The 72089-nt window shown below is 38.6% G+C and overlaps 1 protein-coding gene across 1 annotated transcript; it reads right to left on the bottom strand.

The window, feature by feature from the left end:
- Positions 1-33598: 33598 nt before the first annotated feature.
- On the bottom strand, positions 33599-38589 carry RGS2 (regulator of G protein signaling 2). Its single transcript, XM_053693082.1, has 5 exons — positions 38397-38589; positions 36877-36990; positions 36705-36766; positions 35917-36083; positions 33599-34768 (listed from the first exon to the last, which is right to left on the bottom strand). The coding sequence occupies exons 1-5, from the start codon at positions 38507-38509 to the stop codon at positions 34571-34573; spliced, it is 654 nt and encodes a 217-aa protein (XP_053549057.1). The 5' UTR covers positions 38510-38589; the 3' UTR covers positions 33599-34570.
- Positions 38590-72089: the final 33500 nt, after the last annotated feature.

Here is a 72089-nt window from a genome sequence, read left to right as displayed (position 1 = left end):
TGTTATAAGCATTGCCACTACCTTTGTGACTTTGTTTGCGTATAGAATAACTGGACAATTACTAACACGGTGGACACTACTGTAAACTAGTCTCTAGTGAGGCTGTATACTGGGTGTATGAGTAATAAAGGATCTGGGACAACTACTCCTTAGCTAGAACCTTTGACTGAAGTCTTTCTTAATACAGACACACGAATGCATTAACCAGTGATACCATATTATTGCTTACAAGGATTGTACTTACTGGTTTAACCCCTTAAAGACCCTTACGTTGCTGGTCTTTCTATGGGGGGGGGGTGATTTTTAATAGCACGGTCTCACCGCCAGCCGTGAGAATGCGCTATTTTAGCAAGCCTGTGGGAGGGTCTAATAGAGCCATCTTTCCGCTCCCTACACAATAGCAACCAGGCAAACTCTTAACGACCGGCGACGTACAGGGTACGTCGCAGTCATTAAGGGGTTAATTACAGTATACAAGAAGAACTCTTATGGCTTATTACTGGAAATTGTGTGCACCCAATACTTCATATGTCTTATGTGACTTTTGTAGCATTTGATATTCCCTATGGACGCCTAGGGTTTTGATTGATTTTTACTTTATTGTTCTCTTTTTTTGTATGTCTGGCTGCAACTGTTCTGAGTGAGTGGAGAGTGGATAAAATTGCATATATGATCATACCTTAGGTGTGCTGAGATTTTATGTTGATTCTTATACAATATATTACTGGTTTTCAGTGGCATATGCACATATCCTGTGAGGGCCCTTGCATCAATATTCAAAATCTTGCCTGCCCAGAGAGCTGCTGGTGGTTTGTATTGTGTTAGTGAATACTTCATGTGCATCACACAAGTCACTGCTGATTCTTTGAGAAGGTGTGGTGTCTGGATACTGGTGCACACCCCTCAAAGCATATTTGTGTATGCCGCAGAAAAAAAGTAATAACTTCCACCAGAAGCATTTTTGCTAATGGAAGTATATTGCAAAATTTCTATCCCTTTAAATATATGTTCTCTCACTTTTGTAGACAGTTTGGAAAAAAACATATATATTTGATGAATGATTTATGTATTGTACTATTAAAAGGAAATTCAATATTTTTTTTAAATATGCATTCAAAAATATTAACTGCATTGCAGAAGATATGGATGCAAAATCAATGTTTTAAATGCATTTTAAATTATTTTTGTTAGCTTAATTTGCAATGTTTTGCATTCCAGGGACACACCCCTTTAAATGCATCTTGAGTGTAGTTTATTTTTACCCTGTTTACAATGGTCAATTGGGAACAGATGCCCATATCAAGCAATCACAGTGAAGCATGTAATCAGATCATAGTTTTGAATTCCACACAATATTTTCTAGCTAATTTAGGGGAAAGGAGATTTTTTGATTTTTAAAGAAATGCAGTCAAAATATATAATTATATTGCATTTAAAACATTAATATGTACTATATTGTCTATAATATATTATTAAATATTTTATTTTTTTAGTTGGAAGAAAATAAAAGTCTCCTATGTACAACTCAAAGCGACACTAAACATTAAAGGGACAGTCAACACCAGAATTTTTGTTGTTTAAAAAGAAAGATAATCCCTTTATTACCCATTCCCCAGTTATGCATAACCAACACTGTTATATTAATACACTTTTTACCTCTGTGATTACCTTGTATCTATGCCTCTGCAGACTGCCCCCTTATTTCAGTTCTTTTGACAGACTTGCATTTTAGCCAATCAGTGCTCACTCCAAGGTAACTTCACGTGCATGTGCTCAATGTTATCTATATAAAACACATGAACTAATGCCCTCTAGTGGTCAAAATGCATTCAGATTAGAGGCAGTCTTCAAGGTCTAAGAAATTAGCATATGAACCTCCTAGGTTTAGCTTTCAACTAATACCAAGAGAACAAAGCAAAATTGGTGATAAAAGTAAATTTGAAAGTTGCTTAAAGGACCAGTAAACACAGTAGATTTGCATAATCAACAAATGCAAGATAACAAGACAATACAATAGCACTTACTCTGAATTTCAAATGAGTAGTAGATTTTTTTCTAACAAATTTCAAAGTTATGTCTATTTCCACTCCCCCTGTACCATGTGATAGCAATCAGCCAATCACAAATGCATATACATATAGTCTGTGAATTCTTGCACATGCTCAGTAGGAGACGTTGACTCAAAAAGTGTAAATATAAAAAGACTGTGCACATTTTTTTTTAATGGAAGTAAATTGGAAAGTTGTTTAAAATTGCATGCTGTATCTGAATCATGAAAATTTAATTTGACCTGAGTGTCCCTTTAAAATGATATTTCCTATTTAAATCATGATTTTTTTTTGGGACTTGACTGTCCCTTTAAATATATTGTATGCAACTCTCTCTAATTGTGGGTGCTGCCATTTTGGTACTTGAGTTATCTGAAGGAGAGTTGCTCCACATATGCAAATACGTCAGAACTGCAATGCAGTTAATGCTCAATTCCAACATGGCTGCTCCCGATTTGTTTTGTTTTTTTGCTAATTCCCAGATTTTCAATGGTGAATATAAAAGAGCATATTTTACACAATATAAAATTGCCTTAATTCTTATGAAAAAAAAAATAAGTTATATGGCCAAGTAAATAAGCATCATGGAGAATATCCCCATATCTGGAGCAGTTGCTTGCATGGATTGTGGGCAAGGGGAAGTGGTAAAAGGGGCTTTATTTTTGTATTTCCAATGAAAAAAAAAGGAAGAAAAATAAATATTGTACTATTCTCTCTGCAAACTCGCCATTTTTAAAGGAACATAAAGACCAACATTTCAATTTAGTTCTATTATTTAATTTGCTTCATTCTTCAGATATTCTGTATTATTATTATTATTATTATTATTATGATTGGTTATTTGTAGACCACCAACAGATTCCGCAGCGCTAATTCTTTGTTGAAGAAATAGCAATAAACATGGGTGAGCCAATCACACAAGACATCTATGTGCAGCCACCAATCAGCAGCTACTGAGCCTATTTAGATATGCTTTTCAACAAAGGATATTAAGAGAATGAAGCAAATTAGATAATAGAAGTAAATTGGAAAGTTGTTTAAAATTACATGCTTTTTAAATCATGAAATAAAAAATGTTGGTTTATCTTTAAAGGAACATATGTAAGAGCACTTTGCTATTGCACTGTTGTTTGCATATAATGCTGTATTTAATCCCTGCAAAGGGATTAAACACATACTTAAAGACTGCTCCAAAGCAGCACTGCACTACTGGGAGCTAACATCTGGTGAGCCAATGACAATAGACAAATTAGTGTAGCCTCCAATCATCAGCTATGTACCAGTTGTGCATTACTGTTCCTAAACAAGTGTACATATGTGTTTTAACAAATGATGCAAAGACAGCAAAGTACATTTGATAATTGAAATGAAATTAAAAGTGTCTTAACACTGCATGCTCTCCCTGAATTATGAAACTTTACTTTTGATTTCTCTGTCCCTTTAATATTTTGATTTATATCCTTTTAACAGTCTAAAGGAAACTAATACAAACTTTCTAGCACAAATTATTTTCCTTCTTCAGTTAAATGTTAAACAAATATTTGAGGCAATATTTCCTGCAAGACTATTACTGTTACATATATTTCTCTTAAAATGCCAGATTTTCTTTAAAACATTTAATAGATCATATTTTAAACATTATAAAAGTGTGTTTGTACATTAAAAAATAACGTCAACCTTACAAATCTTGTTTATTATGTTTTGCTAATATTTTCTAATCTTTACGTATAACATTATATTTATTAGTATATTTAAAGTAGGGTTGCACTAATACCATTTTTTTTAAGACCGAGGTACAAGTACTGATACTTTTTTCAAATACTCGTCGATACCAATTACTGATACTTTTTTTTTTAATGTCATGTGACACTTTCCCAACCACAATACAGACTAATGATTTAAGATAGTTTCTTTATAATTATGAAGAACTGTAACTCAAAAGACATTATGAAATAATTAAACAGTTTTATTTGCTTGTTGTCACAAAGTTGTAAAAACTCAAAGAAATTTCACAGCACATGTTTATAAATAAAAATATTAAAATAAAATATATTAATAACAACAATAAATAACAAATGCAAAATCACAAAAAAACAAAAGTGCAATACAGTAAAAAATATAACAGTGCACTGTTTAATCGTGGGGAACAACACTATGGGCTAGATTACATTTGACTGGTAAGCTTTACCAATGCTCTCATTACATGTCCAACTCAATTAAAGTCTATGGAGTTGGAAATGTGAACAGAGCTTACCAATTAATTAAATTAATAAATTAATTTGTCCTATAAACACTCTTACTGCAATTAAATAAGCTAAGGATGTTCCTCAGATTACAGTATGCTTTGAACATAATTGTGCAAAAGATGAGGACTAGCAGTATAAAAGGCAATCTAGCAATTAGAATAATTTTTCAAAAGTTAGTGGCAAGTTCTTTTTAAGGAACAGAAGCATCTCTGCATGTTCAGCTATAATCTGTTTCTGCTATCAGTAAAGACGTTTTGATGCTAAGATGAACAGTCTTTCACTTTCCACACTACTGCATGGGGCAGAAAGATATTTTTGGGCCATTTTAGCCAGAGCTAGAAATCTCAGTTTATTAACTGCCCAGTACTTCAGATCAGTCACATAGCCCTCTCTCTTCTCTCTGCCCCCGCTGATTGGCACTACCGGGAATGATTGGCAGAGAGCGCTTCCAGAAACCACCCTCGCGCTGAAGATTTGAAGGTATCAGTTTAAGTATCGGAGCATTTGCACAAGTACAAGTACTTGTGCAAATACTTGGTATCAGCACCAATACCGATACTAGTATCGGTATCGGTGCAACCCTAATTTAAAGTATTCTAATAAGTATTTACAGTTTAGAATATAATTGTATATGTTTTGATGAACTGAATAAAAGGAAACTGGTAAATAATTTGTGAACTGGTGGCCAATGACTTTGTGTAATACTTACTCAACTGGTCAAGTCCAAGTTCTCAGATTCCATATTACATGGATTTTTTGTGTATATAAAAGCTAATGTTTAAAAATGTTCCCTTTTAAAGGGATACTGAAAGTTAAAATTAAAATATGCAGGGGTGTATTTCAAGTTTAATTAGAAGCATTTTGCTATATACTATAATTAAAGGACCAGTAATTACAGACAATTTGCATAATCAACAAATGCATGATAAAAAGACAATGCAATAGCACAGTCAGAACTTCAAATAAGTAGTAGATTTTTTTTTCTGACAAATTTCAAAGTTAAGTCTATTTCTACTCCTCCTGTATCATGTGACAGCCATCAGCCGATAACAAATGTATATACATATATTCTTTTAAATTTTTTGCACATGCTCAGTAGGGGCTGGTGACTCTAAAAGTGTAAATATAAAAAGAATGTGCGCATGTTGTTAATGGAAGTAAATTGGAAAGTTGCTTAAAATTGCATGTTCTATTTAAATCATAAAAGTTTGATTTTGACTTGAGTGTCCCTTTAACAAAAACAATGCTTCTAATAAAAGTTATTGCTGTTTTTCAGTGGCATATGCACGTATGCTGTGAGGACAAGTGCACCAGTATTCAAACACTGCACTTTCTCATATTCAGCAGTGGCTTGTATGACACAAATTAAGTCTTTACAGTCACAATACACTGCCAGCTCTCCGAGCTTGAACACTGGTGTACAGGCACATTTTACTTCTAATATATTAAAGGAAATGGAACCTCCTGCTATTTATGTCATTCAGTTTAAAGAGTGGGCTTTTGTATTGTAATTTTTTTTATAAGCAGATAAAAATAGTCATCTGAACTTAGTCTGACAACCTTGTTTGGTATCTTTCAGGACAAAAATAAAATTCTTGTATTAGACCAATGTTGAATCTATCCATTTATATTGTCAGTATTTATTTTCAAATATGGCTTTCTTAAGCCATTTAAATAAAGGAAAAAAGATCCCAATACTAAGGGAACACAAAAAACAAAATACCAACAACCCTTTAAAGTAAACAAGGAAGGGAGAGGGAAGGAGCAACTGGAGAGAAATACATAGTCCCAAAAAGAATAGTCCAAGTTAAGAGAGAAACAGAGGTGTCTCATTGGGCAGAACAGTCACACAAAAAAGGTAAGGCATACTAGAAAAAAACACTCACATGTAAGGTGGGCACACAGTGTGCAACTAGCAAGCTGAGATTTCTGAGACGGTCACCTCCCGACAGACACTGACAGTCTTCCACACCTATAGGAGGGGCTTCGCTTTTAATAAATGGTTCTTAATATATCCACTCCCTGGTATTTTCTTAGTGTGTTGTCCCACTGGGAATACATCTATACATAAATACATAATAAGTTTGCCACTACAGCCTACATTTGATATCTTCTAGTGTGAAGCTTGTTTGTCTATCCTGGTGAGGATATGCACAGCTCAACTTAGTTCCATCTTCTCCCAAATAAGTTGGCCATTGGTGTAGAAGAGTGTTGGCGTCTCTTGGGAGGTGAGCCACCAAGCAACAAGTGCTATCCAGGGTCTGAACCAAAAATGGCCCCGCTACTAAGCTTACATTCCTGCTTTTTCAAATAAAGATACCAAGAGAACAAAGAAAAAAAATGATAATAGGAGTAAATTAGAAAGTTGCTTAAAATTGCATGGTCTATCCAAATCATAAAATAAAAAAATGGGATTAGTATCCCTTTAAGCTATTTCTTGGTGAAAAAAAGCCTAATATAAAATGTGTATAAAAGAATCAACAAGTATAATTCTTATGTTGAAAAAAAACAAACTATTATACTATAGGGGAGGTGGGAAGGAGGGTATATAACCTAAACCTTCTGGTGTATTCCTAAGTACAGCAGGAGGTAGTGTCTAATGCCTAGGTAATGTAATTTATAATAAAATGTAAGAGAAGAAGCATTATAATGGCACACTTACAGGTTATATCACTAGGAGAAATAAAGTGGTGAAGGGCGGTATGTATATAGTAAATTCGAACATTTATTCATAAAACATAACATTTATTGATTATAGAAATATAAAAACTGTGGACCATGCCACCATAAAAGAACAAGTGTTGGTGTAATGTGTGATTGTGTTATTAAAAAACAAGTAGTGAGCACTGCTAATCCTCCAAGGTAGGCAAAAATTGCCTAATGGACAATAATTCGATATTATTAGATCAGTGGTGGAAAAATGCAATTTCTGTATACAAATTATCAGTGTAAGTTGTTTGTTAATATGGTAGCTAGGATGATAGTTCCTAATACCAGTATTCCTCAATAAGAAGGTGTCAGAACAGTTCTGCACCAATGTAACATATTATATTAGTAGGGAAAATTAATTCACCTATTTACCATATAGTAGTATTTATTAACAGTCAATTGGCTATATTAATTTTAGACAGATATTGTGTTATGATTATTCCGCAGTATAGATTTAACCGTAACAACACTTTGTGAATAAGAGGCAAGACGGAACAGCAATATCCTCAACTTTACTCTAGCCTTCAATTCAGATATTAATATAATCCTGGTCCAAAAGACCAGTCACTGGTTAGACTGTTATCTTAATATGTATATAGTTATTTGTATAGTTATTCACCACAAGCGGCTAGCGTAATAATTACAATGTCCTACTACTTATCACTTATAGGCAAACTCGGAGCACACCCCCATAGGGGAAAGTACTAGCCTTAAAACAATTAATTTTACATATAAACGTGGTAGTAGGCTAAGTTCAATTTCTAAGTTAATACCGCCATTGAAAGCCAACGTTAAACCGCTACGAATCTAAAAATTTTCTATATTTTTAACAGCAAATTAGCAGCATGGAGGAGAAGCAGTGCGAACATATAATTCATCACATTTACTATATCTGACTATGAGTGAATTATTGTTAAAAGGATTCTAAACCCTTTTTTTTTTTCTTTCATGATTCAGATAGAGCATGCAATTTTAAGCAGCTTTCTAATTTACTCCTATTATAAATTTTTCTTCGTTCTCTTGCTATCTTTATTTAAAAAGCAGGAATATAAAGCCTAGGAGCTGGTTCAGAACCTGGGTTATGCTTGCTTATTGGTTTGCTAAATGTAGCCACTAATAAGCAAGCGCTATCCAGGGTGCTAAACCTAAGCTGGGCTGGTTCCTAAGGTTGACATTCCTGCTTTTTAAATAAATATAGCAAGAGAATGAGGAAAAATTGATAATAAGAGTAAATTAGAAAGTTGCTTAAAATTGCATGCTCTATCTGAACCATGAAAGAAAAAAAAAAATGGGTTTAGTATCCCTTTAACCCCTTAACGACTGATGACGTACTGGGTACGTCCTACAAAAAACGGTTGTTAACGACCAAGGACGTACCATGTACGTCGTCAGGGGTTTTAAGCGGTGGAAGCAATCCGGATCGCTTCCAGCCGCTTTCAAGGTATTGCAGCGATGCCTCGATATTGAGGCATCATTCAATACCCTTTACTAACCATCCGATGCAGAGAGAGCCACTCTGTGGCCCTCTCTTCATCGGTCAGCGATGGTGGCGATCGTTGGTGGGTGGGAGCCATTGCAGGGAGGCAAGTGGGCAGCCATCGCTGGAGGAAACACGTCAGAGGGGGGCGGGATAATGTGTGGGGCCGCCCGGGAGCGCGCACATGGGGCGGGAACAGGTGGGAATGCTGCACTATGGGACAAATTGTTAAGGGAAGTAGGAAGAGAGGAGGGGGTAAAATTGTATCTAAGGGATCTGGGAGGGGGTGGGATGTAGATTATTGAGGGGGGGGGGCAGCTACACTACAGAAAAATTAACATTACATTAACAAAAAAAGCTAATTATATAACAAAATGGGTACTGGCAGACAGATGGCGGACAATAAGGTAGAGGGGGGAGGGTTAGAGAGCTGTTTGGGGGGATCAGGGAGGTTGGGGGCTAAGGGGGGATCTTGCACAGCAGAATATATATTTTTTATAAAAATAAATAAAAAGCCTTTAATTTTAGTTCTGGCAGACTTTCTGCCAGTACTTAAGATTGCGGGGACAATTGTGGGGTGGGGGAGGGAAGAGAGCTGTTTTGGGAGGGATCAGGGGGTGGGATGTGTCAGGTGGGAGGCTGATCTCTACACTTAAGCTAAAATTAACCATACAAGCTCCCTACAAGCTACCTAATTAACCCCTTCACTGCTGGGCATAATACAAGTGTGGTGCGCAGCGGCATTTAGCGGCCTTCTAATTACCAAAAAGCAATTCCAAAGCCATATATGTCTGCTATTTCTGAACAAAGGGGATCCCAGAGAAGCATTTACAACCATTTGTGCCATAATTGCGCAAGCTGTTTGTAAATAATTTCAGTGAGAAAAAGTTTGTGAAAAAGTGAACAATTTTTTTTTACTTGATTGCATTTGGCGGTGAAATGGTGGCATGAAATATACCAAAATGGGCCTAGATCAATACTTTGGGTTGTCTACTAAAAAAAAACATAAACACGTGAAGGGTTATTCAGGGATTCCTGACAGATATCAGTATTCCAATGTAACTATCGCTAATTTTGAGGAATAAAATGGTTTTGAAATAGCAAAGTGCTACTTGTACTTATTGCCCTACAACTTGCAAAAAAAGCAAAGAACGTGTAATCATTGGGTATTTCTAAACTCAGGACAAAATTTAGAAACTATTTAGCATGGGTGATTTTTGGTGATTGTAGATGTGTAACAGATTTTGGGGGTCAAAGTTAGAAAAACTAAAATTATGCTTACCTGATAAATTTATTTCTCTTGTGGTGTATCCAGTCCACGGATCATCCATTACTTGTGGGATATTCTCCTTCCCAACAGGAAGCTGCAAGAGGATCACCCACAGCAGAGCTGTCTATATAGCTCCTCCCCTAACTGCCACCTACCAGTTATTCTACCGAAGACAAGCAAGAGAAAGGAGAAACTATAGGGTGCAGTGGTGACTGTAGTTTAAAAATAAAAAACACCTGCCTTAAAATGACAGGGCAGGCCGTGGACTGGATACACCACAAGAGAAATAAATTTATCAGGTAAGCATAAATTTTGTTTTCTCTTGTAAGGTGTATCCAGTGCACGGATCATCCATTACTTGTGGGATACCAATACCAAAGCTATAGGACACGGATGAAGGGAGGGACAAGGCAGGCGCTTAAACGGAAGGCACCACTGCCTGTAAGACCTTTCTCCCAAAAATAGCCTCCGAAGAAGCAAAAGTATCAAATTTAGAAAAAGTATGAAGCGAAGACCAAGTCGCCGCCTTACAAATCTGTTCAACAGAAGCCTCATTCTTAAAAGCCCATGTGGAAGCTATCGCTCTAGTAGAATGAGCTGTAATTCTTTCAGGAGGCTGCTGGCCAGCAGTCTCATAAGATAAGCGGATTATACTTCTTAGCCAAAAAGATAGAGAAGTTCCTGAAGCCTTTTGGCCTCTCCTCTGTCCAGAGTAGACAACAAACAATGCAGATGTTTGACGAAAATCTTTAGTAGCTTGTAAATAAAACTTTAAAGCGCGAACCACGTCAAGATTGTGTAATAGACGTTCCTTCTTTGAAGAAGGATTAGGACACAGTGACGGAACAACAATCTCCGGATTGATATTTTTATTAGATACCACCGTAGGCAGAAAACCAGGTTTGGTACGTAACACTACCTTATCTGCATGGAAAATGAGATACGGGGAATCACATTGTAAAGCAGATAACTCCGAAACTCTTTGAGCCGAGGAGATAGCTACTAAAAACAGAACCTTCCAAGATAAGAGCTTAATATCTATGGAATGCAAAGGTTCAAACGGAACCCCTTGAAGAACTTTAAGAACTAAATTTAAACTCCATGGCGGAGCAACAGGTTTAAAAACAGGCTTGATTCTAACCAGAGCCTGACAAAATGCCTGAACATCTGGAACCTCAGCCAGACGTTTGTGCAAAAGAATAAACAGAGCAGAAATCTGTCCCTTTAAGGAACTAGCTGATAAACCCTTCTCCAATCCTTCTTGGAGAAAAGATAATATCCTAGGAATCCTGACTTTACTCCATGAGCAACCCTTGGATTCACAAAAATGAAGATATTTACACCATATCTTATGATAGATTTTCCTGGTGACAGGCTTTCGCGCCTGTATTAAGGTATCAATGACCGACTCGGAGAAACCACGCTTTGATAAAATCAAGCGTTCAATCTCCAAGCAGTCAGACGCAGAAAAATTAGATTTGGATGGTTGAAAGGACCCTGAAGTAGAAGGTCCTGTCTCAGAGGCAGAGTCCATGGTGGAGAGGATGACATGTCCACCAGATCTGCATACCAAGTCCTGCGAGGCCACGCAGGTGCTATCAAAATCACTGAAGCTCTCTCCTGTTTGATCTTGGCAATCAGACGAGGGAGCAGAGGAAACAGTGGAAACACATAAGCCAGGTTGAAGGACCAAGGCACTGCTAGAGCATCTATCAGTGCTGCCTTGGTATCCCTGGACCTGGAACCGTAACAAGGAAGCTTGGCGTTCTGACGAGACGCCATGAGATCCAGTTCTGGTTTGCCCCAAAGTTGAATCAACTGTGCAAATACCTCCGGATGGAGCTCCCACTCCCCCGGATGAAAAGTCTGTCGACTTAGAAAATCCGCCTCCCAGTTCTCTACTCCTGGGATATGGATAGCTGATAGATGGCAAGAGTGAATTTCTGTCCATCGATTATCTTTGAAACCTCCAACATTGCTAGGGAACTCCTTGTTCCCCCTTGATGGTTAATGTAAGCTACAGTCGTGATGTTGTCCGACTGAAATCTGATGAACCTGACCGCAGCTAGCTGAGGCCAAGCCTGAAGAGCATTGAATATCGCTCTTAGTTCCAGAATGTTTATCGGAAGGAGTGCTTCCTCCTGAGTCCACGATCCCTGAGCCTTCAGGGAGTTCCAGACTGCACCCCAGCCCAGAAGGCTGACATCTGTTGTTACTATTGTCCAATCTGGCCTGCTGAAGGTCATACCTTTGGACAGATGGACCCGAGATAGCCACCAGAGAAGAGAATCCCTGGTCTCTTGATCCAGATTTAGTAGAGGGGACAAATCCGTGTAATCCCCATGCCAGAACAATGTCCGTATGGGACTTGGCAATTTGGAAATTTGACGCCTGTATCAGAATGTCGTCTAAGTAAGGGGCTACTGCTATGCCCCGCGGCCTAAGGACTGCCAGAAGTGACCCCAGAACCTTCGTAAAGATTCTTGGTGCCATAGCTAACCCAAAGGGAAGAGCCACAAACTGGTAATGCCTGTCTAGGAAGGCGAACCTGAGAAACCGATGATGATCTTTGTGTATTGGAATGTGAAGATAAGCATCCTTTAAGTCCACGGTAGTCATGTATTGACCCTCCTGGATCATAGGTAGGATGGTTCGAATAGTCTCCATCTTGAAAGATGGGACCCTGAGAAATTTGTTTAGGATCTTGAGATCTAAGATTGGTCTGAAGGTTCCCTCTTTCTTGGGAACCACAAAGAGATTTGAATAGAAGCCTTGCCCCTGTTCCTCCTTTGGAACTGGGTGGATCACTCCCATAACTAGGAGGTCTTGAACACAATGTAAGAATGCCTCTCTCTTTATCTGGTCTGCAGATAATTGTGAGAGGTGAAATCTTCCTTTTGGGGAAGAAGCTTTGAAGTCCAGAAGATATCCCTGGGACACAATTTCCAACGCCCAGGGATCCTGGTGTAATGCAGGAGCAGTATGTAGGGAATTAGTGTCTAGTTCCACTCAGTCTCACAAGTAACGGGGTTAGAAATAAGATAACCCCTATTCAGTTCATTGACTGAGGGCCCAAAAGGGAAAAAGCAGATTGGTAGTGTGCAATATTCACTGTAAAATATAGTTATGGGAGCAGAATTAGTCACCTTCTTATAATGAAATAGTTGATTCACAGAAGTTAGTATGCAGATATGGTACAGTTGGTAAGTTGTGCACAAACATATAGCTGGTGTAAAACGGTTGTTTTATCAAACAATTACCTTCTATTTGAGAGATTACGGTAAACACAGGTAAGTAACTTGAACAACATTACAACAGTTCAGGTAGGAGATATGACAAGTTTTACCTTGGTCTTTATGCTTGGTACCTGCAGATGAATAGTGCAGTCTGATTTTCCTAATCACCACTGTGAAGAGGGAGAGGTGTGCCTCTGCAGGGAAGCTTGTGAGAGTGCAGCTGACAGGCTGCAGTGCAGGAGGCATGAAGGACGCTTGTGAGATGGTGACACAGCAGGACTGTGGTAGCTTCAGTAGAGGCCGCTGGAGGTTTGCACCGGAAGTGGATGCGTAGTTAGAGGTGAGCTAAATCGGCTCTTTTAGTTCTGAGGGTGAAACTGTAATACTTTACAAACAAGGCAAAAGGTAAATAAGCAGCAGATAGGAGTAAAGATGCCAAACACAGGTTAGTAACGTAGTACCAATAAAAGCACAAAACAGCAAAAAGTAATCCTTAATACTTATTGTAATCCAGGCTTAAGTGGAGAGTAGGGAAGATCCAGAAATCCTACCTACAAACAATCCTAAGCAAGGTGTGGTAGGAAGGAGGAGCCTTATATAGGCAGGTAACTTAAAGGTACAGGCCATAACCATGACAGGAGCCCCCCCCCAAAAGAGCCACTATGAGGCTCAAGGCTTAGGGCGGTCAGGGTGTCGCCTGTGAAACAAAGACACCAGTCTGGGAGCCGAAAGATTGGAAGATGGCTCCCAAGAATCTTCGTCATGAGAGAATCCCTTCCAATGAATGAGGTACTGAAGGGTGTTGCGGAAATACCTGGAATCCAATATGGATTGAATCTCATATTCCGGCTCAAGTGAAGGAGAAGTAGAAGGAAGCACAGGAGTAATGGAAGTGACATCGGAGAGACAAGGTTTCAACAGAGAAACATGGAAAGTTGGATGTATGGAGAGATCCTTCGGCAGGTCCAGAGTGACAGCGTTGGGATTGACAATTCTTGAAATAGGAAATGGTCCAATGAAAAGAGAACCAAGTTTTCTGGTTGGAACTTTAAGATGTAAGTTTCTGATGGAGAGCCAGACGTAATCCCCAATTTTATAGAGGGGTGGATTCCGACGTCTTAAATCGTAATAAGTCTTGTGATGAGATTGTGCATCTTTGAGGTTCTCTTGGATAATTTTGAAATGTTTAGCAAGTTCATTCATCATATCATTTACCAATGGTGAAGGTGTTTCGTCTCTGGGGTGAAGGTGGAATCTAGGATGAAAGCCATAGTTAGCATAAAAAGGTGACATTTTCAGAGATTAATTGATGGTGTTGTTGAAAGCAAATTTGGCTGTGGGCAAGAGAGATGTCCAATTATCTTGGAGTTGTGAACAATAGCATCTTAAATACTGTTCAAGAGTTTGATTTGTTCTCTCTGTTTGACCGTTTGTTTGTGGATGGTATGCGGTGCTGAGCCTAGGTTGTATCTTTAGAATTTGACATAAATGTCTCCAAAATCTAGAGGTGAATTGAGAACCCCTATCCGATGTGATGGTGTCAGGAAGGCCATGGTACCTAACGATGTGAGTTAAGAAAAGTTGTGCTGTTTCAGATGCTGTTGGTAGTGAATGACAGGGAAGGAAATGTGCCATCTTTGTAAATAAATCTACTACCACCAGGATGCAGTTGTTGTTGTTCGAAGGAGGAAGGTCTACGATAAAATCCATTGCAATGTCCTTCCACGGTCTGTCTGGTATGGGTAAAGACATTAATAACCCATATGGATGTGATCTGGAATTCTTGGTAATAGCGCAGATAGGACATTCCTTTACATATTGCATGATATCAGTGTTCATATCAGGCCACCAGAAATCCCTTTTTAGAAGTTCTGTAGTTTTATGTATGCCAGGATGTCCTGAGATCATAGAATCATGAGTAGAATAGAGCAGCTCCTTATGTAACCGTGGGGGTACATAAGTTTTTCCCTTATGGTAGTATACTCCGTTACTAGCCTTAACTAAGGACAGGTTAGGCATGGAGAGATCTTGTTCTTGTGAAAGTCTCATTTGAGAGGTAGAATCTAGTGATAGACCAATAAATCTATCTTGAGGAATTATAGATGACACTGATGGAGATGAGATAGGTTTAAGATCCTTCCTGAACAAAGAATCTGCCTTTCCATTTTTACTTCCAGGGCGGTATGTGATGATATAGTCAAATCTGGAGAAGAACAAACTCCATCTGATCTGTCGGGCTGATAGAGTCTTATTTGTTTTCAAATATTCTAGGTTTTTATGATCCGTGTAGATCAGTATACGTAAAGATGTACCCTCTAGGAGATGTCTCCAGAACTCAAAAGAACTTTTAATAGATAAAAGTTCTTTCTCTCCTATAGGATAGTTTAATTCAGATGAGGTCATGATTCTGGAGAAAAACCCTACTGGATGAAGAGGGGACTTAGGTGACTTACGCTGTGATAGAATGGATCCCAAAGCGTAGTCGGAGGCATCCACCTCTAAGATGTATTGTAAAGAGGGATCTGGGAATTTAAGTATGGGAGCTGATGTGAAAGCCTTCTTTAGGTTTTTAAAAGCTAGGTCAGCTTCAATACTCCATACAAAGGGAGTCTGTTTGCTTGTCAATGAGGTTAGTGGTTTAGCCAAACAAGAAAAATCTTTTATAAATTTTCTATAGAAGTTGGAAAATCCAATAAAACATTGTACATCTTTGATATTCTGAGGAATAGGCCATGATGTTATAGCCTCAATCTTTTTGTTTTCCATCTGTATACCTTTAGGGGATATGATATAACCTAAAAAGGATATAGTATCAGTATTAAAAATACACTTCTCAGATTTGGCGTAGAGAGGATTTTCCCTGAGTCTTTGCAGAACAATTTTGACATGTTCTATGTGTTGTTCTGTAGTCTTTGAATAAATGAGTATATCATCTAAATATACTATTAAACACACATCCAGGATGTCTCTGAAAAGGTCATTAATAAAACATTGAAATGTCGCTGGGGCGTTGCATAACCCGAACGGCATAACCGTATACTCGTACAACCCATACCTAGTACGGAAAGCGGTCAGCCATTCGTGCCCAGACTTTATTCTGATTAGATTATATGCGCCTCTAAGGTCAAGTTTGGTGAAGATTACAGCCCCCTGAAGTCGTTCTATTATCTCAGGTATAAGAGGTAATGGATACCTGTTTTTCTTTGTACGGCGATTTAATTCCCTATAGTCGATTATAGGTCTTAATGTGTCGTCTTTGTTTCGTACAAAAAACATACCTGCTCCAGCAGGAGAGGTTGAAGGTCATATAAACCCTTTCCGTAGGTTGTCATCTAAATACTGTTTTAAATGTACCAACTCTGGTTCAGAGAGAGGATAGATATGCCCATAAGGTATGTCAACCCCTGGGAGTAACTCAATCGGGCAGTCGTATGGTCTGTGAGGTGGTAATTTTTCTGCCTCAACTTTGTTAAAAACATCTGAAAACTCAGAATAACAGTCAGGTACTGGGTGTTCTGCAACAGTGGTTTGGAGAATATGTGTGGAATGGTTACATGTCTTTAGACAGTGGTCAGAAACAAAATTTATTTGTGAAGACTTCCAGACTATATGCGGTTCATGTGTTTGCAACCAATGTAACCCAAGAACTAATGGAAACAAGGGAGAGGCTATAACATCAAATGACACGTATTCCTTATGACCAGAACTGGTGGTCATTAGTAAAGGTATAGTTCGATGGGTGATAGGGCCAGAGGAAATAAATGAACCATCTATAACTCTGATAGCCAGTGAATCACATCTTTTTATTAAAGGTATATGGAACATTTCAGTGAAAGCCTTATCAATTAAATTGCCAAAAGTTCCTGAGTCAATAATGGCTCATGTCGGGACTTTTCGGGTATGCCACTGTAAGGAAACAGAGATGTTACAATGAGAATTATGAGATGAGCGATGAACAGAAGTAAGGCACTTGGTATGTAGCTTACCCTTCTGTTTAGACAGACTGGGGCATTCCTTGACTGTATGGTTCTTGGAGGCACAATACAGACAAAGATTATTAGTTCTTCTTCTGTTCTTTTCCTCAGGGGAAAGAGGTCCTTTCGTGAAGGCGACCTCCATCGGCTCATCAGTACTGCGTTGGGTAGGTCCTGATGATGTTGGTGTGGTTGGTTTCCTCCAGGTATAATCTGAAAATCCTCTTTCGTGTCTTCTTTCACGTAAGCGACGGTCTATAGTGACAGCTTGTGTCATGAGCTCTTCTAAGGTGCTTGGTAGGGATCCCCTAGCGAGCTCATCTTTTATGGGGTCAGAGAGTCCATGGCGGAACTGAAAAAATAAAGCTGCTTCGTTCCAGAGTGTGTCTGGTGCCCATCTCTTAAAATCTGAAACATAATCTTCGGCTAGGCGTTTGTTTTGCTTGAGTGCCCGGAGGGCAGTTTCAGCAGAACTCTGTTTGTTTTTATCTTCATAAAGAAATGACATTTTGTCAAAAAATGACTGGAGAGAATCCAGTACCGGATCGTTGGTCTCAAAGAAGTTAGTTGCCCAGGTCTTGGGTTCTCCTTTGAGATATGATATTACAGTTAGCACTTTAATGCGTTCTGTGGGATAGGTTTTTGGTTTCAGGGAGAAAAAAAGCAGGCAGGAATTTTTAAACTCCCTGAACTGGCTTCTTTCCCCTGAGAATCTTTCTGGGGGACAAACCTGGGGTTCAGGTTGTGAGTCTGAGGCGGAAGGCCTCTTGTCCACATGATCCCTAATCCCGGTTCTTAAGTATTGATTCTCTGATTGGATCTCTCTAATTCCTTGAATGAGAATATCCATATTCTGAGTGAGTGCACTCACTTTGTTAGTGAGGTCTGCTAATTCCATTATAATTCCCACTTTCTAAGGCTTAGGATTATGTAATGCAGGAGCAGTATGTAGGGAATTAGTGTCTAGTTCCACTCAGTCTCACAAGTAACGGGGTTAGAAATAAGATAACCCCTATTCCGTTCATTGAATGAGGGCCCAAAAGGGAAAAAGCAGATTGGTAGTGTGCAATATTCACTGTAAAATATAGTTATGGGAGCAGAATTAGTCACCTTCTTATAATGAAATAGTTGATTCACAGAAGTTAGTATGCAGATATGGTACAGTTGGTAAGTTGTGCACAAACATATAGCTGGTGTAAAACGGTTGTTTTATCAAACAATTACCTTCTATTTGAGAGATTACGGTAAACACAGGTAAGTAGCTTGAACAACATTACAACAGTTCAGGTAGGAGATATGACAAGTTTTACCTTGGTCTTTATGCTTGGTACCTGCAGATGAATAGTGCAGTCTGATTTTCCTAATCACCACTGTGAAGAGGGAGAGGTGTACCTCTGCAGGGAAGCTTGTGAGAGTGCAGCTGACAGGCTGCAGTGCAGGAGGCACGAAGGACGCTTGTGAGATGGTGACACAGCAGGACTGTGGTAGCTTCAGTAGAGGCCGCTGGAGGTTTGCACCGGAAGTGGATGCGTAGTTAGAGGTGAGCTAAATCGGCTCTTTTAGTTCTGAGGGTGAAACTGTAATACTTTACAAACAAGGCAAAAGGTAAATAAGCAGCAGATAGGAGTAAAGATGCCAAACACAGGTTAGTAACGTAGTACCAATAAAAGCACAAAACAGCAAAAAGTAATCCTTAATACTTATTGTAATCCAGGCTTAAGTGGAGAGTAGGGAAGATCCAGAAATCCTACCTACAAACAATCCTAAGCAAGGTGTGGTAGGAAGGAGGAGCCTTATATAGGCAGGTAACTTAAAGGAACAGGCCATAACCATGACACCTGGACATCTCTTGCCCAAGCCTGGGCGAAGAGAGAAAGTCTGCCCCCTACTAGATCCGTTACCGGATCAGGGGCTGATCTTTCATGCTGTCTTAGAGGCAGCAGCAGGCTTCTTGGCCTGCTTACCTTTGTTCCAGGCCTGGTTAGGTCTCCAGACCGGCTTGGACTGGGCAAAATTTCCCTCTTGTTTTGCATTAGAGGGAGTTGATGCCACGCTCGTCTTAAAGTTTCGAAAGGCATGAAAATTAGTTTGTTTGGTCTTTAATTTATTAGACCTATCCTGAGGAAGGGCATGACCTTTTCCTCCAGTAATATCAGAAATGATCTCCTTCAGTCCAGGCCCGAATAGGGTCTGCCCCTTGAAGGGAATGTTGAGAAGCTTAGACTTTGAAGTAACGTCAGCTGACCAGGATTTAAGCCATAGCGCCCTACGCGCCTGTATAGCAAAACCTGAGTTCTTAGCCGTTAGTTTGGTTAAATGAACAATGGCGTCAGAAACAAATGAATTGGCTAGCTTAAGCGCTTTAAGCTTGTCAAGTATATCATCCAATGGAGTTTCTACCTGTAAGGCCTCTTCCAGAGACTCAAACCAGAAGGCCGCAGCAGCAGTGACCGGGGCAATGCATGCAAGAGGCTGGAGAATAAAACCTTGTTGAATAAACATTTTCTTAAGGTAACCCTCTAACTTTTTATCCATTGGATCTAGGAAAGCACAACTGTCCTCGACGGGAATAGTTGTACGCTTAGCTAGGGTAGAAACTGCTCCCTCCACCTTAGGGACCGTTTGCCATAAGTGCCGTGTAGCGGCATCTATTGGAAACATTTTCTTAAAAATAGGAGGGGGAGAGAACGGTACACCTGGTCTATCCCATTCCTTAGTAATAATTTCTGAAAACCTTTTAGATATTGGAAAAACATCAGTGTAAACAGGCACTGCATAGTATTTATCCAATCTACACAATTTCTCTGGCACTATAATGGTGTCACAGTCATCCAGAGTAGCTAAAACCTCCCTGAGCAACACGCGGAGGTGTTCAAGCTTAAATTTAAATGTAGACATATCAGAATCAGGTTGAAGCATCTTCCCTGAGTCAGAAAAATCACCCACAGAGAGAAGCTCTCCTGCCTCAGCTTCTGCATATTGTGAGGGGATATCAGACATAGCTACTAAAGCGTCAGAGAGCTCTGTATTTTTTCTAGTCCCAGAGCTGTCTTGCTTTCCTTGTAACCCTGGTAGTTTGGACAATACCGCTGTAAGGGTATGAATCATAACTGCCGCCATGTCTTGTAAAGTAAACGCCATGGGCGCGCTAGATGTACTTGGCGCCACTTGAGCGGGAGTCCCTTGAGCGGGAGTCAAAGGTTCTGACACGTGGGGCGAGTTAGTCGGCATAACTTCCCCCTTGTCAATTTCCTCTGGTGATAAATCTTTTAAAGACAGAATATGATCTTTATAACTTAAAGTAAAATCAGTACATTTGGTACACATTCTAAGAGGGGGTTCCACAATCGCTTCTAAACATAATGAACAAGGAGTTTCCTCTATGTCAGACATGTTTAAACAGACTAGCAATGAGACCAGCAAGCTTGGAAAACACTTTGATAAATGTAAACAAGCAAAAAATAAAAACGGTACTGTGCCTTTAAGAGAAACAAATTTTGTCAGAAATTGAAAAACAGTGATAAAAAGCAGTAAATCTTACGAAATTTTTACAGTGTGTATAATAGACTAACAGAGCATTGCACCCACTTGCAAATGGATGATTAACCCCTTAGTTTCAAAACCGAATCAAAAAAACGATATAAACGTTTTTTAACAGTCACAACAAACTGCCACAGCTCTGCTGTGACCCTACCTGCCCATACAACGACTTTTGAAGGCACAAAAACCCTTTGTAGAGGTCCTAAGTGTTCAGGGGACTCCTAGGGAAGCTGGAAGTCTCAAGCTGCAAAAACTACTGCACGATTTAGGCCTGAAATTAGGCCCCTCCCAACCTGTACTCACAGTGAGAGGGCCATAAAAAACTATCCATAGGCAAAATCTAGCCAGCCATGTGGAAAAAACTGGGCCCCAATAAAGTTTGATCACCAATATGTAGAAAAAAACGTTTAAACACTTCCAGCAAACATTATCTTATTTTCAGTAATGTGAGAAAGTAATAAGAATATTATCTTTTACAGCAAGCATGATACTAGTCGTTATTAAATCACTGTAATCAGGCTTACCTTAAATAAATCCGGTATTAACAGCATTTTCTAGCATATTCATTTCTCTAGAAAAATTTAAACTGCACATACCTCATAGCAGGAGACCCTGCACGCCATTCCCCCAGCTGAAGTTACCTCATCTCTTCAGTTATGTGTGAGAACAGCAATGGATCTTATTTACAACCTGCTAAGATCATCAAAAACCACAGGCAGACTCTTCTTCAACTTTCTGTCTGAGGCTAAAACAGTACAACTCCGGTACCATTTGAAAATAATAAACTTTTGATTGAAGATAAACTACATAAATTCACCACATCTCTCTAGCTACTTCCTATCTTGTCGAGAGCTGCAAGAGAATGATTGGTAGGTGGCAGTTAGGGGAGGAGCTATATAGACAGCTCTGCTGTGGGTGATCCTCTTGCAGCTTCCTGTTGGGAAGGAGAATATCCCACAAGTAATGGATGATCCGTGGACTGGATACACCTTACAAGAGAAAAGTGTTTTTTTTTTCCATTTTTTCATCATATATATATTTTTTTATAGTAAATTATATGATACTAGTCCTAAAGCCCGTTCACACGGGCCATTTTTTGCAGTACAGCGGTCCCACCCCTTGCTCTCTCCCTCCCCCTCTCTTTTGCTCTCTCTCCCCCCTCTCTTTTGCTCTCTCTCCCCCCTCTCTCTTGCTCTTTCTCTCCCCCTCTCTTTTAAGCTCTCTCCCTCCCCCCTCTCTTTTGAGCTCTCTCTCTCCTCCTCTCTTTTGCGATCTCTCTCTCTCCCCCTCTCTTTTGCGCTCTCTCTCTCCCCCTCTCTTTTGCACTCTCTCTCCCCCCTCTTTTGCGCTCTCTCTCCCCCTCTATTTTGTGCTCTCTCTCCCCCTCTCTTTTGCGCTCTCTCCCCCCTCTCTTTTGCGCTCTCTCTCTCCCCTCTCTTTTGCGCTCTCTCTCTCCCCTCTCTTTCGCGCTCTCTCTCCCCTCTCTTTCGTGCTCTCTCTCTCCCCTCTCTTTTGCGCTCTCTCCTCTCTCTTTCGCGCTCTCTCTCCCCCTCTCTTTTGTGCTCTCTCTCCCCTCTTTTGCACTCTCTCTCCCCTCTTTTGCGCTCTCTCTCTCTCCCTCTCTTTCACGCTCTCTCTCCCCCCTCTCTTTTGCGCTCTCTCTCCCCCCTCTCTTTTGTGCTCTCTCCCCCTCTCTTTTGCGCTCTCTCTCCGACCCCTTGCTCGCTCTCTATTGCTCTCTTTCTCCCCTCTCTTTTGTGCTGTCTCTTTCTCTCCTCTCTCTTTTGTGCTGTCTCTGTCTCTCCTTTATCTTTTGTGCTGCCTCTCCTCTCTCTTTTGTGCTGTCTCTCCTTTCTCTTTTGTGCTGTCTCTCCTCTCTCTTTTGTGCTGTCTCTGTCTCTCCTCTCTCTCCCCCCTCTCTTTTGCGCTCTCTCTCTCCCCTCTCTTTCGCGCTCTCCCTCTCCCCTCTCTTTCGTGCTCTCTCTCTCCCCTCTCTTTCACGCTCTCTCTCTCCCCTCTCTTTCGCGCTCTCTCCCCTCTCTTTCGCGCTCTCTCTCCCCCCTCTCTTTTGCGCTCTCTCTCCCCTCTTTTGCGCTCTCTCTCCCCTCTTTTGCGCTCTCTCTCTCCCCTCTCTTTCGCGCTCTCTCTCCCCCCTCTCTTTTGCGCTCTCTCTCCCCCCCTCTCTTTTGCGCTCTCTCTCCCCCCTCTCTTTTGTGCTCTCTCCCCCTCTCTTTTGCGCTCTCTCTCCCACCCCTTGCTCGCACTCTATTGCTCTCTTTCTCCCCTCTCTTTTGTGCTGTCTCTGTCTCTCCTCTCTCTTTTGTGCTGTCTCTGTCTCTCCTCTCTCTTTTGTGCTGTCTCTGTCTCTCCTTTCTCTTTTGTGCTGCCTCTCCTCTCTCTTTTGTGCTGTCTCTCCTTTCTCTTTTGTGCTGTCTCTCCTCTCTCTTTTGTGCTGTCTCTGTCTCTCCTCTCTCTCCCCTCTCTCTTTTGTGCTCTCTCTCTCCCCTCTCTTTTGGGCTCTCTCTCTCCCCTCTCTTTCGCGCTCTCTCTCTCCCCTCTCTTTCGTGCTCTCTCTCTCCCCTCTCTTTCGTGCTCTCTCTCCCCCCTCTCTTTTGCGCTCTCTCTCCCCTCTTTTGCGCTCTCTCTCCCCTCTTTTGCGCTCTCTCTCTCTCCCCTCTCTTTCGCGCTCTCTCTCCCCCCTCTCTTTTGCGCTCTCTCTCCCCCCTCTCTTTTGTGCTCTCTCCCCCTCTCTTTTGAGCTCTCTCTCCCACCCCTTGCTCGCTCTCTATCCCCCCTCTCTTTCGCTCTCTTTCTCCCCTCTCTTTTGTGCTGTCCCTGTCTCTCCTCTCTCTTTTGTGCTGTCTCTGTCTCTCCTTTCTCTTTTGTGCTGCCTCTCCTCTCTCTTTTGTGCTGTCTCTCCTTTCTCTTTTGTGCTGTCTCTCCTCTCTCTTTTGTGCTGTCTCTGTCTCTCCTCTCTCTTTTGTGCTGTCTCTGTCTCTCCTCTCTGTTTTGTGCTGTCTCTGTCTCTCTTTTCTCTTTTGGGCTGCCTCTCCTCTCTCTTTTGTGCTGTCTCTCCTTTCTCTTTTGTGCTGTCTCTCCTCTCTCTTTTGTGCTGTCTCTGTCTCTCCTCTCTCTCTCCTCTCTCTTTCGCGCTCTCTCTCTCCCCTCTCTTTCGCGCTCTCTCTCTCCCCTCTCTTTCACACTCTCTCACTCCCCTCTCTTTCGCGCTCTCTCTCTCCCCTCTCTTTCGCGCTCTCTCTCCCCCCTCTCTTTTGCGCTCTCTCTCCCCTCTTTTGCGCTCTCTCTCCCCTCTCTCTTTTGCGCTCTCTCTCCCCCCTCTCTTTTGCGCTCTCTCTCCCCCCTCTCTTTTGTGCTCTCTCCCCCTCTCTTTTGCGCTCTCTCTCCCACCCCTTGCTCGCACTCTATTGCTCTCTTTCTCCCCTCTCTTTTGTGCTGTCTCTGTCTCTCCTCTCTCTTTTGTGCTGTCTCTGTCTCTCCTCTCTCTTTTGTGCTGTCTCTGTCTCCCCTTTCTCTTTTGTGCTGCCTCTCCTCTCTCTTTTGTGCTGTCTCTCCTTTCTCTTTTGTGCTGTCTCTCCTCTCTCTTTTGTGCTGTCTCTGTCTCTCCTCTCTCTCCCCTCTCTCTTTTGCGCTCTCTCTCTCCCCTCTCTTTTGGGCTCTCTCTTTCCCCTCTCTTTCGCGCTCTCTCTCTCCCCTCTCTTTCATGCTCTCTCTCTCCCCTCTCTTTCGCGCTCTCTCTCCCCCCTCTCTTTCGCGCTCTCTCTCCCCGCTTTTGCGCTCTCTCTCCCCTCTTTTGCGCTCTCTCTCTCTCCCCTCTATTTCGCGCTCTCTCTCCCCCCTCTCTTTTGCGCTCTCTCTCCCCCCTCTCTTTTGTGCTCTCTCCCCCTCTCTTTTGAGCTCTCTCTCCCACCCCTTGCTCGCTCTCTATCCCCCCTCTCTTTCGCTCTCTTTCTCCCCTCTCTTTTGTGCTGTCTCTGTCTCTCCTCTCTCTTTTGTGCTGTCTCTGTCTCTCCTCTCTCTTTTGTGCTGTCTCTGTCTCTCCTTTCTCTTTTGTGCTGCCTCTCCTCTCTCTTTTGTGCTGTCTCTCCTTTCTCTTTTGTGCTGTCTCTCCTCTCTCTTTTGTGCTGTCTCTGTCTCTCCTCTCTCTTTTGTGCTGTCTCTGTCTCTCCTCTCTGTTTTGTGCTGTCTCTGTCTCTCTTTTCTCTTTTGGGCTGCCTCTCCTCTCTCTTTTGTGCTGTCTCTCCTTTCTCTTTTGTGCTGTCTCTCCTCTCTCTTTTGTGCTGTCTCTGTCTCTCCTCTCTCTCCCCCCTCTCTTTTGCGCTCTCTCTCTCCTCTCTCTTTCGCGCTCTCTCTCTCCCCTCTCTTTCGCGCTCTCTCTCTCCCCTCTCTTTCACGCTCTCTCTCTCCCCTCTCTTTCGCGCTCTCTCTCCCCCCTCTCTTTCGCGCTCTCTCTCCCCCCTCTCTTTTGCGCTCTCTCTCCCCTCTTTTGCGCTCTCTCTCCCCTCTTTTGCGCTCTCTCTCGCCCCTCTCTTTCACGCTCTCTCTCCCCCCTCTCTTTTGCGCTCTCTCTCCCCCCTCTCTTTTGTGCTCTCTCCCCCTCTCTTTTGCGCTCTCTCTCCCACCCCTTGCTCGCTCTCTATCCCCCCTCTCTTTTGCTCTCTTTCTCCCCTCTCTTTTGTGCTGTCTCTGTCTCTCCTCTCTCTTTTGTGCTGTCTCTGCTCTCTCTTTTGTGCTGTCTCTGTCTCTCCTTTCTCTTTTGTGCTGTCTCTCCTTTCTCTTTTGTGCTGTCTCTCCTCTCTCTTTTGTGCTGTCTCTGTCTCTCCTCTCTCTTTTGTGCTGTCTCTGTCTCTCCTCTCTCTTTTGTGCTGTCTCTCCTCTCTCTTTTGTGCTGTCTCTGTCTCTCCTCTCTCTTTTGTGCTGTCTCTGTCTCTCCTCTCTCTTTTGTGCTGTCTCTGTCTCTCCTCTCTTTTGTGCTGTCTCTGTCTCTCCTCTCTCTTTTGTGCTGTCTTTGTCTCTCCTCTCTCTTTTGTGCTGTCTCTGTCTCTCCCCTCTCGTTTGTGCTGTCTCTGTCTCTCCTCTCTCTTTTGTGCTGTCTCTCCTTTCTCTTTTGTGCTGTCTCTCCTTTCTCTTTTGTGCTGTCTCTCCTCTCTCTTTTGTGCTGTCTCTCCTCTCTCTTTTGTGCTGTCTCTGTCTCTCCTCTCTTTTGTGCTGTCTCTGTCTCTCCTCTCTCTTTTGTGCTGTCTTTGTCTCTCCTCTCTCTTTTGTGCTGTCTCTGTCTCTCCCCTCTCGTTTGTGCTGTCTCTCCTCTCTCTTTTGTGCTGTCTCTCCTCTCTCATTTGTGCTGTCTCTGTCTCTCCTCTCTCTTTTGTGCTGTCTCTGTCTCACCCCTCTCGTTTGTGCTGTCTCTGTCTCTCCTCTCTCTTTTGTGCTGTCTCTGTCTCTCCTCTCTCTTTTGTGCTGTCTCTCTCTCCCCCCTCTTTTAATCCCCCGTCTCTCTCTCTCCCCCATCTTCTGCTCTGTTTCGGCAGTTGACCCCTCCCACGACGCAACTGCCAGCCACGCCCACGACACACCCATCGGTCACGTCCACTACGCACCTGCCGGCCACGCCCACTCCACCACACACTGACTCTGACGCCAGATGCCAGGTCAGTCGGAAAGGCCAGGTGTGTTTGTCCACGCGCGCAGTCTCTACTGCGCATGACAGCTTCAGACAAACACACTTGGCCTTTTATAATATAGGGTAGATGAAAATAATGGTATCTTTAGAAAGTCAATTTAATGGTGAGAAAAACAGTATATATTATGTGTGGGTACAGTAAATGAGTAAGAGGAAAATTACAGCTAAACACAAACACTGCAAAAATGTAAATATAGCCCTGGTCCTTAACTATAAGAAAATTGAAAATGGTCTGGTCACTAAGGGGTTAATCTACACATTTGCATAAATACAACCTGGCCATATACAATATACCTTTAACACTTATAACGATCCGCTCTTACAATAGCGTACCACTTGTAATCTAGCCCGAAGTTGAGTAAATTCAGGGGAAGAACCCATATAGCAACATGGATGCCTAGATATCCAATTAAAACTTTTTAACCATAAAGTAGAACTGGCAGTTGATTGTCAAATCTGTAAAGACCTCATCATCACAACTACTTTAGCAAAAATTATTCTTTGCAGAAAAGTAACGGGAGACGGTAGTTTGAATATTGCACCAGCTTGGCAGCTTGTATTTTTTTAATTGTAATTTAATAGTGGTTTTACAAGCGTGTAATATGGTTAGAGAGCTACAAAAATGCATAATTGCATTACGGTTTTAAAACAGACTCTATAGTAGCCACAGTGCATCAAACACTAGCACTGCTGCCAAGAGCATTTATGACAAATGATTTGTTTTATAGCTTTTTAATAAATGGAACATTGGTTACACCCATATTACCTAAGACTCCACTAAAATAGCTAACTTAAAGGGACACAATACTCATATGCTAAATCACTTGAAACTGATGCAGTATAACTGTAAAAAGCTGACAGGAAAATATCACCTGAGCATCTCTATGTAAAAAAGGAAGATATTTTACCTCACAATCTCCTCAGCTCAGCAGAGTAAGTTCTGTGTAAAAAGTTATACTCAGCTGCAGGTAAAAAAAAAAAAAATGAAGAAATGAACAGCAGCCAATCAGCATCAACAGTGCTGGGGTCATGAACTCTTTTACTGTGATCTCATGAGATTTCACTTAACTCTCATGAGATTTCATAGTAAACTTCCTTACACTGAATAGGGAAATAAGATGAGTGTGCACGAAAGCTCGCTCCTTCCGCTGTCCCGGGACAGACATACTGATTTGTTGCTTAGAAGTCCTTTACAATGGGATGTGGCTACTGAGGAACTTTTGAGGTAAAATATCTTTCTTTTTTACATAGAGATGTTTAGGTGATATTTTCTAGTCAGCTTTTTACAGCTATGCTGCATCACTTTCAAGTGTTTCAACATTTGGGTATTATGGCCCTTTAAATAGTGCCCTTATCAAGGTCCAAATACACATTTATTTATTTTTTAATTTTTTTAAACATTTTCACGGGGATATACATATTAGCAATTATCTGAATATATATATATATATATATATATATATATATATATATATATATATACACACACACACTTAAAGGGACAGTATACACCAATTTTCATATAACTGCATGTAATAGACTCTACTATTAAAGAATATGCACAGATACTGATCTAAAAATCCAGTATAAAACCTTTTAAAAACTTATTTAGAAGCTCAGAGTTTAGCACTGTTGATGAAGTTAGTCTGTGACGCCCACTAAAAGGGGCTGAGAAAGCAGAGAGAGCAGACACTTCCCCCCTTCCTTTATATTAAGTACAACTTTTAGACATAAATTAATTTGACCTTTTGAAACTTTCGTTTTATAGATTTTACAGGATATATCCTAATTATCAAGGTACTTTGTTTTCCATACAAAAAGATTCTTTAATAATTTTAACTTTTGATTATAAAATAAAGTATAAAAATATATTTAAAAAAATATATATATATATATTTTTTAAGTGTTATAAATAGATATAATGATGCCTCCCTTGGTTGTCTTACTGTATACAAGCAATTTCCTGGATAAGAATAGCAAATGTGATTTCCTTCCCCAGCAGGCATACTAGGAATCATGCATATGTGATTTGATGCATTTTTAGTGTAAATCCTCATTCTTCAGTTTCTATACTCAGGACCCAAGTACAAGGAATGGCTTTGTTATATGATGGAGTTTAAGTAGCCCAGGGGTTTTCAGCTGTCCAGACTTGGGTAATCTATAGTAGAGTTTGGTATTTGGGTCTATGATAGAGTTTGGGGACTGTAAATTAAAAGCAGATAGTTTGAAACTCTCACTGGCATTGGAACCTCTGCAATAACAGGCAATAATTTCTGACTATCTCTAATATGGTACAGGAGTGTTAATCATAGTGAATGCACAATAGAAAATCTAGTCGCTTATTGGCTCCTGGAGACTAGAAATGAAGGACATTGGTGCAAATCACCAGATATAGAACATATCCAAATAGGAGCAATTTAATAAATAAACACTGCAAAAATATTTAGTAAACATATGTTTTCTTTTTATACAATATTAATAAGCAATATAAAATAGGATTTTAAGATAAAGCCAGAAATTAGTTTGTCTTGTAAATATACACAGAATATTAAAGAGACATTCAATGCCTCCTGATAATGTGAAATAAATGGTGCTAGTAAAACCAATAAGCAATTTTTTTTGCTTTTTTTAGCCTCCTAGCAGCGTGGAAAAAACACTATTATTTACACCAAGGCAAGGGGTGTTTAATATCCTTTTAATTAATTCTTGTTTAAATAATTGTGCATCAGTCTGTGACAGATACTATACAGATATCATCTAAGCCTTTATCCCTTCCAATGCATGTAGCAACACATGACCATCCATGCAATGCTTTTATTTTTAAAGACAACCATGTAGTCAGCCTGGGCGCCCACTCCACACTTACCAGGCACTACAAGGTGGCCAAGTCAGCCCAGCATTGCCGCAAGAATCCTGGGGTTTTGCAGGTAACGTCACCAGGCATATCCAAGCCCTGGGGAGCTGGATGGGGGATACAAATGCAAACCCCTCAATTTCAGCTCCCTTAAAGGGACATTAAACACTTTGAGATGGTAATATAAAATGATAAATCGTGTATATATAAATAAAGCTCTACATTATACTTTCATTATTTATTTTGTTTCCTTTTCCTGTAATTCCATTTTGAAATTTTGAGCTTTTCAGTTCCTGTTAGAAATGGAAGTGCAGGACACTGTTATATTCCACACAGCTATTGGCTGCACACTCTAGTGACCTATTTATAACTGTCCCTAATTGGCCACAGCAGAAAAGGTAACCTAAGTTACAACATGGCAGCTCCCATTGTTTTATAGATACTAAAACTTTATACTTATTTTGTCAATATTTAAACAGCTAATGAAACGTTAAAGAATACATCTGTTATTCTCAGACTACTCTTTTCTTTGAATGCTTCATTTTATCTAGCATTTATTTAGTGTTTAATGTCCCTTTAAGGCCTAGACACACCCAAGACCCATCATTTTAAAAGTAATCATCTGTTCTTTCAAAATGGTGTCTTGGGGGTATAAAAGTATAACCACAATTTATTAAAAAAAAAACCCAGATGTTTAAGCATATTGTAACCTTAGAATAGGCCATCAACAAGGCTTAAAGACCTCCATGTCCCCTTGTTTTAAAGCCCAGAAACCACTAAGTTTCAATAGCCAGATGATCACTGTGGTAATAGTGATCATCTGGCATGAATAAATAGAGGCTCATGGGAGCGACTATGTCCAAATCAAAGTATTATAAACATACCAAAAAGATCAGATTTATATGAGGATAACCCCTTCTTCTTTACACTGCAGAATTTAGAGGAAACCCCCCACACACAGTTCTGTTTACAACCTTGTTTATTTAAATTGAAATCCATTTTTTTTAATGGGGGGTTATAATAGGCCATCAAAAAGTACTACAAACCCCCAAGACCTATTGTTTTAAAGTACAGAAGACCTTCTTTAAAATAAAGCCCCAATATAAGTTTTAATAGCTAGGTGATCACTGAGGTAATCTTGATCGCCCGGCATCAAATCAATAAATGTGCATTTATTCGAGAAGTGGTTTATGGGAGTCTTTTTGTGCACATCATAGTTATATAACTATACTCAAAGGCATGAGGATAACCCCTTCTTTCTTTTGCATATAGAGTTTAAAAAAACAAAAAACACATATACTATTTATATACTGTCAATTCTGGGCATCAGCAAATCTAACTCCATTATCTAGTCTATTCACTAGCCTAGTAGTTTTATGACATAAGGGCTAAGATAAAACTTCCTGCAAAGGCTTCCTCCTCCATGTAGGGTTGTGACACGAAGCACAAATTTAGTGTAAAAAATCCAAAATAAAGAAAAAATTTTTTTAAAAAAAGGTAAAATCCATTTAAATAGATTTCTATTAAATATAAGCAACTGCTTAGTGCTTTTTTATTACAACAATGAAACAGACTGTTTCACATCCCTTTAATAATTAATTCCACTGGGCACAATACACATTTCTAGCTATTTTCAATATCAATTCATACAGCTTTAACATAAAATTAATAATAGTATTTCAGCACACTGCATATTAATGAAGTCAGTGTCCATATATAGTATACCAAGTTGTTCATGTATATTATTTCCTTATTAACCCTCATGCAGTTGGCTGCCATGATTTTTTTGTGTGTGCCCGATGAGTCGAGTGGTAGAGCCAATGAGAAGCCGTACTGCACATGCTAATGAGGGAAATATAAGTACGTGGTAAAAGATTCCCCTGTGCATGTGTAGTTCACACTTTAGCGTTATAGCAAAAGAACATGGTAATATTATTCTCAATAGTGCAAGCATTCCGGCTTCCTATTGGTTGTATCATCCGAAATGGGTGTCCAGAGGGAGGGTAAATGCACACATCTTCGATTTTTTTTTAATCCTTATATGTAAGCATAAGCATGCACTTTTTCATGCCAATAAGCCACCATTTTTAACCCCTTAATGACCACGGTGTACCCTGTACTTCGTCGGTAGTTTAGGGTTTTTCGCTCCGTGATAGTGCAGATATTTCCGCCAGATGCAAGAGCACGCTATTGCAACCTCCCTTCAGCAGGCCTCCTATTATAGCGCAGTCTTGATGCTGGCTGTGAGAGCAGCGCTATCAAAAAAGCAAGACCCATTGAAAGACCATGTGTGCCACATCCAACTCATATTGCCACTAATATTATTATTAGACTTGTACAGCGGCATAAAATTTGTTTTGGAAGAATCTTTCAGAATGAATATTCGGAAAAATTAGTTTTTTGAATATTCGTCTGCAGCACTATTCGGTATTTGTTTTGTTTAAACAAAAGTAATACTGAATATCGGGGGACATTTACTTTAGTTTTCATTAGACGAATGTAAATGTTCCTTTGCTACAGATGAAAAAGTTCACCTGTAGCCTTATAGTTACCTATAGTGTGCTGAAGAGCCACACAAATCCCAACCCTTCTTAACAAAGCCCTGTGCCCCACTAATAGGAGACTTAGTGAGTCAGATCCCAGAACTTGCGCTAGCTAAACAAGATTCTCCTTTAGCGCAGGCTCTGAGATCCATTCTGTGAAGAAGGGTCCGTACTAGCGCTGCTCTCCAGCACGCTACAAGTTAGTATTTAACCTTTTAAAGCTAATTTAAAGGAAATTAATGAATACAAACAAATTTTGTTAGTATTTGTTCCTTTTCTTTACATAAGTTAGTGCATAATATCAGTGTTTTTGTTATAAATTTGCCTTCGTAAAAAAAAACAAATGCACAAGCCTAATTATTATATTGTGGGCATTTAATTCCCCTCATCCAGAAATTTGTTTGTAGATGCTAATGCTGCCCAGTATGTCACACAAGGATAGGCAGGGGTGGGTGAATAAATAAGAAAATAAATAAATAAATAAATAAAAAGCAGTTTAGTGTTTCCTGGGGGGGGGGGACCCTGGTATCCTATATCTTTGTGCAGCCTTCATTAATATGCAGTGTTAAAGAAAAATACATGTTTAGTTGGTGTTCTTTCCAATGCTTCATAGAATCTTTCTGAGATTAATGTCTATGTGTTTAACCTCTGAAAAGGTATTAAACCCATGGTTAAAGTCCACTCAAAGGTTGCAAAGAAATGCTGGTCCCAAGCAGGCATGGCCAATGATTGACAGGGTTGTGCAACAGCCGGTGATGATTGACTTACCAGCTATGTCTGCTTAGGATATGTGTTTGAAACTTTTGTGGGTTTAAACGCAGACTTGTGGGGTAGCTAGTGCTAAGATTACCTGTTCTAATTCGTTATTGCAATTATTTTACTACAATGTCCCTTTAGTACACTCTCATAGTTACATTTTTGCTTTTTAAAAGTAAATTATATATATATATATATATATATATATATATATATATATATATATATATATATTTATTTATTTTTTGGGGGGTGGAGTAATAATTGTAACCCAAATCATGTCTGCATGTTTCATCATGTTTTAAAGGGACAGGGATATCAAAATTAAACTTTCATTATTCAAATGGAGTGTACAATTAAAAACCAGTTACCAGACCAGGCTTACTCTTTCTCTCTGTATCCTTTTTGAAACTTGGCTTTTTTCCATCTTTCCATAAGAGCAGAGGTTGTGGGCTTGTGGCTTAAACAGCATAAGGCATCTTAGTTTGTAATTATGTTTCTAACATTGTTTTTATATATATATATATATATATATATATATATATATATATATACATATATATATGTTTAGTGTAGGTTCCTGGGTAGTATAGCATGCTCCAGTGACAAGTTACAACAAAAGATATCAAGAGAAATAGGATTAAACTTTTTATTTTAATTGTACGCTCTCCATGAATCATTAAAGTCTAAATTCGACTTTTAACCTCTTTTATTTAGATTTACAGTGATTTGCAAAGGTCTGTGTCATTGCAGTGTTGCTGGCAACATGGTAATTTTAGCTATGGTAAACAGACAAGGTTAACCCTTTGCATTACACACAATAAGCTGGAACACCTGCACCTTTCTCTGTCTGTTGACAGATTTACGTAATATTTGTTCTGATCACATATTGACACTTCTATTATTAAATAAACAGTTTTTTTTATTTATTATTAAATCAGTCCAGAAGAGAGATGCACAGCCCATAACGCAGAGGTTTTTTTTTTTATTCCAGTCCACAAGGAAACACCAAATGGTCAGATTTTCTGGATAGAATCTGAACTAGAGCACAGGAGAAATAATCAGCTGATGGTTAAGAGCAGATTTGTAACCACAAGGCAGAAACCACATAATTTAATATTATGGCTTGAATATTACAGAATTAAGGTTTGTAAAGTTATTTAATTCTTGCACATTTCAGCATTACAGTGAATCTTTATTGTCCCCTTTTTAAAAAATAAATGATTACAAAAGAAATTACACAAATATAATAAGAAAATAATTTATTTATAATAATAAATCAATATATAACAACTTCACTGAAGTTATTCTGCCATCTAGGCAGTGCAGTGTATCCAAATATATACCCCAAATGCAGTGTTTACCAATATTTACCTTATATACACTCACTGCATTACCCAAAACCTATATAATAAATATACAGAGTGGATTTGCTACAGTAAACATATGTAACATTGTTGTACAAGAAACATATTACAATCAGGTTTTCTATATATCTTAATGTAACTGAACAAGAGTAGCACTTCTCTGAAATGACATAAGACAATTCACACACCAGGAACTGTGAGATTAAGGACAATAAAAGATAATTCTTCATTTACATTGAACATGACCTAAATTATAGTAAGATTTCACGACTCCTATATCAGATACCCCATTTTCAATTCAAAGCAATGATTACTCATTTTCAGTAGCCCAATGAATCATAAAAGATACATTTTTGTATGACAAGATTGTTTTAAACCTTTGTAAACATATGGTAGAAATTCTAGGTATACAGTGGTTATTTAGATATGTGTTTTTATCACATTTGATTGGTAAACTTCTACCAATTATAAACAAAATCATTGGGATTTAATATTTATAAACATTTGACTATTTTGTAGGTGATATCAAATCAAAATAGAGACTATAGTAACAAAATCGCATTATCTCCAGAGGCATATTAAAGTGCCTGAACTTAAAACATAGTCTTTGTATCTGTGTTTTCCAAGCTGCCTGCAGTGGCTACCCAACGCTCTAATCAGTCTTTTTCCTTTCTGTATTCACTTCTCAAAGCTACACCGTACCATTCTCTGATCTAACAGATTCTCAAATCAGATGTAGCAATATCTGAACTATAGTCTTTAAGGTCAAAGACTTTAAGTATCTAAGGAGGCTTTTCTCCTATAGACTTTGAAGAACTTGTGGTTGTCATTCACTTCTCTTCTTTAGAGTATTCATGTTGCCTGTGACTCTCTTGTGATCTGTGGCATGGGTTTACATAGCTCCTGGTAAAATTCGGATTCTAGGAAACGTGGATATGAATTGTTTTCCATTAAGCTATATACTCTTTTCTGTGCTGCACCAAAACAAGTGCGTGAAGGCTCCTGGAGAGTAAGGGTGATAGCCTCTCTTGTCTGGAAATCTATGTTGATCTGAAATTAGAAAACAATAACATATATTTAGTTTTTGTTAAAGGGATATGGAAGCCAAAATGTTTCTTTCATGATTCAGACAGAACATACCATTTTTAAAAAGTTTCCAATTTACTTTATTCTTATGTGAGTCTTTGTTGAAGAGATTTAGAAACATATATATATATATATATATATATATATATATATGTATGTGTGTGTGTAGGTAGTGTACACATGTCTGAAGCAGTACACAACAGGAAATAGTGCTTTCATCTAGTGCCCTTACTAATGTATAGCATTGCAAAACTGCTACCATAGAGTACTGCAGACACGTGCACACTCCTAAGTTTACATTCCTGCTTTTCATCAGCAGATAACAAGAAAACAAAGAAAATTTGAAAATAGATGTAATTTGGAAAGTTGTTTGAAATGTATGATCTATCTGAATCATGAAAGAAAAAAGGTGGGTTTTATGTCCCTTTAAGGTAATCCTATACAAGTTTCCATTAATACAGTTTATAAAATAATTTCCATGATCCTTGCAATTAAAAACCTGTCAGATCCCTCCCTAAATGCATTGGATACGATACATTTATATTTCTCTCAAATCAAAAGAGAATTTAAACCATATATGATTCACAAAATGGAATAGATTATCATTTTCTAAATAATTAATTTGCACGGATTGAATCTAAAAAGGAAAGTTCTGTTTCAGAAACCGGTAGAAAAATAATAATTAAGAGATACATTAAATAGATAACTTAGATCTTAAAGGGACATGAACCCAAAATGTTTCTTTCATGATTCAGACAGAGCATATAATTAAACAAAACAAAAAAGTTTCCAATTGACTTTTATTACCAAAATCTTTGTTGAAGAAGATACCTAGCTAGGGAGCGTTCACGTATCTGGGGCACTTTTTGGCAGCAAACGCTGTTATCTAGTGCCCTTGCAAATGTAAAAATATTCTTGCAGCAGGTTTTCAAGAATGCTTGTAACAAAGTGCTTCAGTTACGTGCACATTCCTAAACCTACCTTCCCGAATCTGAATTTATATAAGGATTATGCACTTTTATCTGTATCCAGCACATTGTACAAGAAATAAGCAGAATTTGACAATGACATAAGTTAAAAGCTTAAGCTTTCAGTATTTTAAAGCATCTCACCTCTTTTGGAGCTTCCTTTTCTATGAATTCATCATAAATCTTCTTGGCTTTTGTTGTCAGCTTATGAGGGGACTTGGTCTTCTTAAAATCTTCGCAAGCCAACCAGAACTCAATATTCTCTTCACTAAATTCAGACTTCAGAAATGCCCTGAATGCAGCTACACCATCTGAGAAGGGGAAAAAATAAATATACATTAATAATCTGTATTTAGCCGCCTCTATTTTAAATTAAATAGTTTAATAGTGAAAGGAAATGTCTAAATACGACAGCTAAAATATTCTACTATATGATACTTTGGGAGTTAAGTAAAATGCTTAAGCGAATTCCTACAGTTTAAAATTCTATAAATCTTTGTGTTTTCACCTTCTGCAATTACCATAAAGTTTTATTACTGAGAAAAGTTAAATCGTAATCATTTTTAGTTTGTTAGAGAATGTGATTTTAGCAAAACAGACCCTGCAAGTCCATGTTTAACCCTTGCAAAAATACTGCTCAGGAACCTCTGTGAAACTGCTGATGGCTAACTCAGTGTCTGTTTGGGACTAGTACCTATGTGTTTAACCACTTTGCATTGGTTAGTTAAACACATAGACTTGCAGGATCGGTATTGCTAAAAGTACATGCTCAAAAGATTTATAGCATGTTATTTTTGTACTACAATGTTTCTTTAATACTCCTAAAAGTTGATTGTGATACTAAAAAAATAGATGCAGAATAGACAATGTATATATATATATATATATTGTTTGTTTGTTTTTTTTGCTTACTGCCATAGGTTCCAACTTACATTTGTTAGCCAGAAGATCATCAAACGTGCATGACCATGCCAAAGCCTCTTCAGGAGTTGGTCTGAAAGGAAATACACAAGATTTGTGAATACATTTATCTATTTTTTTAACCTTTTTACCATACAAAAAGACAAATGTTATTGCTGAAAACATGTTATGTCAGTAAATTACCTGCAATAAGTTTGCTTTTTGTTTTTTTTGCCTGGAACATTTTTTGGAGATCCATTAGTTGTGTTCTGGGAATTTTGCAGGAAATAACTCAGACGTGTCTTCCAATCTTTTAAACTGGAGAAACAGAGAAAGAAAGAGCAATTTATTTAATGCTGTGTTTTACATGACATACAACTGACTGTCAGGCTGACATTCCACAGTCAGAAAAAGTAAGAGTTAACCCTCTGCAATACTGGAGAGCAGACTATAACTGTGTAATTACACTAGACAAGAATAAACCGTTTCTCAAGCACTTATAGAGTTAAGCTCCCCTAGGCAAAAGTTGAAGATATTAAAGAGTTTCCGGCTGACCTTTCATCTATTCTTTTTGCAGACAAATGCCTGTGTTGTTCTAAGGCTGTACTCTTGATCTCTGGAGTCTATTTATAGCTGAACATCTAAAGACATATAACTATCAACCATCTGTGTGTTGGGCGACAGTGGAGAAGCTGTTTGCTTAAGCACTTCCTCAGGATAAAGTTAACAATTAACACAACTATTTTTGGACCAAAAGAGTGAAATGGAGACTTTTGAAAATTAGTATGCATAAGTATATATATATATATATATATATATATATATATATATATATATATAAAAATCTCACTATAGTTTACTAGTTAGGTGAAAATTGTAAATATCTAAAATGTATTAATATATATTCATACAGACTTTGCTGTAATCTATTGTCTTGCAAATGAAGCAACATGGCTATTAATAATATTAATAAATAGGCGTTTATAGTTTATAGCTAGACTGAGTCATTTATTACATTTTCTCTTCAGTGCTAAAAAAAGATTTTCTATGAATAAAGTATACGTATGCATTATGAGGTCAGGTTATTCCAGTATAACACTCAGGAATGTTTAGTTTAATTCTATCCTTAGGTTACATGTACTAACAAGACTGCAGTTTAATCATCTGTAAGTAATTAAATGCAAAGTAGAAAATTATATTTTAATTTAAAAGGATGTAACTCTATTGGTCTCAAAAACATATTAAACAGGAAAAATGTAATTAATATTTTTTTTTTATGTTTAACAAAAAAGAATGTATAGCCAACAATTCTAAGAAATATAAATCGTATACAAACTTAATTATATTTCAAGTTTGCATATCATAGTATAGTAAGATTACAAATTATGCTGAGCTATATATATATATATATATAAACAGCAGACAACAGTAGTAAAATCTCTGTACTGGTAAATCACTTATACTCCATTTATGCTGGCAATAAAAGGTCATCTTTAGCACAAATGTAATCGCTCTAAGATCAAGTTCAAAGCTCAAAACAATTAAGAAAAAAGTGGGGTACATTTTAATAATTTAAAAATGCTTAGCATATACAAATATTTTCATAGACAATAACAGTAAATTCTGTAGGGAGAAAAAAAAAAAAAAAAAAAGCTTTTTCTAAATGATTAGAATATACCCCAGTAATTCTTGTTCCACAAAGAATCAAAATATCCATAACTTACATAGTTTTCTTCATTTTTCCTCTTTTCTCTTCGTTTTTCTGGCAGTTCCCAATTGTTGGGCGTTCTACTTGTCCACAATTATGCTGGATTGCAAGAAACATAGCACTGGTCATAATGTATCCCAAAGGGCTGTTTGTTGTATTCCTTTGTAGTAGTCAATACTTGTTCTCTCCACTGTTTCTGTCTGAGTCAGTTCAGGCTCTGTCCTCTATTTAATAAGCAAATTCTAAGAGGAGGTGTTTTAGTCAGAAAGGGATCTGTTCTCATTGGTTCCTAAAGCAGAACACCTCCCCCTCTGATTTCGCAAATCCCTTTTGCTGACGTTCTTTCTTCAGTAAGTTGTAGGAACTGCTTGATGCAAGCTCTTGGCAGCTAAATAAATGCAGATAGAGATCTCTCTGCTGTTCCTTACCTATTAATTCTTGGTACAACTGTACATGCTGCACTCATGGTATATAAAATGCAGATCTGCAGAGATTGCATTGTATTATGGAAATGTTCACACTTTATGCAAACATATTTTAGCTGTCATATCTATATTAAACCCTAAATCTAATTGCATTATTTTTAATGCATTTTTCCCCATATATACAAACTTTTTAGCAACACTTTTAAATGTGTGCAGCTAGTGAGAGTAGATGCTGGTAGTGTTGTATTTTACTGTTACTACTAGCAATTTAAATTTCATTTTAGTTTAAGTCGGTTTTTTTATGAAAGGTTAGTACCTTGCTATGTGCAGATAATTTTGAAACAAAAGAATGGGCACGAAAATGTGACATATCTCATGTAACTGCAGTTAGCCATATGCAGCAAACTACAGATGTGATCCACACACACGCACATACACACACACACACACATATATATACAGTGCTATTTTGTAAAGGAAAAGGTGTCAGTACTCATTGATTATTGAGTGATATATTCTGCTCAGTAACTTTGAGAAAAGTAAAGGGACAACATTATTTACAATGTCTTATGTATTTTGCAGCCCCCTCTTGTAAAAACCAGAGTATTTAAATGATTATTACAAATATTACCTGTTATGAGTTGACAGAGGTGGGGGGTACTCAGTACCGGTGAGTACCCCCACAAAAAAAACCTTTATGTGTGTATATATATATATTAACAAGGGCTATTACACCTTACTTTAAAAATGCATGCATTTTTTTAGAATTATATATTATGGTGTGCCCACATTACCAAAGGAATATCCTTACTTTTATTCTCTATGTATCTATCTATCTATCTATCTATCTATCTATCTGTCTGTCTGTCTGTCTGTCTGTCTGTCTGTCTGTCTGTCTGTCTGTCTGTCTGTCTGTCTGTCTGTCTGTCTATCTATCTATCTCTATCTCTGTCTTTCTATCTGTCTCTTTATCTCACTTAATCTATGAATCTCTCTAACATCTATCTGTCTATCATCTGTCAATCACCTCATTGCTATAAAATGCATTTCAGCCCTCTTTGACATCATTGTTATATGATATGTTTATTTTTAGAGATCTTGCTCTTCAGGTCTAGCAGGTGGCTTTGTTAGAACATAACACATTTGATTAAGTTCAAGGTATTGGTTTGTAAACAGTGAGAATCATAAAGAATAACCTAGATTGCAAATGCTAAGGGACAGTGTCTGCTATTCCAAATACTTGTTTCTATGTGAGTTAATGCTCCTAATAAATTAGTATATATTACCATTGCAATGTATTTACATGCAGTATATTTAAATTCACCAAAATAAACAATTATTTATTTGCAAACCCTCAATGACTTTATGCAGCATTATTTGTGTATAATGTATTTACACACTGACCTGCAGGGCAGATTTGTGCACTGATGGGGTATACAAGACATGAGCATTAAAAGTGCATTCATGTATTTAAATACAATTTTTTAGAGTACTATGTGAAAAATGCATTTTATGTGCACAACCTCATAAAGTTTTTATTGTCAAAGAATTTGCACTTTGACCTTTTCAATGCGTTTAGTGTGTACAAACCGACCAATCCTTGCATAGAAATATGATGCAGCCCTCTCAGTCAGCCAAGGGTTAAATTGTTTGTAGCTGATTTCCACTGATTTGTGTAGGTTTGTAAACCATTTTTAGTATATGCATTATTTTTATTATAGCCAACTGGTGTTATAACCTTACTGGAAAGTACATGCTACTACGCACAATAACAGTGAGGTCTGCTGTAGCGTCAGCAAGCTTGGTGCGCGCGTCTTGTGTAGAGCGATAAACAGTTCTTTAGGATCCTTATCGCAGACACGACACATTCGATCTTCCCCTTCTTACTTCTGCTTATTTAAAACTATTTATAGAAACAAGTCTGGTGCAGAGTTAACTTTTCCTGTTTAAAGCACAATGAAGAGTTTAGCAATTTTTCTGAGATTGAATGTCAGATGTGTATAAGCTTCTTGGTGTTAAAGAGAATTAAGTCCTACATATTTTATTAAAGCATATATTTAAAATATTTTTTTTATATATATATGTACTGTTAGCACTCTGGATTCTATTAAACCTATCTACCATACTGCTGCACAGTTGTCTTCATTTGTGACCAACCCATTCATTTTTTTTCATTAAAGGGACACTGAACCCACATTTTGTCTTTCGTGATTCAGATAGAGCATGCAATTTTAAGCAGCGTTCTAATTTACTCCTATTATCAATGTTTCTTCATTCTCTTGCTATCTTTATTTGAAAAAAGAAGGCATCTAAGCTTTTTTCTTGGTTCAGCCTCTGGACAGCAGTTTTTGATTGGTGGATGAATTTATCCACCAATCAGCAAGGACAACCTAGGTTGTTCATCAAAAATGGGCCGGCATCTAAACTTACATTCTTGCATTTCAAATAAAGATACTAAGAGAATAAAGAAAATTTGATAATAGGAGTAAATTAGAAAGTTGCTTAAACTTGCATGCTCTATCTGAATCACGAAAGAAAAAAAATTGGGTTCAGTGTCCCTTTAAAGAGTCATAAAACCCCAACATTTTCTTTCATGATTCAGAAAATCAATTTCCTATTAAGTTCTATTATCAAATTTTAAAACTCTTTGTATCCTTTATTGAAAAACAGCTAGAGAGGTGTAGGAGTAGGCATATGACTGGAGCAATATATGGCATCAGTTTTATATCTGTTATAGATTCCCAATAGCAAAAGAAGGCAACAGTGTTTCCTGTAATGTAATAAAGTGGTTCAGAAATGTGCATGCTATCTAGGTATCTCTTTAACAAAGGATACTATGAAAACAAAGTCAATTTGATAATAGAAGTAAATTGGAAACTTTTTTTTTTTTTATGTTTTGCTTTGTCTGAAATCACAAAATAAAAAAAATGGGTCCCATGTCCTTTCAAGTGAATAGCAGACAAATCTAGTCTGGTGCTACTCAAAAGGTAAAAGGAAGAATCAGTGACTACTCAAATACTGCAGAAATGTGTTCAATAAAGTATGTAAATATATTTGTATTTTATATGGACAGAGTAATTCTCCCTTATAATGATGTTACTCTTTCAAACAATGTCTTAGAAAAAGTAGAAAAAAAGACTATGCTCAAACGTGATATATTAAAGGGACAGGCAACCCCCAATTTTTTTTTCATGATTTGGATAGAACATACAATTTTAAACAACATTCCAATTTAATTCTATTATCAAATTTGCTTTGTTCAATTGTTATCCTTTGCAGAAGGAACAACATTGCACTACTGGCAGCTAGGTGAACACATCTAGTCAGCCAATCACAAAAGACAAATGTGTGCAGGCACCAGTCAGCAACTAGCTCCCACTAGTCTAGGATATGCGCATATTCTTTTTCAACAAGGGATACCAAGGGAACAAAGCCCATTTGAAAATAGAAATTAATTTAATCATATATCATGTATCTGTATCATGCAAGTTTAAGTTTGACTTTCCTATCCCTTTAAGGGTTACAATTGAAAATTAAAATATATTAAAATTTCAAATTAGTGCCAGCAGCTTTACTTATAGTTATGTTAAATCAATTTTTATGCCAGTTTGCATGCCCTGTATTGTTTTCCAAAAATGGTGGCAACCACAGAGGTATTCCTTTATAAGGTGATACTTTAGTTCCTCTTGTGGATATCTTCCAAGAAACAAGATGTGGCATGGCAGATGGAACACATAATTTAAGATTGTTCTGGGTACATTTCCGTGTTTTTTTTTGTCCTGAGCATAAACCCCATCATTTTACATTATCTAGGCTTGTGTTCACACTGCACTCTGCTATTTAAAACATTTGAATAATTTGGCCTCAGGAAGGAACCCATGAACAGAAAAGAGTCAGCTAGGTATTATCATAAGGAACACAACTTGCAATAACATATCAATGAAAAATGATTTCATGCAAATTTATTGCTAGTGAAATGGCTCCTATGTTGTCAGACAATGTGGGTCCAATTTGCATAAAACAATCTCATGTAAACAGTTAACAATGCAATTGGTGCAATTGTTACACCTCTAAAAAAAATGGCATATAAAAATTACCCGAGCGTGATATTTGCGCATCACTTTGTAATACTAGCACACGCAAATTTGCACTAGTATTACAAGTTAGGAGCGTTTGCATTGCAAGGAAGCGATGGGCAACAAATTTAAATATATATGTATATAATTATATGTATATTAATGTATATACACATATTAACACATAAATATATATGTATGTAAGCATATACATACATATTTACAGGGAACACACAGTTCCCATAGACCGCAGTGTAAAGGCACTTTTCAGTGCCATTTCTTTTTCTAACACCCCACACCTGCCAACTTTAACCCCTAAAAACTGCTTAATGCAGTTTTTTTAAAAACAAAAACAATGCTAATATTTTTTATTTTAGTAAAGGCACTACACGCATTATTTTGGGGGCAATTGGGGGACATTTTCAAAATGTAATATATATATATATATATATATATAAAAACAGCCCATAATATTTTATTTTTCTAAGTATCTTGCCTCAATGAATTACAGCTGCTTAGCCCAAGCAGATTTTGTGTGGTTGCAAGTATTAAAGGGTCAGTAAAATCCAAATAAAAGTTCCATGATTCAGATGGCACATTCAATTTTAAACTTTACAATAATTCACACCTATTACCAAATTTGCTTTGTTCTCTTGGTATTCATTGTTGAAGAGTAATATGACATGGAGGCAGATGTAAGTTTACAAACATGGAAACAATGTTATATTTAGTTTCTGTGCTGCCCTATGCACTGGTAAAATCTGCTTTCATTGACCCCTCAACAACTTTTCTGTTATTTATAATTTTATGCACAGCCTTTTATACATATAAGTCCAAAGCACATGTGTGGAAGAGGTTGCATTTAAAGATTCAAGTACTATAGAAAAAATATGCATTTTCTATTTTTGTAAATATAGAAGATGTATGTTTTCAGAGACTAAAAATAGCACATTCTTTTCTACCTCAATAAAAAGGATGCAAGTCTCAGGGTAAGCCTGCAAGGGTCACGTGGTCCGAGCATGTTCCCTTCAAAAGAAAATGTTATAACAATGCACAGGGTGCCTCTATATCAAAAACTCAGATAAGCTGTTAAGATACATATGTAAGGTTTGCTTACAATAGGAAGCTTCTCACACCTTGTCAGCCAGTTGAAGTCATGTGGTCTTTTTCTTGATTTATTTGGAGAGGTTGGTTGTGCACATAGCTATAGATCTGCTTCATCAACTATTGTATATACCAAAATACTTACAGAAACATATATTTTAATAGCAAAAGCAAGAAGGCCCATTGGGTCACCATATTCTTTTTCTGAAGTGTAAGCTTAAAGGGACAGTCTACACCAGAATTTTTATTGTTTTAAAAGATAGATAATCCCTTTATTACCCATTCCCCAGTTTTGCATAACCAACACAGTTATATTAATACACTTTTAACCTCTGTGATTATCTTGTATCTAAGCCTCTGCAAATTGCCCCTTTATTTCAGTTCTTTTGACAGACTTGCAGTTTAGCCAATCAGTGCCTGCTCCCAGATAACTTCACGTGCACGAGCACAGTGTTATCTATATGAAACACATGAACCAATACCCTCTAGTGGTGAAAAACTGTTAAAATGCATTCTGAAAAGAGGTGGCCTTCAAGGTCTAAGAAATTAGCATATGAACCTCCTAGGTTAAGCTTTCAACTAAGAATACCAAGAGAACAAAGCAAAATTGGTGATAAAAGTAAATTGGAAAATTGTTTAAAATGACATGCCCTATCTGAATCATCAAAGTTTATTTTGGCCTAGACTGTCCCTTTAAAGGGACAGTAAAGTCCAAATTAAACTTTATTTGCTTCATTCTCTTGGTATCTTTTATGGAAGAGTAAAACTAGGTAGGCTCATAAGAGCTCAGGGGTGTGCACATGTCTTTAGTACTCTATGGCAGCAGTGTTTTGCAACATTATTTGTAGATTTGTTATTCAATGTTACAAACTACTGATTCCATAGAGTACTAAAGACATGAACACACTTCTAAGCTGTTATGAGCCTACCTAGTTATACTCTTCAATAAAAGATACCAAGAGAATGAAGCTAATTTGATAACAGAAGTAAATTGGAAAGTTGTTTAAAATTGCTTGCTCTATCTGAATCGGGAAAGTATAATTTTTTATTTTACTGTCCGTTTAATATATTTTTCGGCTAGCCTAGTATTGTTACCCTGGCCATTGTTAAATCTCCATACAGTATAAGTACAGCAATATTTGTCCTTACCACTCTTATTGGAAGTCTATTCCATTTATCAAATACTCTTCTTGTAGAGAAGGGCTTGCACAAACTGCTCCTGAGCCTACTTCCTTCTAACTTTAGTGCATAACACCTTGTTCTGGTGTTGATCTTTTTTCTTGTCAAAATGCTTTTTACATGTCTTAATTGGTATCTTTAAGAAGACATTAATATCTTAAAAATTAAAAGCAAATCAATTTGCTGCCAAATTTAATAACAATCCATTTAGCCACTTGGGCTGTATCTCTTATTATTCCTTACCCTTAGATTGGGCATATAGAACATTAACTAATGTACTGTTTTCTGTACGTTATCATAAAAACAACAAAACAGATTTATTTGAAGTTTTCTATTTGTATAATGATTTGCAGTTATTGCTGAAATCAATCTCTTAACCCCTTAATGACCCCGATGTACGACATGGTGGTTAAGGGTTTTCTTGCTATTAATAGCATGGGTCCCGCTGCAAGCGGCAGGACCACACTGTTATACCCTCCCTCCTCCCATCTGGTCACCAGAAATAGCACAGTTTTGCTACTGGCGGCGAGGCCCCGCTATTAATAACGCAATCCTTATAGAAAGACCAGGAACGTACAGGGTATGTTGCTGGGCAGGACCACACTGTTATACCCTCCCTCCTCCCTTCTGGTCACCAGAAATAGCACAGTTTCGCTACTGGCGACGAGGCCACGCTATTAAAGGGACAGTCTACACCAGTATTTTTTTTGTTTTAAAAGATAGATAATCCCTTTATTACCCATTTCCCAGTTTTGCATAACCAACACAGTTATATTAATATACTTTTAACCTCTGTGATTATCTTGTATCTAAGCCTCTGCAAAGCGCCCCTTTTTTCAGTTCTTTTGACAGACTTGCAGTCTAGCCAATCAGTGCCTGCTCCCAGATTACTTCACATGCATGAGCACAGTGTTATCTATATGAAATATGTGAACTAACACCCTCTAGTGGTGAAAAACTGTTAAAATACAATCTGAAAGAGGTGGGCTTCAAGGTCTAAGAAATTAGCATATGAACCTCCAAAGTTAAGCTTTCAACTAAGAATACCAAGAGAACAAAGCAAAATTGGTGATAAAAGTAAATTGGAAAATTGTTTAAAATTACATGCTCTATCTGAATCATGAAAGTTTATTTTGGCCTAGACTGTCCCTTTAATAACGCAATCCCTATAGAAAGACCAGGAACGTACAGGGTATGTTGCTGGGCAGGACCACACTGTTATACCCTCCCTCCTCCCCTCTGGTCACCAGAAATAGCACAGTTTCGCTACTGGCGGCGAGACCGCGCTATTAATAGCGCAATCCCTATAGAAAGACCAGGATTGTACAGGGTATGTTGCTGGGGTCCGTAAGGGGTTAAAGGAGCTGGAAAAAATCAGACTGTGATTCATTGTTGAAAAATCATAATTAATGACAGAGATTATTCTCAATTTAACTTACAAAATGCCATTACATTTCTGGTTTAAGTGCATGTTCACTTTAATTCCAACTGTGATCTACAAGCACCTTTATGCAACTGAAAATAAAATAAAAATATAACTACACTACCTGAACTCAGTACTTCTTTATTTAGTCACAATAGGTCAGGCTTGTAAGTTACAATAAATAATAAACTATAAAAAACATATCTACCATAAAAATAACAGAACAAAATAAAACGGAACACAGTTAAAGGGACACTGAACCCAAATGTTTTCTTTCGTAATTGAGATAGAGCATGACATTTTAAGCAACTTTCTAATTGACTCCTATTATCAAATTGTCTTCATTCTCTTGGTATTTTTATTTGAAATGCAAGAATGTAAGTTTAGATGCCGGACCACTTTTGGTGAACAACCTGGGTTGTTCTTGCTGATTGGTGGATAAATGCATCCACCAATAAAAAAGTGCTGTCCAGCGTTCTGAACCAATAAATAAAAGCTTAGATGCCTTCTTTTTCAAATAAAGATAGCAAGAGAACAAAGAAAAATTGACAATAGGAGTAAATTAGAAAGTTGCTTAAAATTGCATGCTCTTTCTGAATCATTAAAGAAAACAATTGTGTTCAGTGTCCCTTTAATTATGAAAAAAATTAAATAATTGTGCACACAAAACACAAACTTTATAGCTCCTTCTATTTGTTGCTACTTAAATCACTGCACATGCACAATAATATGCAAGCTCCCCATCCCCACAGCACAGCAAAATGAGTGTATCAAAGTAATGTTATGCATTTTTATACTTGATTTTAAAAGTATATACATTATTATGGTTTAGATACAAATATTTGTAAAACTACTTGAACTCACATGCTGTAGAATAAATGGACAAAAAAGAAGCAAAATATTTGTTTCCTTGCCATACTAAGAGAACTTTTTATTTGGTTGCAGTTTTAACTGTGTGTGTGTGTGTGTGGGGGGGGGGGGTATGTGTGTATGGGGCAGTTTGTGTGGTGGGTATATGTGTGCATATGGGGCAGTTTGTGTGTGTGGTGGGGGTATGTGTGCATGGGGCAGTTTGTGTGTGTGGTAGGGGTATGTGTGTATGGAGCAGCTTGTGTGTCTATGTGGGGTATAAGTGTATAGGACAGTTTGTGTGTGTGGTGGGGGTATGTGTGTATGGGTCAGTTTGTGTGTGCGGGGTATGTGTGTAGGGGCAGTGAGTGTGGGGGTATGTGTGTAGGGAACAGTTTGTGTGTGGTGGGGGTATGTGTGTAGGGGACAGTTTGTGTGTGTGGTGGGGGTATGTGTGCATGCGGCAGTTTGTGTGGCAGTTTGTGTGTGTGGTGGGGGTATGTGTGTATGGGGTAGTATGTGTGTATGGGGCAGTTTGTGTGTATGGGGCAGTCTGTGTATGTGGGAGGGGCATGTGTGTATGGGGTAGTATGTGTGTATGGGGTAGTATGTGTATGGGGCAGTTTGTGTATGTGGGAGGGGTATGTGTGTAAAGGTATAGGTATCTATTTATAGGCATATTGGAATTATTAGAATTAGATTATTATTTCCGATTCAATATCTTTCCATATTTTTTTCTTCTCAAGAGCATTGTGTTTGCTTTTCACTACCTGTACTGTAAGATCATAATCCACCTATAAGCCAAACAAAGGTCTCTGTACTTTCCTTCCATTGTATGTTTTCCAATTCACATTTTGTGCTTTTATTGTCATGTAACTTCTCTATTCATAAAGTAGTCAGAGAACAAAAAACTAGAAAGCAAACATAAAGCTGGCAACACAGGGTAACCTCATATATTTTGGTATGACTTGTATTAGCGTTACTTCCGCTGTACAGTACAGTCTAAGCCCTTACAGTATTACTCATGCATAGACTAAAGGTAAATGCCATTTAAAGCAAACAGACATTCTCTCAGATTGTTGAAGTCATTTCTTTGATTTAGTTTGGTAATGTGCTTCTTTTTGTGATGTTAATACTTTTATAGTACACAATGGATATAAAACTCATGTTTTTTTTATATATACTCTCTCTATATTTAAGATTTTAATGCAATAATATAGAATGAATATTCTAACAAGCCAAACAATGTTTTATATTAGGTACAGCAGATTTTAATGTTGCAGTATTATTTTCCAACACAGGGGGCAGTATTGGTTTTCAGAGAGCAATCAGAACTTCCAGCTCAATATTGTTCTAAAAAGCAAATAAAACTGCAGAATCTACTGTTGTTGCTCTTAATGAAATTATGCAAAACAGATGAATTTCATTTTATCTTTATTTATTGTTTAAGTAGTCACACTGACATAAAAATAAATTACTGCTTTTCAGTCAAATATCAATTCTTGTTAGCAGTCTGGGTGCTGAGTATTTTTGAAAGAACCCTTAGATCCTTTGATGTTTCATTCTGATCTCATAAACATGTGATATTTTTTTTCCCATGAAATTTTGCTTATGAAACTCAGAAATTAACTAGGCAGTGCACCACTTTCTCTATTCTTCACTTTGTTTAATAAAAGGCTTCTGGAAAGTCTCACGTTCAGCCAAACACTAAATACCACTGTATAGATACCAGATATTTGTACCATAGTGTACCATACTGTAAATGTTATAAACAAATACCTATACAAGGTGCTATAATGAAGATGCTATGAAAAAATATATTTGATAGAGGTTCCTTTTAGTGATTGGATTATACTCTGATCTCAGTCACTATAACACTATAACTTGTAGCATACCAGTGTTATAGCCCATTAAGCCCAACCATAAATTTGCACCACACTTTTAGATTAACCAATGCTTTCCCAAAGCCCCCACTACATCTTAACCCTAACCATGCTGTCCTGATCTTCCCCTATGCAGTTAACCTAAATTACAATAACCTAAATCCATTGCAGTTAAAGGGACATTAAACACTAAGGGTCAGATTACAAGTAGAGTGCTATTTTGCGTTTTCGCTATAGTGAAAACTTTGCTAGAATTAAGATTTTTGAGCTAGTTGGGTTGTGCTGGTATTACAAGTTGAAAGTAAACTTTGTTTGCTCTAGCGGTAAGTTCTAGCCGAAACAAGAGAGAAAAAATGGGGTTTCCTGTCCTTTTAAACTGCAGTGCAGATTCCGGACAGCTACTGTTATCTGTGTTTGTGTTGAGAGGTTAGGTACAGCAGTGGTTTGGGTTATAACAGGAGGTCTTTTTTGATCTACTTCATTAAGATTTACAGCAGCTCTCTGTATAACTTCTTTTTGGATTAGCAGCATTGTGAACACATAGGGCTCCTTGTACTAAGCAATCAGTGTTGCTATGGATCAGGGGGCCGGGCTTCGCAAACAAATGCCTGTTCAATAGAAAATACAGAGTCCGCTGCTTTTTCGCCATGCAGACGAGAATCTTGTCCGTCCACCCAATAGTACATGGAGCCCATAATATGAACTATTGATAGGATATTGTTACTCTTATCTTATAGTGCTTCCCATAGACAGTAACAGCTGTCATTACTTTGATTATGAGCTATCTATGGAAGCAGGACCTTGTTATCCTTCTGCCCCGTTTTCCTTCCCAGTCTTGTCTTTATATATTGCACACTGTGGCCCCTTGCGGACCTGATCTGACATGTGGATCCGGTCCGAAAGACCTCGCTGAATGCGGAGAGCAATACGCTCTCCGTATTCAGTATTGCACCAGCAGTTCACAAGAGCTGCTGGTGCAGTGCCGCCCCCTGCAGATTCGCAGCCAATGGGCCGCCAGCAGGGAGGTGTCAATCAACCCGATCGTACTCGATCGGGTTGATTTCTGGCGATTCCTGTACACCTGCTTAGAGCAAGCGGACAGGGTTATGGAGCAGCGGTCTTTAGACCGCAGCGCCATAACTTTTGTTTCTGGCGAGTCTGAAGACTCGCCAGAAACACAGGCCCACAAGCTCCTTACGGAGCTTGTTAAATGGGCCCCTGTGTGTAGCACAGTCAAATCTGAGAGCACATTACAAATAAAAATAATAATGATAATAATAATAATAATCTTTTGTAGTGTTTGAGCTGCTCAAAATTGAATGGCTTGTGACCTGCTATTGATAGCAACAGATCTGCAAGAACAACGTCAGTAACAAGTTGACCTACCCTTTTGTTTTTAGATAGATGATAGATATAGATAGACAGGTAGACAGCTTAGTGGAAAATGAATCTTAATAAGCTTATAAAAAAAGAAATAGAAAATAAAAATATGACTATATAGAACAGAACATTTAACCCCTTAATGACCGCAGCACTTTTCCATTTTCTGTCCGTTTGGGACCAAGGCTATTTTTACATTTTTGTGGTGTTTGTGTTTAGCTGTAATTTTCCTCTTGCTCATTTATTGTACCCACACATATTATATACCGTTTTTCTCGCCATTAAATGGACTTTCCAAAGATACCATTATTTTCATCATATCTTATAATTTATTATAATTTTTTTTATAAAATATGAGAAAAAAATAGAAAAAAAACACTTTTTCTAACTTTGACCCCCAAAATCTGTTACACATCTACAACCACAAAAAAACACCCATGCTAAATATTTTCTAAATTTTGTCCTGAGTTTAGAAATACCCAATGTTTACATGTTCTTTGCTTTTTTTTGCAAGTTATAGGGCCATAAATACAAGTAGCACTTTGCTATTTCCAAACCATTTTATTCAAGACTAGCGCTAGTTACATTGGGACACTGATATCTTTCAGGAATCCCTGAATATCCCTTGACATGTATATATATTTTTTTAGAAGACATCCCAAAGTATTGATCTAGGCCAATTTTGGTATATTTCATGCCACCATTTCACCGCCAAATGCGATCAAATACAAAAAGTCGTTCACTTTTTCACAAACTTTCGGTTTCTCACTGAAATTATTTACAAACAGCTTGTGCAATTATGGCATAAATGGTTGTAAATTTTTCTCTGGGATCCCCTTTGTTCAGAAATAGCAGACATATATGGCTTTGGCATTGCTTTTTGGTAATTAGAAGGCCGCTAAATGCCGCTGCGCACCACACGTGTATTATGCCCAGTAGTGCAGGGGTTAATTAGGGAGCTTGTAGGGAGCTTATAGGGTTAATTTTAGCTTTAGTGTAGTGTAGCAGACAACCCAAAGTATTGATCAAGGCCCATTTTGGTATATTGCATGCCACCATTTTACCGCTAAATGCGATCAAATTAAAAAAAAACGTTGAATTTTTCACAATTTTAGGTTTCTCACTGAAATTATTTACAAATAGCTTGTGCAATTATGGCACAAATGGTTGTAAATTCTTCTCTGGGATCCCCTTTGTTCAGAAATAGCAGACATATATGACTTTGGCGTTGCTTTCTGGTAATTAGAAGGCCGCTAAATGCTGCTGCGCATCACACGTGTATTATGGCTAGCAGTGAAGGGGTTAATTAGGTAGTTTGTAGGGAGCTTGCAGGGTTAATTTTAGCTTTAGTGTAGAGATCAGCCTCCCACCTGACACATCAGACCCCCTGATCCCTCCCAAACAGCTCCCTTCCCTCCCCCACCCCACAATTGTCTCCGCCATCTTAAGTACTGGCAGAAAGTCTGCCAGTACTAAAATAAAAGGTTTTTTTATTTTTATTTTTATTTTTTTAAAGCATATTTACATATGCTGGGGGTGTAGCATCCCCCCTTAGCCCCCAACCTCCCTGATCCCCCCAAACAGCTCTCTAATCCTCCCCATCTGCCTTATTGGGGGCCATCTTGGGTACTGGCAGCTGTCTGCCAGTACCCATTTTGCAAAATAAAACGTTTTTTTATTTTTTTTATTTTTAGTTTCTGTAGTGTAGCTTCCCCCCCCCCACAGACCAACCCCCACCACCTGCCTGATCTTTTTACTGCCAACTTTATTTCCCCTTTTTAGTAAATTTTAATGGTACTTTTTCTGTAGTGCAGCGGTTCCCACCCGCTCCCTCCCGTGCACGCGCCCGCCCCCACCCCCCGTGCACGCGCGCGCGCCCGTGCGCGCCCCCCGGGCATTCCCGCCCCCGATCCCGCCCCCCTCAGCATCATCCGGGGCCATCGATGGCCGCCACCCGCCTCCCACACCGGCTCCTATCCACCCTCAAACGTAGCCGTTAATGTCCGGTGCAGAGAGGGCCACAGAGTGGCTCTCTCTGCATCGGATGGCTACAAATGGTTATTGCAGGATGCCTCGATATCGAGGCATCACTGCAATAACCGGAAAGCAGCTGGAAGCGAGCAGGATCGCTTCCAGCTGCTTTCCACACCGAGGACGTGCAGGGTACGTCCTCAGGCATTAACTGCCTTTTTTTTGAGGACGTACCCTGCACGTCCTCGGTCGTTAAGGGGTTAAAGGGACATAATACTCATATGCTAAATCACTTGAAACTGATGCAGTATAACTGTAAAAAGCTGACAGGAAAATATCACCTGAGCATCTCTATGTAAAAAAGGAAGATATTTTACCTCACAATCTCCTCAGCTCAGCAGAGTAAGTTCTGTGTAAAAAGTTATACTCAGCTGCTCCCAGCTGCAGGGAAAAAAAATAAAAAAATCAAGAAATGAACAGCAGCCAATCAGCATCAGCAGTGCTGAGGTCATGAACTCTTACTGTGATCTCATGAGATTTGACTTAACTCTCATGAGATTTCATAGTAAACGTCCTTTACCTGATTGGTGAAATAATATGAGAGTTCACGAGGCTCATCCTTTCAGCTGTCCCAGGACAGACACACTAAAATGCTGCTTAGAAATCCTTTACAATGGGATGTGGCTACTGAGGAACTTTTGAGGTAAAATATCTTTCTTTTTTACATAGAGATTCTCAGGTGATATTTTCTAGTCAGCTTTTTACAGCTATGCTGCAGCACTTTAAAGTGTTTAAACATTTGGGTATTATGGCCCTTTAACATATTCATTAAGTGAGTTAGGAGGCTTTGGTAATATAAGAGTCACTGCATGATTCTGAAAAGTTTTCTTAACATGCAAGAAATCTGTTCATAGTATAAATTAAAAAAATGATTTAGTAAGCACAGTATTGATTGCTATGTAGTATTTGAAATTAAACACTTATAAAAGGCAAATTGATCATTTTAATGGTATTTTAATTGCCATGAAATTATTTAAAATGACATTAAAATAATTTTTTTTGTACTATTGCCATTATCAATTATTATTTATCAGTTATTTGTAGAACATCAACAGATTCTGCAGCGCTATAAAAATAGGAATAATATGCAAATGTAGCATGTATAGCAGACAAATGCATAGAGGGTTCTACTAAGAGTTGCACTGTTGTAAATCACCTCCCATAAATGTGATCTACAAAACAGCTGGGCTCGTAGGCTTACATGCAAAAGGGGTTCAAGGGGAGGACATTGGAAAAGGAGAGGAACTGAGGTAAGAAAAGTTAGCATATGTTTGATGCATCCCTGAACAGTAGAGTCTTTAAGGAACCTTTAAAACTATGAAAACTAGGGGAGAGTGTTGTGGAGCGAGGCAGAGGGTTCCACAAAATACAGACCATTTTGGAGAAGACCTGTAGATGTGAATATGTGGAGGTAACAATTGAGGAGGAGAAAAATTTGTGAGAAGAGCAAAGGGGACGGGAGGGAGAGTATCTGGAGACAAGGGGCCTATCTATCAAGCTCCATAACCCTGTCCGCCTGCTCTGATGAGATCGTCAGGAATCGCCGGAATTCAACCCAATCGAGTACGATCGGGTTGATTGACACCTCCCTGCTGGTGGCCGATTGGCCTCGAGTCTGCAGGGGGTGGCGCTGCACCAGCAGCTCACAAGAGCCGCTGGTGCAATGCTGAATACAGAGAGCATATTGCTCTCCGCATTCAGCGATGTCTGTCGGACCTGATCCTCACTGTTGGATCAGGTCCGACAGACATATGATAAATAGGCCTCATTGTCTAAGATATAGGGTGGAGCAGTGTTATTGAGGGCCTTGAATGTGTAAGGATTGTGTATATTATTCTAGAGGCTATAGGAAGTCAGTAAAGAGATTGGCAGAGAGATGCAGCAGATGAGGAGCGATGTTTAAGGAAGATCAGTCTGGCAGAGGCATTCATTATAGTTTGTAAAGGAGATAGACGGCAGCTAGGGAGATCAGAGAGGATGGAGTTACAATAGTCAAGGTGGGAAATGATGAGAGAGTAAATTCAAATCTTTGTTGTGTCTTGTATGAGGAAGTGGCAACATTTGGAGATTTTTTAAGGTGGAAACAGCAGATATTGGTCAAAGACTGTACGTGAGGAGTGAAAGAAAGATCTGAGTTAAGTGTGACCCCAAAACATTGGGTATGCAGGGTTGGTGTAACTATGTTATTATCAAAAGTAATAGAAATATGGTAAGGAGCTCAGTTTTGGGGAGATTTAGCTTAAAGTAGTTAGAGCACATCCAGGAAAAATGATTAGAAAGACAGTTAGTGACACAGGTAAGGTCTGGTGCAGAGAGGTAGATTTTGGTGTAATCAGCATACATATGATATTGAAAACCGCGGGTCTTTTTTAAGGAGCCTAAGGAAGATGTATAAATTGATAAAAGAAGGGGACCAAGGACTGAACCTTGTGGTACCCCAACAGAAAGTGGTAAAGGAGAAGAGCATACTCCAGAGAAGGCTACACTAAAAGTACGGTTGGACAGGTAGGAGGAGAACCACAAGAGTGCTGTGTCGTAAATACTGAAGGATTGTAGGGTTTGGAGCAAGAGAGGGTAGTCAACAGTATCAAAGGCTGCAGACAGATAAAGGAGGAATAACAGAGAGAAGTGGCCTTTTGATTTTGCTTTAAGTAGGTGTTTAGTAACTTTAATAATTGCTGTCTTTGTGGAGTTTTGGGAGCAAAATTGTGATTGCAATGGATCAAGGAAGAAGTTTAATGTGAGGAAACATGATAAACGTTTATAAACTAGCCTTTCCAGAAGTTTAGAGGCAAGGGGGAGTATGGACATAGGGTGGTAGTTGAATGGGGAGATTGGATCAAGAGAAGGTTTTTTGAGGATAGGTATGATAGTGCATGTTTAAGGAAATTATACCAGTACTGAGGGAGAGATTGAAAATGTGTGAGGACTGGAGTAAGTAAGTGTTTAAAAAAGAAAGGTAGTGCATCAAAAGCTGAATATCAGATCAAGGGAGTACCCATCTTTGTGAGAGGTAGAGTCAGTCCATTGTGACACATCATAAGAGGAAGTGAGCTGGCAAAGTTTTTGCTCCAGTGGAAATGGGCTTTTAGGGAGGTTGAAACAATAATGAATGCTGGGGTGTCTGAGGAGTGGGAATAGGGAAGCCAAACAGCAAAGTGATCAAGAAATTGAGTTGAGGAGCCAGGGGGAGATATACAACTGCAACATATAGATAGAGCGAAGAGAATAAGCAAATCAAGTGGGTTTCAAAGGAAGAAAATGTAAGTGAAGAGATGGGGTGTATTTGTTGAGACCCTGTGAAAGTGTAGTAGGGGAGGCTGTATCTCAGTGAGAGAGACAGATTTCTCTGAGAGTCAGAAAGTTGAGGGAGTGGATAATGAAGAGTTCATGGATAGTAATGAGCTTGTTACAGACAGGTTTCCAGAGTTCTTCAGTGCTTGGTAATTCTAATGGGGTCAGACTCCCTGGCTCCCAGATGTCCTTATGGATCTACTTGTTATCTCCCAGTGCTCTGTGGTCTTTTTGGCTCCCTATAAAGGTGAGCTATTAACTGGAAATTGAATTCAGACACACTAAACGCATAAAGAAAACATTACAATAGGAGTATATGAATAGCATTGTTATTGTAACAGAAGAAAAGTAAAAAAATATTCCTAAAATGTTGAGTTTACTATTATTATTATTATCATTATTTTTTTGTAATACATTAACAGATTCCACAAAACTAAACAGGGAGTACAATAAATACAAAAGATAGGGAAGGCATATTGGCGCAGAAAGATTACAGGTATCATAATCTAAATTGAAGTATGAGTCATTTTATTATTATACTACAATGCCTCTAATTAAATTCTGTATATAATACTGTTCTGCCAAAGTGCCTTAGTGCATCTGCTCAAGTGAGTAGTGTAGCACACCTTACATAGAAGCTGTTCAATTGAATAAGTGGTTATATTTTTTTATTTTTTAGCAATTAGCACTCCGAAAATTAACCAGAAATCAAATCTCTGGTTAATTTAAAAAATGTTCCCCAATTACTCTCTAACTCAAGTGTAGTGTTCATTTTTAAGATTAAAATATTTGTGCATTTTTATTTTTGTTAAATATAACTGAGCGATTAAAGTGAGGGGATGTGGGGTGTTAGAAAAAACAAAAATGGCACTGAAAAGTGCCTTTACATTACGGTCTATGTGGAATGTGTTAAAACTGTAAATATATATGTATATGCTTATATACATATATATTTATGTGCTAATATGTATATACACATATACAAATATAAATATATATTAATATACATATATATGTATGTGTTGATATGTCTATATACACATATACAAATATAAATATATATTAATATACATATATATGAAATGAGGAAGAAGGAAGGCTGAGTCCTGGTAACAATAAACAGGTTTATTGCGGAGCAGGCTTCTGGATACAAGGTAAGCTCCTATCTTACGCGTTTCGCGCATGGGCACATGCGCTTCATCAGAGACATACATATATATGTATGTGAATATACACATATACAAATATAAATATATATTCATATACATATATATTTACACTTTGCTGCCCATTGCTGTGGGACTTACCCCCTTCGCTGTGCTAGGTTCTCTGCTTTGTTTCATGGCATGAGAACGAGGCTTCCATTGGAGCCTATGTAGCGTTCTCGTGAGCGCAAAGCTTCCCTGCAATGTGTTTGCATTGCATTTACTTGTAATACCATTACACATTTGTGTGCGCCGGTATTTCTGGGTGGAGCACAAATAATGCGCTCACGTAAGCGCAATTTTGAGCTTTACTTGTAATTTAGCCTTTTATAACTACATAGATATTATCTGGGATCAGAAGCCTTTGCAGCAGCAGACAGACTATCAATGTGGTATAGATAGTTGTTGAGAATGGCTCGGCAGTGCTTTGTTCGACTTTGTGAAAATGGGACGTTTACAGGGTAAGGATTGTTGTGATAACGCAGAGTTCCCAAACTCAAAAAAAATGTGGGACAGTTAGGAGCAGCTGAAAGGGATATGAAACACTTTGAGATTATAACAAAAAATATTTAATTATATTTAAATTTGTTAATTTTTTAATTAATCACATGTTCATATCTAAGCACACATTCCATTTACATTATTACTCAATATACGGGCTATTTGGTGTGATTCCACTGTGTTGAATTTAAACACTATTGTGCACACTATAAACAGTATAATTGTAAAATACTATAATAATAATTAAAATCAAAACACTTTTGGGCTAGATTACGAGTGGAGTGCAAAATTTCGCTTTTGTGAGCGCAATATTTTGCTTCGTGCAGTTATATATAATAAAAAAAAGATGCTCATATTATTATTTTTTTATGTTATAAAATAACGCTACACTTTATTTCTGGGGCAATTGGGGGACATTTGTTTTTATTAACCAGAGGTCTGACCTCTAGTTAATTCACTGAGCCAAAATGATAACGCAAGATTGCGGTAGCATTAATCAGCCACTCGTAATGGCTGGTTATTTAATGTGTGCCAGTAAACGGGCAAATTTACCAAATAAAATCCTACTCATAAGGAGAGGATGAATATCATAATTCCTCTCCCCGCATATCATTATTCCTTTCTGTCATATTGCTCCAAGTATCACTTTGGAAAAATTAAAAGATGACCTTTACTTAGGGTGGTAGTAACGGTGCATGAATTATATTAAGGTGTGTTATGTATTGAAAAATATTGATAATTAATGTAAATAATTATTATAGATGTTCTAACATATTGTAAAAAATGCATAGCATATATATATACAGGTGGCCCTCGTTTTACAACGGTTCAATTTACACCGTTTCAGAATAACAACCTTTTTTTCCAGTCATGTGACTGCTATTGAAAAGCATTGAGAAGCAGTGCATTTATTAAAATAGCCAGTAGGTGGAGCTGTCCGCTTGTGTTGCAGCAAAGCCAAGCAAGCTGAAATTAATCAGTTTAACCAGACCTGAGCTATTGAGCAGATTTCAAAGGAACAAGATCTTCCTGTCTATAAATCAGTCCAGATTGGAATGTATAGAAAGAACTGTTTGCAGAAAAATGCAAGTGAAGTCTGTGTTGTGTGATTATTTTATTAGGTTTATAATGCTCTTTAGCATTTAAAGTCTTCATTTTAAAGCTTTGAAAATAATGTATTAGGTGTTACTTATGACAATTTTGAGAGGGGCCTGGAACCTATCTCCCTCACTTCCCATTGACTTACATTATAAACTGGGTTTCAATTTACAACAGTTTCGATTTACAACCATTCCTTCTGGAACCTAACCCCGGGCGTAAACTGAGGGCTACCTGTATATATATATATATATATATATATATATATATATATATATATATATACTAATGATGTTTGTTTTTTTCCTAATATGTAATTTTTACATAACGCGCCTTAAGATAACTAATTCTTCATGTGCGCTAAACAGACACCACATTAGACATAAAGCGAGCAGCTCAAAGTACATTACGCATATTTTACATTCCAATGTTCTTCACATAGAATTATATATAATGTATATATATATATATAATATATAAAACTGATGTTTATGTAAAATCTCTCTCTCTCTCTCTCTCTCTCTCTCTCTCTCTCTCTCTCTCTCTCTCTCTATATATATATATATATATATATATAAAATAAAAATAACATATCACTGTATGTAAAGAACATTGGAATGATAAATATTTACAGTAAATACACCATAAAGCACATTATTAAATATTTTTATATACTGTATGTTATAGCCCTTTGCAGTCATATACTTTTGAACTCTTGTACATATTTTTTATTAATATTTATATGAATATTCTTTATCAGATAATTTTTTTATGAGTGTAACTATTTATTTTAATGCATTTATGTTGTGTTTGCTGCACCTTTCATTTTATCACAAACCCTTTTCGTGAGGTCATTAATTGTGCTAGCCCATCGTGTGTTAAATACGCGCTCAAGCGAATGTGTTTACTTTCAACTTGTAATATGTGCGCAAATTAGTGTGCCGCAATATGTCAATATTGTGTGCTCTCTAAAGTTAGCGCACCATTTGTAATCTAGCCCAAAATGTTTTAATTAATATATTAATAGATGGTGTAAATATGAGTGTAACACTTTATTTTAATATATTTATGCTGTGTTTGGTGCACATTTTTTTTTTAACCCTTACACTTTACACTAGGGGGTTTATGTAGGGTCGTACGGACATGATTCAATGTAGCGAATCATGTCTGCTCGACCTCGCTAAATGCAGACACCATACGCTGTCGGCATTTAACATTGCGAAAGCATTTCTAGTGAAATGCTTGAGCAATGCTGCCACCTGCTCACCAGCGGCCAATCGGCCGCTAGCAGGGGGTGTCAATCATCCCCATCGTATCGAATCGGGGTAATTTCAGTACACCACCTAAAAGGTGGAGGAGAAGTTAAGGAGCAGCTTCTTCAGGTCGGAAGCAGCATCCACTGCTTGTTAAATTGACCCCCAAGTTGGCTTAACACAGTGGGGTGCTTTTTGGACCAGTCTTCCTACACAGTGAAATCCTTTCAGGAATTGAGTAAACAATTTAATATACCATGTACCCAGTTTTATGCCTACTTACAGACAAGACATTACATTAATAGTCTCAAGGATAAAAACGAGAACTTTTGGAGCTCCTCACCCTTTGCGGGTTACACATGTTGCATTCAAAGTGGGACACTCCTCAATTACGCTACTGTATCAAACATTATTGCTTAAAAAAGTCTTGGAAGTACAAGAGGCCCTTATAGAGAAGTGGGAATTGAGGATTACATAACAATCTCAATTCTTAAATCTAGTTTTGAAAAGACCAAAAAAGCCACCTTCTCCTCTCAGCTGAGAGAATCTCAAATTCGCATGTTACATCAGGATTATCTCACCCCTAAGCGTGTCTCACATTGGAACAAATTGGTTAGTAATCAATGTGTCAAATGCTCAATTATTGCCCAAGACTTTTACCACTATTTTTATGACTGCCCTAGTATTAGGGATTTTTGGAGCAAGCTATAATATTGGTTCCTAAAAACTTTTAATGTTAAACTTATAATTAATTTGGAGATGATTTGTTTTCTAGACTGGGATGCTAGTCTAAATAGGTTATGTCCAACTTTGCCCCTGTTTTTCTTTTGGCTAGGAAGTGTGTTTTATCTTTGTGGATAGATAAAAAAAAGTCCCAAGGTAGTGCATATTACTCACAAGTTGTGGACACATCTACTTATTGAGCAACATGACACTCAATTGGATACAACACAATGCCTGCCAATCTTCTTAAAGAAATGGGAATGCTATATAAAAACCTTAGAGGCACCAAAACAAAAACAGATAATATCTACCTTCCTACAAACAGAACACATGTTAAACGCCCACTTGAGGGGTGAATGGTCATTGTTGTATAATTACTAATTGCATACTACTTTAGTTTTAGCAGAGGTCTAGGGGTTGGATTAAAAGGAATGATAGAGGTAGTTGATGAACAGGCGAGGGTGGTATGGAGAGAGGAGTCCCTCACACCCCACCTTTTTTTTTTCTTTCCCCTCAATACCATGGAATTAGTAGCATTATTTTCTTCCATCTCAGAAAGTATTTGATCTTTTTATGTATAAGGTTAAGTTGTTACTGATCTTAGATCAATATTTAATAAACGTTGTTAATAGTTTGGTATACTAAAGGAAAGTGAACAACAGGGAAGAGAAGCTGAGGGGGGAGACGAAAAGTCAAAGAGTAGGGTAGAAATGAGTAAAAGGGAAGAAACAAATAAAATAAAAGGAGTGAATGGAGAGAAGACGAGAAATAAAAAATGAAAAATATATATAAATAAATTAAGCTGTAATGGAGAAAGGATGATTAATTGATCAGAGTCAGTCATCTGTCTATAGTCTGACTATTGTTTGATTTACGAAGGTAGCATCTTATTTATCTGGCTTACGCTTATTCCACAAGAATACGACTATGTAGAGTACATTAATTTCAAAACGCGTAGTATCATTTTATCTATCAGGCTTACTTATGTGAAATAAGTATATTGTTATGTATAATACATCATCATCAAAAGGTTTATCATTATTTTGTTAATCTAGCCTACTTTTCTTCCACAAGTTTATGACTATGTATAATACATCATTGTCAAAAGGTTTAATACCATTTTGTTTATCTGGCTCACACTTGTCGCACAAGTATATGTATAATAAATTATTGTCAATATTGTTTATTATCCCCCTTGCATTATCATGCCCTCAACGTGTAACTATGTACTTTCCTCTTCTGTTCAATAAAAAATACATTTTAAAAAATTTGCGCAAACCCAATGCACGCTAATTTAGTTTGTGCTCGAGCAAACGTGCTAACTTTCAACTAGTAATATGCTTGCAAGTTAGTAAGGTTGCTATATTGGCTATGGCAACCCTCACTAACAATAGTGTGCCACTTGTAATCTAGCCCAATGTACGTAATTCTATAACACAAGAGAAAACATATTTCTACAAATTTTATTGGCAAAATTCAAAATATTTGACAAACAAATGAGCTACTCGGAAACTTACACCTAGATTACGAGTTTTGCGTTAGAGGCTGTGCAGTGCTAACGAGTAGTTTTCCCTCACCGCTCACTTACATGCAGCACTTGTATTATGAGTTTTCAGAAAACCGTCGTTAAAAGGCAAGAAGTGAGCGTTGAGCAAAATTTTGCTCATTACCGCACTCCAATACCAGCGCTGCTTAAGTCAGCGGTGAGCTGGTCGTACGTGCTCGTGCACGATTTCCCCATAGGAATCAACGGGGAGAGCCGGCTGAAAAAAAGTCTAACACCTGCAAAAAAGCAGCATAAAACTCACTAATGCAGCCCCATTGATTCCTATGGGGAAATAAAAGTTATGTTTACACCTAACACCCTAACATGAACCCCGAGTCTAAACACCCCTAATCTTATACTTATTAACCCCTAATCTGCCGCTCCGAACACCGCCGCCACCTACATTATACTTATGAACTCCTAATCTGCTGCCCCCAACATCGCCGCCACCTACATTATATTTATTAACCCCTAATCTGCCGCCCACAATGTCGCCGCCACTATAATAAACATATTAACCCCTAAACCGCCGCACTCCCGCCTCGCAAACATTAGTTAAATATTATTAACCCCTAATCTGCCGTCCCTAACATCGCCGCCACCTACCTACATTTATTAACCTCTAATCTGCCGCCCCCAACGTCGCCGCCACTATATTAAAGTTATTAACCCCTAAACCTAAGTCTATCCCTATACCTAACACCCACTAACTTAAATATAATTTAAATAAATCTAAATAAATAATTATATCATTAACTAAATTATTCCTATTTAAAACTAAATACTTACCTGTAAAATAAACCCTAAGTTAGCTACAATATAAATAATAGTTACATTGTAGCTAGCTTAGGATTTATTTTTATTTTACAGGCAAGTTTGTATTTATTTTAACTAGGTAGAATAGTTATTAAATAGTTATTAACTATTTAATAACTACCTAGCTAAAATAAATACAAATTTACCTGTAAAATAAAACCTAACCTAAGTTACTCTAACACCTAACACTACACTATAATTAAATAAATTACTTAAATTAAATGCAATTACCTAAATTAAATTAAATTAGAAACAGCCAATAGAATGCAAGTTCAATCCTATTGGCTGATTGCATCAGTCAATAGGATTGAACTTCAATCCTATTGGCTGATTGCATCAGCCAATAGGATTTTTTCTACCTTAATTCCAATTGGCTGATAGAATTCTATCAGCCAATCGGAATATAAGGGACGCCATCTTGGATGACGTCACTTAAAGGTACCTTCATTCTGTTTTAGTCGTCGCCAGAAGAGGATGCTCCGCGTCGGATGTCTTGAAGATGGACCCGCACCGGATGGATGAAGATAGAAGATGCCGTCTGGATGAAGACTTCTGCCCGTCTGGAGGACCACTTCTGCCCGGCTTGGATGAAGACTTCTGCCCGTCTAGAGGACCACTTCTGCCCGGCTTGGATGAAGACTTCTACCCGTCTGGAGGACCACTTCGCCCGGCTTGGATGAAGACGTTTCCCGGTAAGTCGATCTTCAGGGGGTTAGTGTTAGGTTTTTTTAAGGGTGTATTGGGTGGGTTTTATTTTTCAGATTAGGGTTTGGGCGGGAAAATAGCTAACTGCCCTTTTAAGGGCAATGCACATCCAAATGCCCTTTTCAAGACAATGGGGAGCTTAGGTTTTTTTAAATAGTATTTTATTTGGGGAGTTGTTTGTGTGGGTGGTGGGTTTTACTGTTGGGGGGTTGTTTATATTTTGTTTTACAGGTAAAAGAGCTGATTACTTTAGGGCAATGCCCCGCAAAAAGCACTTTTAAGGGCTTTTGGTAGTTTAGTTTAGGCTAGGGGTTTTTTTTATTTTGGGGGGGCTTTTATTATTTTAATAGGGCTATTAGATTAGGTGTAATTAGTTTAAATTTCTGTAATTTGTTTATTATTTTCTGTAGTGTTTTTTTTGTACTTTAGCTAATTTAATTTAATTTAGGTAATTGTATTTAATTTAGTTAATTTATTTAATTATAGTGTAGTGTTAGTTGATAGTGTAACTTAGGTTAGGTTTTATTGTACAGGTACATTTGTATTTATTTTATCTAGGTAGTTATTAAATAGTTAATAACTATTTAATAACTATTCTACCTAGTTAAAATAAATATAAACTTGCCTGTAAAATAAAAATAAATCCTAAACTAGCTACAATGTAACTATTAGTTATATTGTAGCTATTTAGGGTTTATTTTACAGGTAAGTATTTAGTTTTAAATAGGAATAATTTAGTTAATGACATCAATTTTATTTAGACTTATTTAAATTATTTTTAAAGGGACAGTCTAGTATAAACTAAACTTTTTAATTTTAATCAACTTTCCAATTTACTTTTAGCATCAAATTTGCTTTTTTCTCTTGGTATTCTTAGTTTAAACTAAACCTAGGTAGGCTCATATGCTGATTTCTAAGCCTTTGAGGGCTGCCTATTATCACATGCTTTTCTGTGTTCAGGCACAGGGGGTTATTTAAGATTTAGCACTAAACAATGCTAAATTTAAGACAATAGATAAAAAACAGTCACTGGAAGAAGGTTCTTAGATACAAGGTAATAACAGAGGTAAAAAGTATATTAATATAACGGTGTTGGTTATGCAAAACTGGGGAATGGGTAATAAAGGGATTATCTATCTTTTAAAACAATAACAATTCTATGGTAGACTGTCCCTTTAAGTTAAGGGGTCTTAGGGTTAGGGTTAGACTTAGGTTTAGGGGTTAATAACTTTAATATAGTGGCGGCGACGTTGGGGATGGCAGATTAGGGGTTAATAAATGTAGGTAGGTGGCGGCGATGTTAGGGACGGCAGATTAGGGATTAATAATATTTAACTAATGTTTGCGAGGCGGGAGTGCGGTGGTTTAGGCGTTAATATGTTTATTATAGTGGCGGCGGTGGCAGATTAGGGGTTAATAAGTGTAGGTAGGTGGCGGCGACATTGGGGGCGGCAGATTAGGGGTTAATAGATATAATGTAGGTGTCGGTGATGTTGGGGGCAGCAGATTAGGGGTTCATAACTATAATGTAGGTGGCGGCGGTGTCCGGAGCGGCAGATTAGGGGTTAGAATTTTTATTATAGTGTTTGCGAAGCGAAGGGGGCCTCGGTTTAGGGATTAATAGGTAGTTTATGGGTGTTAGTGTACTTTTTAGCACTTTAGTTATGAGTTTTATGCTACAGCGCTGTAGTGTAAAACTCATAACTACTGACTTTTAAATGCGTTAGGGATCTTGACAGGGTAGTGTGTACCGCTTACTTTTTGGCTTCCCAAGACAGACTCGTAATATCAGCGCTATGGATGTCCCATAGAAAAAAGACTTTACAAAGTTTACATAAGTCGTTTTGCGGTAAGGCCAAAGAAGTGTGCGGTCACCCTAAACCTGCAAGACTCGTAATACCAGCGGGCGTAAAAAAGCAGTGTTAGGACCTCTTAACGCTGCTTTTTTACCCTAATTCACAACTCGTAATCTAGCCGTATGTTTGGTTGCAGCCTCATTTTTATTTTTTAATGGTGATGAAATTCTTCTTTAATTAGATTTTCATTTTAAATGCTTTAATTTCTCTGACCTTTGCTTTCCTCTGAGTTGGGAATATTGTGACAACGTATTTTGTGTGCCGAGCCGTAGTGCAAAGCAATGAGAGTCCCCATATGGTCCCTGCTGCCATTATTCAACTTAAAGAGACATGAAACCCAACATTTTTCTTGATTCAGATAGAGAGCCAATCATACGAGGCATCTATGTGCAGCCACTAATCAGCAGCTACTTGTCAGGGTGCCAGGAATAAGACAAGACGAGAAGTGCAAAAAACAGAATTTATGCTTACCTGATAACTTTCTCCAACGGTGTGTCCGGTCCACGGCGTCATCCTTACTTGTGGGATATTCTCCTCCCCAACAGGAAATGGCAAAGAGTCCCAGCAAAGCTGGTCACACGATCCCTCCCAGGCCCCGCCCACCCCAGTCATTCGACCTACGGACAGGAGGAAATATATATAGGAGAAACCATATGGTACCGTGGTGACTGTAGTTAGAGAAAATAATTCATCAGACCTGATTAAAAAACCAGGGCGGGTCGTGGACCAGACACACCGTTGGAGAAAGTAATTTATCAGGTAAGCATAAATTCTGTTTTCTCCAACATTGGTGTGTCCGGTCCACGGCGTCATCCTTACTTGTGGGAACCAATACCAAAGCTTTAGGACACGGATGAAGGGAGGGAGCAAATCAGGTTACCTAAACGGAAGGCACCACAGCTTGCAAAACCTTTCTCCCAAAAATAGCCTCCGAAGAAGCAAAAGTATCAAATTTGTAAAATTTGGCAAAAATGTGCAGTGAAGACCAAGTCGCTGCCTTACATATCTGGTCAACAGAAGCCTCGTTCTTGAAGGCCCATGTGGAAGCCACAGCCCTAGTGGAGTGAGCTGTAATTTTTTCAGGAGGTTGCCATCCGGCAGTCTCATAAGCCAATCGGATAATACTTTTAAGCCAAAAGGAAAGAGAGGTAGAAGTCGCTTTTTGACCTCTCCTTTTACCAGAATAAACAACAAACAAGGAAGATGTTTGTCTGAAATCTTTAGTAGCCTCTAAATAGAACTTTAGAGCACGGACAACGTCCAAATTGTGTAACAAACGTTCCTTCTTTGAAACTGGATTCGGACACAAAGAAGGTACAACTATCTCCTGGTTAATATTTTTGTTAGAAACAACCTTAGGAAGAAAACCAGGCTTAGTACGCAAAACCACCTTATCTGCATGGAACACCAGATAGGGCGGAGAACACTGCAGAGCAGATAACTCTGAAACTCTTCTAGCAGAAGAAATTGCAACTAAAAACAAAACTTTCCAAGATAGTAACTTAATATCTATGGAATGTAAAGGTTCAAACGGAACCCCTTGAAGAACTGAAAGAACAAGATTTAGACTCCAGGGAGGAGTCAAAGGTCTGTAAACAGGCTTGATCCTAACCAGAGCCTGAACAAAAGCTTGAACATCTGGCACAGCTGCCAGTCTTTTGTGTAATAAGACAGATAAAGCAGAGATCTGTCCCTTTAGAGAACTTGCAGATAATCCTTTCTCCAAACCTTCTTGTAGAAAGGAGAGAATCTTAGGAATTTTTATCTTATTCCATGGGAATCCTTTGGATTCACACCAACAGATATATTTTTTCCATATTTTATGGTAAATTTTTCTAGTTACAGGTTTTCTGGCCTGAACCAGAGTATCTATAACAGAATCTGAAAACCCACGCTTTGATAGAATCAAGCGTTCAATCTCCAGGCCGTCAGTTGGAGGGAGACCAGATTTGGATGTTCGAATGGACCCTGAACAAGAAGGTCCTGTCTCAAAGGTAGCTTCCATGGTGGAGCCGATGACATATTCACCAGGTCTGCATACCAAGTCCTGCGTGGCCACGCAGGAGCTATCAAGATCACCGAGGCCCTCTCCTGATTGATCCTGGCTACCAGCCTGGGAATGAGAGGAAACGGTGGGAATACATAAGCTAGGTTGAAGGTCCAAGGTGCTACTAGTGCATCTACTAGAGTCGCCTTGGGATCCCTGGATCTGGACCCGTAGCAAGGAACCTTGAAGTTCTGACGAGACGCCATCAGATCCATGTCTGGAATGCCCCATAATTGAGTTATTTGGGCAAAGATTTCCGGATGGAGATCCCACTCCCCCGGATGGAATGTCTGACGACTCAGAAAATCCGCTTCCCAATTTTCCACTCCTGGGATGTGGATCGCAGACAAGTGGCAGGAGTGATCTTCCGCCCATTGAATTATTTTGGTCACTTCTTTCATCGCCAGGGAACTCTTTGTTCCCCCCTGATGATTGATATAAGCAACGGTCGTCATGTTGTCTGATTGGAACCTTATGAATTTGGCCTTTGCTAGTTGAGGCCAAGCTCTGAGAGCATTGAATATCGCTCTCAGTTCCAGAATGTTTATCGGGAGAAGAGACTCTTCCCGAGACCATAGACCCTGAGCTTTCAGGGATTCCCAGACCGCGCCCCAGCCCACTAGACTGGCGTCGGTCGTGACAATGACCCACTCTGGCCTGCGGAAGCTCATTCCCTGGGACAGATGGTCCAGGGTCAGCCACCAACGGAGTGAATCTCTGGTCTTTTGATCTACTTGAATCATTGGAGACAAGTCTGTATAATCCCCATTCCACTGTTTGAGCATGCACAGTTGTAATGGTCTTAGATAAATTCGTGCAAAAGGAACTATGTCCATTGTTGCAACCATCAATCCTACTACTTCCATGCACTGCGCTATGGAAGGACGAGGAACAGAATGAAGCACTTGACAAGAGCTTAGAAGTTTTGGTTTTCTGACCTCTGTCAGAAAAATCCTCATTTCTAAGGAATCTATTATTGTTCCCAAGAAGGGAACTCTTGTTGACGGGAACAGAGAACCTTTTTCTTTGTTCACCTTCCATCCGTGAGATCTGTGAAAGGCTAGAACGATGTCCGTATGAGCCTTTGCTTTTGACATGGACGACGCTTGTATTAGAATGTCGTCCAAGTAAGGTACTACTGCAATGCCCCTTGGTCTTAGAACCGCTAGAAGGGACCCTAGCACCTTTGTGAAAATCCTTGGAGCAGTGGTTAATCCGAATGGGAGGGCCACAAACTGGTAATGTTTGTCCAGAAAAGCGAACCTTAGGAACTGATGATGTTCTTTGTGGATAGGAATATGTAGGTACGCATCCTTTAGATCCACGGTAGTCATAAATTGACTTTCCTGGATGGTGGGTAGAATCGTTCGAATAGTTTCCATTTTGAACGATGGTACCCTGAGAAATTTGTTTAGGATCTTCAAATCTAAAATTGGTCTGAACGTTCCCTCTTTTTTGGAAACTACGAACAGATTGGAATAAAATCCCATTCCTTGTTCCTTTATTGGAACTGGGTGTATCACTCCCATCTTTAACAGGTCTTCTACACAATGTAAGAATGCCTGTCTCTTTATTTGGTTTGAGGATAAGTGAGACTTGTGGAACCTTCCCCTTGGGGGTAGTTCCTTGAATTCCAGAAGATAACCTTTAGAAACTATTTCTAGCGCCCAAGGATCTTGAACATCTCTTGCCCAAGCCTGAGCAAAGAGAGAGAGCCTGCCCCCCACCAGATCCGGTCCCGGATCGGGGGCTACTCCTTCATGCGGTTTTGTTAGCAGTGGCAGGCTTCTTGGCCTGCTTACCCTTGTTCCAGCCTTGCATCAGTTTCCAGGCTGGTTTGGGTTGTGAGGCATTACCCTCTTGCTTAGAGGATGCAGAATTAGAGGCTGGTCCGTTTCTGCGAAAGGGACGAAAATTAGGCTTATTTTTAGCCTTAAAAGACCTATCCTGTGGAAGGGCATGGCCCTTTCCCCCAGTGATGTCTGAAATAATCTCTTTCAATTCTGGTCCAAATAAAGTTTTACCTTTGAAAGGGATGTTAAGCAATTTTGTCTTGGATGACACATCCGCTGACCAAGACTTTAGCCAAAGCACTCTGCGCGCCACGATAGCAAACCCTGAATTTTTCGCCGCTAATCTGGCTAATGCAATGCGGCATCTAAAATAAAAGAGTTAGCCAATTTGGGGGCGTGTCCAAGCAGCGATCCTGAACGGTCGCATCTCCAGGAGCTCTAATTGAATCACTAAATATCCGCCGATTTTTGGTGAAAAATTTACAGCAAAGATAACCATATTGAATTAGATAATACACATCTCCACTGTGAGAACTTTATTTCAAATGACAGAGCTGTGTTGGTGAAATTGGAGCTCAGGATCGGACATTAAAGACCTGGGGCGGCGGCTCATATCAGGTAGCGCTTTCCCCCTCGGTTTACCGAGGTACTTAGCCTCAGCTGAGCGCGGCAAGGGACTGTACAGTCATCAGTATATAGCCTGGATTGGAGGGAACAATAGGGGAAAATGACGGTCCACAGTACATCTAACCTGCAAGAAAGCCCCGATCACCATCTTGAAAAGATTGAGAGCTTGATGCGCTCTCTTATGGACAGGGCCCCATACGACAATCTGATCCGGATGCTCAGCGCTACACACATAAATATGGCTGCGGCACCTAACTCAGAAGAAGCATCTAGTATCACAGATGAAATCACTCAAGCATGTACGGATGGGCTAATTACTCACTCAACCCCTGATACCATACAGTCCAAGCAAGGAAGCAGCACTAGAGTGTCTCACATTAATACTGAAGAAATGCTGCTACTACGGGTCAGATCGGAGGTGGACAAGACTGGCCGCATGGATCTAGAGGAAGCACCTAATAGGCAACACAATATGCCGCTACAGGGCTCAGTGTTCAGATGGAAAGGCGATGCGCAGGGTAATGAGCTTGATACTCCGGATCGGATCGACAGAGGTGGTGCGGCCGCGCCTGGGGGCTTCTCTCACGCACCCAAACAAACTGAGGCCCACCTGACTCTGGTCATTCCGACCAGCGATAAGCACCTGACCAGGAGCCATACCGCAACAGAATGCTGGTTCACGGCTGTGGGAGACTCAACCCGGGGCACAGAACTGAAATCCTTTTGTAGCCCTACAACCACAAAGTACAATGTTTCTAGGCCACACTCTCGGATGGTTGCTGAGGGCTCTTTTTTCACAGACCGTGACATCTTTTCTGACTCTGGGGGTTGCAACGGAGTGCGGTGGAACCGCCATGAAAATACTCCCTATGCCCACTTTGATATACCTGGTCCGGACAATACCTAAATATCTGACTCGCTTCTCAGGGGTACCGGCCTTCTCTTAAGAAAGTTCTCTATGTTCTGGCATTTGTTATTTATGGGTAATTGGCCGGCCCATGTGCTGTGTAGTCTGTACTGTGCGTAGTAGATTAGATTTCACTGTTTTTATGCTTAAACTTCCCTGTTACCCAATATATCCAAATGTTTGAAATATATCACCATCATACATAAACACCTTACCAGAGATTTAGAGCAGAGTAAATATTTATATTGAGCTCAAGAGCTGGTGGGAGGAAAGAGCCTTGTAAACAGAATCGTTATGGGTTTATGGGGAGCTCAATTTTTCATTCCCACTTTATCTTTAAGGTATTGGGGTCCAGCTGGCCTTCCCATGAGACCACTCACACTGAATGGCAATAGACATTGGTGTAAATCCTAATATATAGACATGTGGAGGATGCCCCAGCATGGTGTGTACACACAGACACTACTCCTACACCTTCTGGGACACTGCTGTCTGCGGCCGGGACAGCAACCTAGTACTAACATGCTGTTAGACACCCTAGAGGATGGTGTCGGTGGGTCACACTTGATGACATTGAACAAACAGGCTGGGATGTCCTTATACAGGCTATAAACAAACTGTAGATAGACACTCCACCAAACCCCATAGATAAGTACTTAATACTATAATGAAAGTGCCTACTGCATTTTACACGAAGAATGAACAATTTGCCCATACTTAGCCAAAGCTCCCTGAATCTCTTTATGCTCAATCAAGGTGCATATCCCATATTAATTTGCCCACATATGAATCATATGTATTTACTTTTAAAGCATAATTGTACAGTGCTCCAATATATAGGCTTGTTGCATGCCACATGCATTTCAATCTTTATTTGGCCGCGCACCGCTAGGATATCACACCATTTACATGACAACATACTAGTAGACCGCCAGACTGCTTTATACACATCCTATCAGGCTCAATTATAAGCGCTCCACAGCGATAA

Source organism: Bombina bombina, chromosome 10 (genome assembly GCF_027579735.1).
Source record: "Bombina bombina isolate aBomBom1 chromosome 10, aBomBom1.pri, whole genome shotgun sequence".
In the NCBI taxonomy this organism is placed as follows: domain Eukaryota; kingdom Metazoa; phylum Chordata; class Amphibia; order Anura; family Bombinatoridae; genus Bombina; species Bombina bombina.
This window is presented reverse-complemented; position numbering and strand designations above follow the sequence as displayed.

What these genes read in the sequence shown, in the direction of transcription:
- RGS2 (XM_053693082.1), bottom strand. Translation starts at nt 38,509, where the DNA reads ATGACCAGTGCTATGTTTCTTGCAATCCAGCATAATTGTGGACAAGTA. An exon ending in AAAAAGCAAACTTATTGCAG is followed by an intron (nt 36,767 to 36,876) that starts GTAATTTACTGA and finishes ATTTCCTTTCAG; the next exon opens with ACCAACTCCTGAAGAGGCTT. An exon ending in TGATCTTCTGGCTAACAAAT is followed by an intron (nt 36,084 to 36,704) that starts GTAAGTTGGAAC and finishes TCCCCTTCTCAG; the next exon opens with ATGGTGTAGCTGCATTCAGG.